This window comes from Magnolia sinica, chromosome 13, assembly GCF_029962835.1.
Source record: "Magnolia sinica isolate HGM2019 chromosome 13, MsV1, whole genome shotgun sequence".
Classification (NCBI taxonomy): Eukaryota; Viridiplantae; Streptophyta; class Magnoliopsida; order Magnoliales; family Magnoliaceae; genus Magnolia; species Magnolia sinica.
Window position 1 is genome coordinate 27,252,039 of NC_080585.1, and position 72,089 is coordinate 27,324,127.

Sequence of the window (72,089 nt, forward strand, 5' to 3'; positions counted from 1 at the left end):
CATCTAATTTTTCTTCTCAAGCCTTATGTCCAACTCACCAAGTGTACAGACGGTTTGGATACAACTCATACCTCATGATGGGACCCACAGAACTTGGTGACGTCAACAAAGAGCTATGTTGCTGGTGTGTGTACAACTGCCAATGGGCTATGCACAGAAGTGCTCTATGCACAAGAGACTGACAGTTCAGTCAGCTGCTCATGGGGCCCACTGTGATGTATGTTATTTATCCACTCCATCCATCCATTTCTACGGTTCATTTTAGCGCATGATACCAAAAAGGAGGTAGATCAAAGCTCTGAATGGAACACACCATGTATCAATGGTAGACACTTAAATCTCTAATGTTTTTTACGGCGTGGTTCACTTGGGCCTTTCACCTGCCTCATTTTTTAGCTCACGCCTTAAAATGAGCTTTTAAAATTGATGGACAACTTAGATAAAACAAACATATGGTGGTGGGCCTCATAGACCACGTTTTTTGTAGTGCATTCGCAACAAAAGTTAACCTTATAGTTTTTGCCGACAGTTTATTATGATTCGCTGACGGCTAAAAGCCGTCGGTAAAACCATTACACGACCACCACCATTGGTCATGTTTTTGGTAGTGGGATCTTCAATTCATTGGGAGATCTCCCCTCCTCCATTCACGGCCTGCTGTTCCTAGACAGAGTGGGCCTAGGCAACCTTCAGGGAGCCTAACTCTTTTTTCTTTCAGCTTTCTTCCTAGCTTTACGATAGGTGGGCCTGCTTCATTTTGTCAGTGGGCCTGCCCAAAATTACCATTCTGTATATGTTTTCTTCTTGCAATGGAAAGTTTCTTATTAAAAAGAAAAAGGGGTATAGGCCACAACATTCTTCAGCAACGAGCTCAGCAAGGCCGGGAATCTCTAGATGAGAATTCATGGCCTCTTCACCAACCTTCTCTCGAACCAGATCCCATGCTTCCTCTCAAGGCATTCGACTTTGATCTTTTTGTCAGCATCCATGTAGCCGCACACATCCTCAAATCGGGTCGTGAAAAGAACCTTGCTCTAGTTATGGCTGCTTTGATGAGGAATTCCAACCATCTCCAAATCTAGCCGCTACCATATAGTCTAGCAGTACAGTACAATGTATTTCATCTTGCTCAAGGCCTTGTGTCCGTAGCCTGTCTCTCTTTGCTTATATCTTCTTTCCAGGACTAACCTAGCCTATTTCCATGTCGTTTTGAATGCTTCCCACATTTACTTCTTTAGACACCACCACCCAGATCACCACATTGAAACAATGGCTTATTTCATTTTTAAACTTTTTCAAGAGTGTGGTCTTGCCAACACCCCCATTCTATACATTCCCACGAATCACACACTATCTTCTCCGAGGCAGCCACGAACCTTCTCTAACATCAAAGTCCATGCTTAGAGCTAAAGTGCTCTTCCACAACATTTGACAGGGGTCTCTCTGCCACTCATCATTATACATATTCGGCGAGTGATTAGGTGAGATCCTTGAATTCAATTATATACTGTTTAATCATATCTGCCTATTTCAGCACTTGAAGTCAAAGTTGATCGGTTTAAATCGAGCTATTGTATCAATTCTGGCACACCGGGGCACCACACATGACATTAAAGAAACCTACTACCAACATATCTTCCGATGAATTGAAAAGTATGAGAAGAAAATTTTCAATGGCTCTCATCTTTTTCTTTTTTCTTTTTTCTTTTTATAAATTTACGAAATCATGCAACCAGCTGAGATGTTCGTAACAGCAAGCAGGAAAAAAACACAAAAGGCAATTGGCAAGGGAGTCATGACACGTAATTTTCCACGTAGTTTTGTCCCACTTATGTAATTTCAAAGTAATTTGTGACTACGTGTCATCAGTCACACTGTTCCAGAGTATCAAAGTTTAAATGCACACAATTGCATTTTTGCCTTTGTTATGAATCAGGATCCAACGTGTCTCCCCCCACTTTCTTTTTTTAAATCAGAAAATCCTTTTATAATGGATGATTCGGGGAGGCCCCTCGATTTGGGCCCACCTATCATCAAAAGCTACGGAAACCAGGAAAACAGAAAACAGAAAAAGCAGTTAGTCCATACGCAGGTTGCCCGCCCTACTTTGTCCAAGAACATGACGTAGAACGCGTCACAAATATGCCCCTAGCATGGCCGGACCAAAAGAAGGTGGATTGTCAATTGACCGTAAATTTTGATTCGGGTATCATTACGAGGCACCTGACTGAGTATCAAGAACCGAAGCAGGACAAGTTCTTTTGAAGTGGAGGAGACTGATGTAGAGTGGGTCGCGGACACTTTCATGTCCAAGATGGATCAGAGAAGGCCCGATCAGAGGGAGAAGTTATCAAGACCATCGGAACCTTAAAATAGGCTTATCTCGCAAACTGAAATGATGTACTAGACATATCATATATGATTTTGGGGTAGGACGAGCTACTTTAGCCAACCAACCTAGTTATGTCAAGTTATCCACACCAAATTTGTGAGATTCGATCATATCGATGGTCGAATTCTATGTTTATTTCCATTTTTTTATTTATAGCAGGTGTCCTATGTGGCTTAACCATGTTATTCTCCTAATTTTTCTAACCACTTTTCATGTTGGACACAACTCCTAAAGCCCAATGGATGAAGAGTTATAATCAAACTAAAACTTACTAAAATAATCTCGTCCAAAATCATATATGATACGTCGAGTAACTCATTCCGATTTACGAGATATGCCTATTTTAAGATTCTGACGATCTTGATGACTTCAGCCTCCGATCGGGCCTTCTCTAATCCATCTTGGACATGAAGGTGTCTGCGATCTGCTCTACATCAAAACAGGACGCCATGAATCTTCGGGGGGAGGTCTCCCCTCAATCGGTAAAGACAGTTTGCTTGGCCATCAGTCCCCAGCTGAGCTAGCCCATCTGCAGGGGAGTTGGCCTCCCTAGGAGCGTGGGCCAAATTCACTTCCATACTGTGCATGAGAGACTTGATCATAGCCCTCTAATACCACATGGACCACGAGACTGAGGATTGGGTAGAGAGGGTTAATCATATACTTGTTGCACGCAATCTGGGCAGCCTCGAGAGCTTCATTGGACACATTCTCTTTCTCCCAGCTGACAAGATGGATGCAGAAGAGCATGGTCAGAGTGTAGAACAAGCCCAAAATAGTTCAGATTTCATCAGATGTGGTGCCTGCATGAATCCTTCCAAGATCTGGTCAAAGACACCTGGAAATTTGAAGTTATGGGTGATCCTTTCCAGGTTCTTATCAGCAAATTGAAGAACCTTAAGTCAGCCCTAAAGGCCTGGAACTGGAACACGTTTAGGAACATTTTCCAAAATCTAAAGCAAGCTAAATGCGACCTGGTTGTTGCTGAGTCTGTTGTGCAACGGTCCACTGACGCAGGCTCTCTCCTTCAACTCCAACATGCCAAAAACAGATTGGCCTAGCAGGAACGATATGAGGAAATCTTTTGGAAGCAGAAATCAAGGAATCATTGGCTCAAAGAGGGAGACTGAAACACTAAATTCTTTCACTCCTTTGTAACGGACAGTGCCAGAAGATCCCATATTGACAAAATCAAGTAGGCGGATAATACTATTCTTACTGATCTTAGCGCTATCAAGAGTGTGACGGTCAGCTTCTTCTCGACTCTATTACAGCCTAAGCCTCATTCTTCTTCTCCCAACAACATCCTAGACGTCATCCCGCCCTCCGTGTCAAAGGACGACAACAGGTATCTTCTCCTTGACCCTTCCATGGAAGAGGTCCATGCGGCAGCCAAGGCCATCCCTACAATTAGTGCTCTCGGCCTAGATGGCTTTTTGGGGGCTTTTTTTCACCATTGCTGGGATATTGTGGGCCAGGACATACGGGAGGCGGTCCATTTCCTCTTTCATGGGAATCCTCTCCCAAGGGCCCTCTCGGCGACCCTTCTTTGCCTCATTCCTAAAACAGCTGCTCTAGTAAAATTTTCCAATTTTCGCCCCATCAGCCTTTGTAACTGTATATACAAGATTTTTGCAAAAGTTATTACTAATAGGCTGGGAAGTATTCTTCCAAAAATCATTTCTACTGAACAGGGCGCCTTCGTCAAAGGGCGATCCATTACAGAGAATTGTGCCTTGGCACAAGAGATCTTCAGAGATATGAACAGGAAGGTTAGGGGAGGGAACATCTTAATCAAATTAGATATGGAGAAGGCATATGACAAGCTGGATTGGAATTTTCTGAACGGAGTCCTGACTAGATTTGGTTTTAACAGTACATGGATTCAACTTGTTGAGAGGTGCTGGAATAATTATTCCTAGTTTTCCATTCTTATCAATGAAGAACCTACATGTTTCTTCAAGTCATCCCAAGGCCTACGCCAGGGCGATCCTCTTTCTCCGGGGTTTTTCATCATTGTGGCAGAAGTTTTAGGCAAAGGTTTTAGACGCCTGATTGACTCGAGGACCTGCAGCCCCTTCCAGTCTCGTAGGGACTGCCCCATCATCTCCCATTTGTTATATGCAAACGATACGGTCTTACTTGCCAACAGCTCATCCAAATGTCTTTGGAAAATCTCGGCTTTCCTGGCTCTCTACCAAGACTCCTCAGGCCAGAAAATCAACGCCCAGAAGAGTGTCTTCTTCATCTCCTCAGGCCAATCGGCTGCACGAGTAAGGGCAGCCCAACGCATCTTATGCTTCAATGTGGGAACCCCATCATCCCCCCCCCCCCTTTCTCTTACTTGGGGATCCTAATTTTCAAAGGTAGGACTCACAGGGCCTATTTCCAACAGATCCTAGATAAGTTTGTTAGCAGAATTTTGAGTTGCAAAAGCCGCATCCTGTCCCAAGCAGGGCACCTTACGTTGATATACCATGTTCTGTCTAGCATTTCAGTCCACACAATGGCGGCTGCTGATATTCCTGCATGACTTTTTGCTGATCTGGATAGAGCTATGGCTGATTTCTTCTGGGGCTGGGAAGGAAGTCGTTAGCATTGCCACTGGGCCATGCCTAAGAAGGAAGGTGGGCTAGGCATTAAGAGCTACAGCAGTGTGATGAAGGCTTTCAGAGCTAAAATGGCCTAGACCGCTTTTTGCAGTGGGCCGGGTAGTTGTTGGTCAGCGTTTATGACCAGGAAATATGCAGCTGATGTTTCTGACCCAGGGCCGATCAACAAATCCCCTGCTGCGTCCCCTATTTGGAAGAAAATCTATCGTTTGTTCCCCTTTATTACTGTTAACTCTCGCTGGATCATTGGCATGGGAGAGTGCAGTTTCTGGTTAGACGATTGGACTGGGCTGGGTCCACTTAGCAAATGGGTGTTGGCCACCCCTCCTTCTCTTCAGGCGCAGGTGCGTGAGTGGCTGGGCCCAAGCGGGTGGCTGGATCCCTCTTTTGCTTGGAGTTTTCTTCCTCCCATGGTGATCGACCACGTCGTGGACGAAGGGTTTTACACGTCCTCATCTGCTGACTGTCAGGCCTGGACGAAGTCCTACAGTGGGGATTTCACCATTGCTACAACTTGGAGGGCCTCACGGCCGAATGGGGAGGCTGTTGCTTGGTCCAAATGGGTCTGGCACCCAAGCCTCCTGCTTAAGATATCGCTACTCTCCTGAAAGATCTTCAAGAAAGTGGTCCCGATTTACTCAAAAATTCAGGCAAAAGGTATCTCGCTGGTGTCCAGATGAAACCTTTGACCGCCGAGTTGTGAAACTGCCGACCACGTCTTCTCCTCTAGTGCGCTGGCTGCGACGGTTTAGGACCACTTCGTTGGCCTTTTTAGCATTCCACATCGGCAGCTGCTTTCGGCCATTGGGAGAGCTTCCCTGTGGTGGACATATGCAGCCTCGACAGACCGCCTTCTCACTCTTAGAGGTCTCACACCACCCCTTATTTTCTAGGAAATATGGCTGGCTAGAAACGTTGCGCGCTTGGATGGGGTGTTAATCTCATCCCAGACAGTGATTTCCAAGGTGTCTCGCTGGATTCACAGGCTTGCGCCCCTTCTCCCTCTTCCTTCGACGGTTCGTATTTCCTCTGCCTCAGGCCTGGATGGTTTGGGCCTCTCCGACAATGCCTCTCGTCCAAGAAAGGTTAGTATGATCAAATGGACTCGGCCCCCTTCTGGTTAGATTAAAGTGAATGTTGATGGGTCGGCCCTGGGCAACCCGAGTAGCTCTGGAGGTGGTGGGGTGGGAAGGAACAACGAGGAAGATTTTATTTTTGCTTTCTCCACGGGCTATGGTTTTGGCATGAGTGGAAGGGCCGAAGCGAAAGCTATCTAGGAAGGCCTGTCCATATGCAGAGACCTTGGCTTCAACAAGATAGAATTGGTGAGTGACTCTAAGGAGGTGGTGGATGCGCTTCTCAATCAGGAGGCGACCTCTTGGGCCCTTTGGTATTGGTGGACTAGAATTAGGGCGGTCATGGCTAGCATATATATCTCCATCTCCTTCGCCCCTAGAGAAACTAACACAGTGGCTGACGGTTTGGCCCGCCAAGGTAGTAGCAGCCAATCTCACCAGCTTTTCCGTTCTATCTTTGAGCTCCCCGCCATCATCAAGGGTCTTCTCTTCCTAGACAAGCTGGGTCTCGGTTATTTGCGTGAGTTGTAGTGGCCGTTGTGGCCTCGTGTTTATAGTTGGGCCTGCTCCTTTTTTTGTTGGCAGGCCCTCTCATACAATGTACAGCTCTCAATCATTTTTAGATGAAAAAAAGAGTAGCAGTTATAAACTAAAATTTATAATTAAAAAAAAAAAAAAAAAAAAAGAAGATGGACGCAGAAGGGGAACTCATCTACGCCCTTCCTTTTCATGCCCACATTGTATATCCTGATCTTGGGTTCAGGTACCCCATGGCAGTATCTTGATTTTGGGTAGGGCTTGTTCTTGACTTGCAGGTAGCATCTAGCCGGCCTTCGACCATAGATGCTTCTAACCAGCCTTCAAAAGATGGAAGATTGGTAGAAGTTCTTCTGTTGCCTCGCCGCCTTCGTTGGATATTAACAGCTTGTTTTGGTGCCACTTAAAAGAGTATATCTCAATTTATTAATGGTATTATGCATCAGAGATTCTGATTACTGGCTATCGAGATTATTTTTAATGATTACCAAAAAAACATGATCTCTAATACATAATTATGATCAATCAAAATGAGATGAACTAATTTTTAATTAGTGGCACTCAAACAGGCCTCAATAATTAGAACTAAGAGAACAAATACTAACTCACATGGTCGCATTTCTTTTCATTTCCTTTTCAGATACAAGATTCAAACGGTCCGGTTACATTGCTCACTCGTATACAGTCCGCGTTTCACCAACACTCAGATCACGGCAGGTTCGAGTGCTTGTGTGGGTGGGTGTGTGAGCAAAATAAATAAATAAATAAAAGAAACTTATATATATTCAAACAAAGACATGGTGGTTTTATTGAAAAAGAGTACGCAAGCCCATCCTCGAAGAAGTGCACGTGGTGGCAGCCCATACGATCCCACAACTCTTTCTCACGTACGATGTCCATTGCAAGATTATCACTTACGATCCTCTTTAGAAGATTATCCTTCTTCCTTCGGAGACTGAGTGGAAGGTTCTTTAGCCGGGTTCACTAGATTCCAACCATACGATCCCACAACTCTTTCTCACGTACGATGTCCATTGCAAGATTATCACTTACGATCCTCTTTAGAAAATTATCCTTCTTCCTTCGGAGACTGAGTGGAAGGTTCTTTAGCTTTGGGCAATAATGCACATCCACCTTCACCAAGGAAGGGAAAGACAATGCATCATTACAAATTCCTGTTAATTCAGGTAAGTCACGGAGATACAGAATTTTGAAACTTCTTAGGCATTCCTCCCCAACCTTTATCCCAACATCACTTGTACTTATTACTTTTTTTAGTCATTCGCAGTGTTGTATCATGATTTCTTCAAGATTTTGAAGTTGTAGAATCCATGTGACATCCTTCAGACTGTGACAAAAATTAATTTCGATGTAGCGAAGGTTTTGGATGCATCCCCCAACTCGGACGATATTCGAGTTAACAAGTTCTGAAAGGCTGAGACGCTCTAGGCTCGAAACTGAAATATCATCTTCTTTCATCACATCTGCACCAATCGTCATCTTTTTCATCTCTATGCATCGATGAATTTTAAGATCTCTTAGACTCCCCATTGCACTGAAAGTCGATGATAGTTGGGTGGAGGTCATGCCTTGGCAATTTTTTATGGTTAGAGCCCGTGTCAGCTTCAGCAACATGTGAGAATTGAGCAACCTTTTAAGATCAGGTACACTTCCTATGGTGATTTCAAGATGGCTCAAGCATTTCAACTCTTCCATCTCTGTTATCCCTTCTATTTCTTCCCAATTACCAAAGCTATCCAACAGTTTTAACACTTTCAACCTAGAAAGCCTTGATATTGTCAGAGGAGGGATTCTGCGAAGAAATCCAGTATACCCCACATCCAGGTGCTTCAGTTTTGAGAGATCTCCTATCTCTTTAGGTAAGCTTCCGAGCCATGAATGGGACAGACTGAGATATTGCAACTCAACCAAGTTACCTATCTCAGGTGGGATTTCTTTTATTTGATTATTTGACATATCCAACACTCTAAGATGAGCCATGAATTGAAAAAATCCATTGGTGATCTTTGCCAAATCCCTATTCCATTGGAGCATCAAGGTTAAGAGATTGGGGCACCTAGGCGTCTCTGTTATTTCTTTAATTCCATTCTTCATTAGAGATATCCTTTCTTCCTCTGTCCACCTTTCGACAGCTGGTGCCTTGTTCAATCCAACTCCCGCTTGCACTAGAAACTTGTTCTTCTTCTTCCCACATTCGGAAGATATCCATAAAGCCAGTTAACGTATCACGTCGTGCATCTTCACCTCTGTTTCCTCATGAAAACCACTCTCCAAAAGGCATGCAAGCTTTAGGGTTCCAATAAGATCATGACCCTTGTTACGAGCTTCATCAAGATCATCATCCCACCCATCTAAGAATCCTGCCCCAATCCAGTAATCTATTAGACTTTCTTTGCTAATGGCATAGTCCTCGGGAAACAGTGAACAGTATAGGAAGCATGATTTGATTGTGTCGCCACCAAGATTATCATAACTGAATTTCAGATGGAAAAGGACTTCATCTTCCATACCTGATATCTCAGACGGCGACCTTCTGAGAGCCGTTATTGCATGCTTCCACTCCTGGGGTGTCTTTTTGCTCGCCATCGCCCGCCCAATTGTGATGAGTGCAAGGGGTAGACCACCGCATTCTTTTGCAACAACCTCAGCAAGGCCCGGAATCTCTCGATGAGAATTCAAGGCCTCTTCACCAACCTTCTCTCGAAACAGATCCCATCCTTCCTTCCACGTGAGGCATTTGACTTTGGCCTTCTTGTCAGCATCCATGTGACCACACACATCCTCAGATCGTGTGGTGAAGACAACCTTGCTCTTGTTTTGGCTGTTTGGTCGAGGAATTCCAACCATCTCGAGATCCAGCTGCAATCATATATCATCTAGCAGTAGCGTGAATTTCATATTGCTCAAGGCCTTGTGAATGTCGGTTGCCCTTCTCTCATTGCTTGTATTTTCTTGCCAGGACAAACCTAGCCTATTTCCGATGTCATTTTGAATCCTTGCTACATTTACTTCTTTAGATACCACTACCCAAATCACCACATTGAAACCATGGGTTGTTTTATTGTTAATCTTTCTCAAGAGTGTCGTCTTGCCCACACCCCCCATTCCATTTATCCCCACGACTCCCTCACTATCTTCTCTGAGGTAGCCTCGAACCTCCTCCAACGTCAAGTCCATGCCTAGAGCTGAAGTGCTTGGCTGCGCTTCCACAACATCTGGAGGAGGCATCTCCGCCACTATATCGAATGAATCACCTTTGTTCTTCAAATCAGCTACATCTGTCAGCTTCTCCGCCGCCCTCTTGCTCAGCTTGTAGCCAGACCAACAATTCGGACGACAGTTACCAAGACACCTCATTTGCTTATAACCTTCCTCCATCTCATTCACTTCTCGTTGGATGGCTTATACGCTTTCTAGCCACCGTTTCACATGGCTCTTGCGTTCCAGCAGCTGCCTTTCAGCAACATCAACCTTTGTCTTCACGTCGTCCCTTACACGTATCAATTCGTTCATGGCATTCTTGAGGGAGTCGATGTTTTCTCGGAGCTTGACGGCATATCGTATGCGTTGAGCGATGGGATCCAAGAGGCGAGAAACGATGTGGATGACCGGGCTGATGAAATCCATGGCCTTGGAGCACAGAATGAGATTGGTAGGAAGTATAGAAGAGGAATAGACGTGTAAATGAACTCTATTGGAGTGCCGCTAGGGTCTTCTTACACATGCACAAGAAACAAACGGCTAAAAGATAGTCAAAATCGTGAGTTCAGATTGGGGCCATAACCCAAAATTTACTTGGATCCTTTCCATTGGATTGGTGGCCATCAAAATGGATGGTTACGCTGAAAAATAGTCAATAGTATCCGTTAATTACCGTTTATATCGTTAGCAGCTATGCCCATCTACAGTGAAGTCAACAATTTGGACGGTCTGGATTGATTTTTATGTCTATCCCGTGTATACCACAACCTTGTACTCCTTCAGCTGTTCCTTTTAACTACACAATAGCATCGAAATCAGTGGAAACTTATACGATGAATAAACAGGACCGTCCACATGCTGACCTCTGCCTATGATAGCCCACAGCTCAAAAAACCACAGGAACACGACATCTTCACCATCCGTGGAAGATATCAATGTAACTGCAGTACAGATTTAGTATTTACCTTGTCCACCTGCATCAAATCAGTTCCCCTTTGTCAATTGGCTTTGGCTGTCACAACACGACTTCGTAAAAATACTGAGAGAGTGGCTGGTTGACCGCAATAAAAAACAGGTGGGCCGGCACAATACTTTGTAGAAATATTAATAGAGAGTGACTGGATGACTGTAATAAAAAAACAAGTGGGCCGGGTACAATACTTTGTAGAAATATTGATACAGTGGCTGGATAACTGCAATTAAAAAAAAAAAAAAAAAACCAAGTGGGCAGGTGGGTCGGTACAATACTTCAAAAAATATTGATAGAGAGTGATTGGATGACTGCAATAAAAATAAGTAGGCCGGCACAATACTTGATAGAAATATTGACAGAGAGTGACTGGATGACCGGAAAAAAATAAAAGAGGTGGGCCGGCACAATACCTTGTAGAAAAATTAACTGAGTAGTTGGATGACGGCAAAAAAAAAAAGGCCCAAGAAGGCCGGTACAATATTCTAGTAGAAATAATCAATCGCTAGAAGGAGGGCTTGAACCTCCGACCTTGTGGTTAACAGCCACACGCTCTAACCAACTGAGCTATTCCAGCTTGCTGACACTTTTAATTAGTGGCATTATTCTAGTGAAACTGACATGCAACTTGAACGATTAGGATTGATGTACATGTATTGTACATGTACCATAATAGCATGGGACTGCACAGATGATTTTACTCCGTCAGTGCATCAACCTACTGAGAATTCAAGGTAGACGGATGATAAAGCAGACGCGAATTGGGTACTACCCCCGACTGTCCAGAGCTCGGCAAAGGCAGGTCCTCCGAGGAGCCACCATGACGTATGGGTTTCATCCACACTGTTCATCCCTTTTTCCATGTTCTTTTAGTTTATAAGCCAAAAAATGAGGCAGATATAAGCCTCAAGTGGACCACATAGTGGAAGTTCTTAAGGAGGTGTGGAAGTTTTGAATCAGCTGCTATTTGTGTTTTCTCTTCATCCGGGTCTATGTGACCTTATTGAACACGGGTTGGATGGCCATCATGATGTTCCCTAAGAAGGCTTCAATGGTGGTCATCGTTATTAAAGCTGCTTCCTGTGGTGTTGATTTGGAAAAATGATAGGGCATAATGGAAGGGTGGTGTGGATAAAACCTATGAATCACGATGGTCCCTCAGAGGCCCGTCTCGGCCGAGCTGGGACAAGGGGCAGTAACCTCATGTAGGATGTGACGCGTATACATTTCTAGCACAACTGAGCTAGAAGAAGGCCAACAGAAAACAAAAGTAATCCATCGTATCCAAGCTGAGTCCTACTATAGCATGATGTAATTGAGTTCCAGGACTATTCAAATGAAAAATATTTTATTTTTTTTTCAATAGAGAGAAATTACTGTTTAAAGTGTGAACCATAAATTACGCATAACTTTTGATTGGGGTATCATTATAAGATGCAGAACATATGGATTTGGAGTAGAACAGGTTATTTGGTATGAACCAACCCATGTATATAGTTGGTTGTATCTATCTGTTTTGTGAGAAAACACATGTTTTCAGCTCAAAATAGAATTTTAGAATTTTTTTTTTACTATTTTTAGTAAAATTCTATCATATTTCCCTATATTTGGTCTTAAATTTTCATCTTTTTTAAATTTTACTTGTAATCATTCTACGACTCATCTAATAAGGTTTGTTGATACTTTCTATTTTTAGCAAATTAGGCTTTAGATGAGTATTACTATTTTGGGTAGATTCTATTAAAGTTAGAATTTTACTATTTTTTATAATTATAAATTTTAGTTTATTTTTTCTTTATTAAGGGTGTAATTAAGAAAAAATACTCACCACATTATTTAATAAAAAAATATTTAAGCGGTATGTTGTTCTTTTTCTCTTATAGATTCAAAAAACTATCTCGTGGATTCAAGGCCGTTACTACTTGAGAGAAACGATGATCTTTCTCATTATTATTTCATGCTATAGCCTATGTCATAAATAGAAGCGGATATGTCTACTAAGTTAGTATACTTGGTATACTGATTATTACTCAGTACATTAAGCATACTGAGTAAACCATGTCATCCACTACGCTAAGATGTGGAAGTCACAAAAATGCTTGGATTTACGACGGACTTCGTTCGTCGCAAAAGAAGTAGTGGTCTTGCTTCAGAATTTTTTCACCAAACAACCTAAGTGACATTATTCAAATGTGCTTTCTAGCCTTTATATTATGATTTTGATGCGTATAGATATTCCGTGTTTTACAATCGACACATTTGAATGGTCTTATCTACCTTCATATTATAATTTTGACGTGTATAGATATGCTATCAGGTGCAATAGATTCATAAAATAACAAATGTAAATACTATTTTTAATTTTGGGAGAAATTTTATTAATGGATTGCCCAAGTGAATAGATAGATGTGATTCATATATGTTTTTGATGTATATAGATATTGTACGAGTTTTGACAATCCATGCATTTGAACGCTTGTATATGCATTTATATTATGATTTTGATGTGTATAGTCTATAGATATGCTATCTGGTGTAATAGATTCAAAAAGATAATTATAAAAGCTTTTATTTTTGCAAAAATTTTGATGATGGACCAAATCCGTCACTACTTTCAGATGTTTTAAATCAACAAGTTGGTCCGTTACTCATCCGATGAGTAGCGATGGACCATATCCTTCGTAAAATTTTAGAACACTCAACGGAGTTCTGCCAAAGTTTTGCGATGGAGATTTTAAGTTTTACGATGGAGATAATCCATTGTTTTTTCTGATGGATCAGATCTGTCAAATATTTTCGACGGACCATATCAATGGTTGAGGATTTATGTATGACAACAAAATTCGATGGACCATACGACGGACTATGTCTGTCATTAACAGCGATTTATGGAAACTTGTTCATTGTTTTTTTCTTTTTCTTTTCTTTTTTCTTTTTTTTTTTTTTTTTTGCAATTTTGGCATAGTGCTATGCCGTCCATCCATTTTACAAGATCATTTAAGGTCACTGAACCCGAAATTGAACCATACACAACTCTCAAGTGAATCACACCACAATTGTAGGAATTGAACGCCTTTTACTTGCCAATGAAAACTTCTTGGGAAACAAATGTTTTGAATCCAGCAAATATTTGTGTTTTTCCTTCATATTTATTCATGTTACCTTATGAATAGGTTGGATGGTTTTTTTTTAAAAAAAAATTTTTAAAAAAACATCAATGTGGACCCTGAGAATGTTTCAACAGTGGATATCAGTCTCCACTGTTTCCTTCGTTGTGGTCTAATTGAGCTTTAGATATTCTTCCATTTTGAACCCATGAACTAAAAGGATACGTTAAAAAAATAAATAAATAAAATAAAAATCACTGGAAAGCTTGGATAAGACGTATACATCCACGGTGAGTCCCATAGAGTTACTCAGTATGCTAGTACGCGGAGGCTCTTCTTATTTGCCCTAGGAAAGTGGGGATAATGACACCCACCGTTGAAACCTTCCTAGGGCCAAACCATCACCCACATTGCTGGTTTGGAAGGGCGTGGATTGGGTATCACCTCCACCAGGACCTAGCTATGGACGGAAGGTCCTATCGGAGGATTTGTGAAGCCCACCATGACGTAGATGTTTTATCCATTCATCCATCCATTTTGACAGATCATTTTAGTGCATGTACTCAAAAAGGAAGCAGGTTTAATGCTCAAGTGGATCACACCACAGGAAGCAGAGGATTGAATTCCTACCGTTCGTTGAGAACTTCCTAAAGCCCACTGTGATGTTTATTTGCCATCCGACCTATTGGTAAGGTTACGTGGACTTGTATGAAGTTTATTTGCCATCCGAGTATTAATAAGGTTACGTAGACTTATATGAAGGGAAAAAATATCAGCTTGATCCAAAATTTTTATGCCCTCAGAGAAATTTTCCAAAGGTCAACTTTCAATACCCGCTAGTTCTTGTGGTGTGGTCCACTTGAGCCTTTAATCTGCCTCTTTTTTTAGATCATCCCCTATAATAATATGTTAAAATTGATGAACGACGTTGATAAAACATATACATTATGGTGGGCCAAAAAGAGACCTTAGACCGTCCATCTCCAACTAGGTCTTGGTGGGAGTAGGGGTGTACAGGAACCGAGCTAGCAGTTAGCTTGCTCCACTCGACTCAAAAAAGCTCGATTCGACTAGGTTCGAAGTTGAGTTCGAGCCGGGTCGAGCTGATTTTTTGAGCTCGAAAATGAGTTTGAGCTGGCCCCAACTCGACTCGACTCGGATCTAACCCAGCTCGAATCGAACTCGGATCGAACCAATTCAGTGACTCGGTTACTTTGATATTGGTGTTGCTCACCAAGTGTTTGATGAAATGACTCAACGAAGTGTGGCTGGTGGCAAGAAAAGTATGTATATGAAACAAATACAATTTTTATTTTTTTATTTTTTATGTTGCTTAGAAGGTATTTGATAAAATACCTGAATAATCTTTGCTTCTGTTTTACAAACAATGAGATTTTGAAGGTGCAGTCCAGGTGTTTGTGAAAATGCCACACAGAAAAACTTGGCTAAATCTTAGCTCGAACTCAGCCCGAACTAGTCCGAGCTGCTGACCGAACTGAGTCAAGCTGGCCAGTCGGGCTTGAGGACCGAGCCGAGACGAGTTCGAGCTGAGGTCAACTAGTGGCCCAGCCAAGTCGAGCTGAGGCCAGCTCGACTTGGTTTGGCTCGATGTACACCCCTAGGTGGGAGTAGTACCCAATGGGCGCCCGTCCCAGAAGGGATTGCTTACAGAGTAACTCATATCGCTGCATACCGAGTAAACTCTGTGGCGCCCACCATGATGTATGTATTTTATCCACTCTGCCCATCCATTTTACTAGATAATTTTATGTCTTGAGCCTAGAAATGAAGCATATCCATACATAGTTCAAGTGGACCACACCACTGACGCAAGGATGAACATGATGAGGATAACTACTTCGAATCCACGGAGCTTCTCTGGATTCCTCACAGAGACTTCTTGAATCTACGAGGAAAAAAGCAGAAAATAGAAATAAATTCTAATAAATTCAAAATTGATTAATTGATGAATAAAAATGAGTTCACAACCCTTTAAATAGGAGTACCAAGCAATAGGAAAGAAATCATAATCAAACTACAACTCAAACTCCTAGAATCCGCGACTTATTATAAATAGTAAACTTACTATTTATAAACGGTCGTGATGTCTACTAGTGCGCAAGGTTTTCGCCCAAAAATAGTAAGTGTCCTATTCAGCTTCACCAAACTATTCTCCTAATTATTCTAAGCTCTTCTCACGTTGGGCGCAACTCCTAAAGCCTGACAGATGAAGAGTTATAATCAAACTAAAACTTACTATTTATAGTAAAAACGAAATTAAAACAGGAAAACGACCGTTGATTCAGGGATTTTTCACAATTCCAGGCTGCTTAACTCAACATAGCAGGGTTGGTTGGCTAAAGTAGCTCGTTCTACCCCAAAATCATATATTTTACGTCAAATAACTCATTCCGGATTGCAAGATACGCCCGATCTAAGGTCCGACGGTCTGGATCACTTCTGTCATCGACCGGGCCTTTTATGATCCATCTTGGCCATGAAATTATCCACGACCCGCTCTACATCAACCACACAAAACCATGTGAACTTAACATCTAGTGTTGAAATTTTCTTAGAGGCCACGAAAGTTTTGGATCAAGTTGATATTTGTGGGTTCTCTTTAATTATCCGTGTACGTGTGATCTTATAAATAAGTTGGATGACAAATAAACATCACTATGGGCCCCAAGAAAGCTTCAACGGTGTTTCAATGGTGGAAATCATTATTCCCACTATTTCCTATGGTGTGGTCCAGTGGAACTTTGGATATGTTTTAATTTTAGGCTTAACTCCTACCTGAGCAGGAAAAATGGATGGATGGCATAGATAAACCACATACATTCACGGTGGGACCACCAAAGTTTGCTCGGTACGGTAAAAGCTAGCCAAAGTCGTTGCTGGTTTCGGAAGCATATATCCTTATCTGCAGGAAGTTCTTATGATGGGAAGTTAGGTGGGGCCCACCATGATGTATGTGAGTAATCCATTCCGTCTACCTATTTTGTGAGTTCATTTTAGGACGTGACAAAAATTAACCGAATCCCATACCCAAGTGAGCTACATGAGAGGGAAATCTGGAAAAAGAAATTACTACAGTTGAAACTTTCCTCCCCTTTTTTTTTTTTCAAAAGAAAAGTCATGCCCCTGCATCTTTGATAAGAAAGAACAAATGTACAAGCTAGATTTTCGGGTGGGCTCCACACAAAAATAGTTGGGCCTCACCTATCAGTTGAAACCTTCCTATTGAAACCTTCCCGTTGAAACCTTCCTGGGCTCTCCGTTAATGTTTAGATGCCATCCAAACCATATATAAGGTCATTCCCACTAGGATGAACTGTAAATAAAAAAGGCTTATCTTAATACAAAACTTTTATAGCCATACAAATATTTCAACGGTGGTTGTTCAATCCCCATTGTTTCCTCTCATGTGTCCCACTTCAGTTTTGGATTTGGCTCTTTTTTTTTTCTCATCTCCTAAAATGAACTCTCATAATGGTTGAACAAGGTAAATTTTCACAAAGATCATGGTGGCCCCACTTCTTTTTCCACCAAAATTTGCATATGCTGGCCATCTCCCCCTTAGTTCTTCAAAAGTTGTGGCATCATTATGATTTATGTATCCCCCAAACTACCAACAAATGAAACTATATATCCCTCTCTCACTCAGTCTAAATTGTAATAAAAAAATCATCGTGGAGGGATTTGACCATGAATCCATTGATTGGTAATGGTCATTGATACTCGAAAAATCATCTTAGTTGTTCTAGCTCACATGATCTGAACGAGAAAGGAGATATGGTAGGCAATTGGTAAGCCGATAATCCTTAAGAAAGTGCTTCAAATCATTGCTATTTGACTCAGACCTGGTTTAAGTTCCAGCCAAGATAATTGAGAAAGATGGAACTAATTTGAACCGCTCACATCACATGATATATGTGGTATATCCACACCATCCATCCATTTTTCAAGGTCATTTCAAGGCACGGCCAAAATACAGGGCAGATCCAAATCTTAATTGGAGCACACCACAGGAAATGGAAGGAAATGAACACCTACCCTTGATAATTTCTTAGGGGGCCAAACTGATTAGATGGAAAAACAGAATTTTAGTGGGAGCTTTAATTTAGGTCTACGTCATTTAGTGAATAAGTTGGTAAGCAAAAAAGAAATTATAATGGGCCCTAGCATTTTTTAATGGTAGAATTTAATTGCTAATTTAACTCTTGTGGGGTCTAGCTGAGATTTGGATCTTTTTCCTTTTTGGCTCATGCCCTCAAATTATAATCTAAGAAGGATGGATGGCATAGATCAACCAAACCCATTATTCTGGGACCCACACTACACCGCAGAAGTGATTCGTAACTCTTACATAATTTATATATATATATATATATATATATATATATAAATATATATATATAAAATTAATTACAAGAGGCATAATAGTCTTTTTGAAATATCACTGACCGAATTATATGATTGCCATTAGTCAAAGTCAGAATGTGTGGGTTTTTTTTTGTTTTTTTTTCACTGTATTTGAAAACTTTTAATGGATTTAAGAGAATTTAAAAGTAGAATTTTTATTTAATTTTTTTTTAATTTTAAATCAATAACTCGTGTGAAAGTCAAAAATCAAAGGTGAGTGAGGATTATATTAAAGCATGATTATGGGAAAATATCTTGTATCTTGTGGTAGTTTAATTTAGAGAATATAGACCGTTCAAATCAATAGACCATCGCATGACGTGGGCCTGGAGGAGGTGGGAAGCACACTAGATTAACGTGCATGCAGATCCACCCTGTCCATCGGAGGTGTTGCCTCATCTTGACTCCGTCGTGCGTGGATTAAGTGCGTCCAGGGATTAGCTTAGTGGGAGAGTCCCTGACCGTTCGGCCCACCTCGGTGTACGGATTGTATATCCACACAATCCATCCGTTTTGCTTGATCAATTTAGGACGTGGGCCCAAAAGTGAAGCAGATCCAAATCTCAGGTGGACCACACCACAGGAGACAGTGGTGATTGGCCATTAAAAACTTTGTGGCCACAAAATTTTTGGATCAATCTGATATTTGTGTTTTCCCTTAACCTTTGTCTTTGTGACCTTATCAATAGGTTGGATGGCAAATAAACATTACGGTGAACCCTAGGAAGTTTTTAATTGTGGGCGTTTCAATGACCATTGTTTCCTTTGGTGCGGTCCACCTGAGATTTGTATATATCAGTTTCATTTTTGTTCAAGAATGAGCATGGAAATTGGATGGACGGTAAGGATATACAACACATACTTTGAGGTGACCTAGAGTCAAGGACTCACCCACCAACCTGTTTCCCCGGACTCACCTGATCCACGCCAGACTTGGGAACCCAAAAATCATAACAGTCCAATAACACAATTCGCTTGGCAGGGGAGAGTTGGGATCGTGTGACACACCTGATAAGTAGATAGGGATGATTTTTGCATTATGTGATCCTCATGGTGGGGCTAACCAATTGGAAGGGTTGGATTTCACATACGCTTAACAGGTTGGAAGTTATCATCTAGGTAGGTGCTTGTGGTCCAAACCGCTTGGAAGTGAGGCCTCCTTGAATATATTGTTCATTCTAGGAATAGAACAAGGTTTCCCAAGCCACAGGCATCTAAGAGATCCATTTACCACGCATGTGGCACATGTGTGTGTGATCTAAAGCCGTCCATCAAGTATGCCAGGCCTGGTAAACGCTCTTATTTGACCTAAACCAACTAAAAACCTAGATTTAAATACACGATGGATGCCCAATTGGATCCGGTTCAGGGTCTTTAAGAACGAGATCCCGATCCTTTCACATGTTCTTGGAAAATCCAATGTTCAGGACTCTCCAAGAACTTAGTGAAAGATTGCCTGTCTACTCAGTATTATATAGCATACCTTTGTGTGTTTTTGCAGTTCTTCCTAGTTTTAATGTAATCCATTTACCCAAAATAATAATAATAATAAATAAATAAATAAATAGGAACTTCACCTGTTGCTGCATATTTTCTATTCTTAACAGCTTGTATTCAAGCTAAATCATGGAGAAAGCCAACGTACATTGCTATACAACAAATAAGGATGGACACACATGTAAATGCATCTAAAACAACAAAAAACAGTTTGGAACGGAGGCTGCATCAAAACCCCCCCTCGTCCTGCACAATTGAACTGTGCAAGATGCTTTATTGTAGGTTAAAACTGCAGTCCCGAACGGTTTTGGGCTGCCTCAACATCTTATCTTGCCTATCTAGAATGCAGCATCCTCCTTTGGATTGCATTACCACAGACACTAATGGGCAATGCTGCCATCACAGACTGTATTTTTTCATGCCAGCAATGGCCACGATCAAGCGCTCACACATTTCTCCCACGTACCGTATCTTGAGCTGAAACTGCCTCCTCCATTCTGTTGAGCATATTCAGTGACAACCTTGCGGGCACAGATGTCCCAAGTCCTCGCCATTTCCCCCAATGACATGGGCTGCGAAAGGCCACGGAGTGATATACTGAACTTCAACCTAGCCTTGACTGACAGGTCTTCAAACTCCTTACTGTGTGGGCATACATGATTTAAATTCATGTCAGAAAGCAACAATATCAATGAAAATGTGTGGATGAAAGGGACCCACAAGTGAGAGATGGGAGGGGATTCATCACCATAAACGTGGCTGGCACACATGCAAGACCCACCTTCCATGAACATGCATCTCTCAAATATCAGGCCAGTTTATTCATCAGGTGAGCCACAGATGTATATTGAATATGGACAGCCAATCTATTTTACCAACCATCAATTTCCCTACAAGTGTGGCCCAGCAGATAAGTGGACCACCCTATTTATGGGGCCATGGCATATTCATAGCAGGTGCCACCTAATGAAATGCATGGATCTCACACAAGTGCAGCATAAAGAGGCTCCCCCCCTCACACGCACAAGTTCATCTACAGAATCATATGCAGGTTGGGAAAATGAATTCTGGAACCATTCCTACCTAAGTTCAACCGGAAACTTGTCTAAAAGCACAGGAGAGCAGTTTGGATAATTCGCAGGGACGATCAATCGCAGCGGCAGCACAGGGGACTGCATAAGCAAAGCACAGAATCAATACATCGTGTGGATATGTGCTTGTTGCACGTACAAGATTTGCAAAGCTCACCATTTGTGCTGAAGCATACTGCGACTTCAAGTTTGGACTGAGAGCCACCGCATTATAGGAACATTTGACGATGGCCCCTTCACCATCGGCTGCAATCAAGTCAACATCCTCATCGCTGATCTCCACCACAGTATCAATTAGCCTCTGGTTTATTTCCCTAATCTCCTCCAGCAGTGCGTGGCTAGCCTGCAACAGGAGATGGAAATACCATCTGTCAGCTTAGGAAGACAGATTGATGAGGCACAACCAAGATCTTTCTATAATGCAGCAGTAGCAGCATAGAAGCCACCTAACAGGAGAAAAGGATCCGAGATTTTTATCATGCCTCTCAGTTTTTAAGCCAACATGCATTGGCAGCAATTTACTTTCAAACAAATACAAGATAATGAGGCTGACTCTGGTCGGGCATGAGCGCTCACCGCCGAATAGTTTACACATGATGGGGAAGGGGTGAATCCAAACTATTCAAGTCTTCTCCATGGATGGCCTGCCATTGAAAATCACACCAAAAAGAAAATCCTAGCCTTCTACTTTTCCCAACGAATATTGACTAAGGTGAGGGTCATCCACTTATCAGACGTACATATTTCAAGGCCACATGGTTCATACAGCTAAGGTGAGGGTCGTCAACTTATCAGACCTACATGGAGTCTGGATCCATTAACCTACTTGTCATATATCAGGTATTTGGCAACAACACTCTTGCTGAACCATCAAGCTGGAGGCAAAACCTCCTCTAAGATGGTTGTCCACATGGTCTTTAGGAGGAACTATGGCTAAAAGAATATTTCCGGTCAAATAAAATCCAGAGAGTTTTGCAGCGAATGATGATAATCACCACTGAAAAGCACGTCTCACTAGGCAGCAACATCTCATGGATGAAATTCAAAAGTGAATGCCATACCTCAACCTTGTGCCTCTTGATCCTAGATGTTGCAGTTGACTCCAATTCAGATGTCTCAAGACTGTCCAACTGCTTGAAACTGTCATTTACACTACCAGCTGACGAAACCACATTTAAGGGCATGGCACTCGTTTGGCGCCTCATTTTCTTTGTTGCAGCGCTTCCATCTTGTGACATGAAGTTCCTTGCTTGCAGACGGCACTTTGTCATGGCCACCAAGTCCTCGCCCACAGCAGCTCTAGACCCATTACCAGGTGCTGATCCTGCTATCCTGTCGACCATACTCACAACGGAGCCAATGTCACTGACAGAGGAACAAAGCGCATTTGGGGACATTGATTTTACCTGAAAAGGTTGCAATACAGTTATGCTTTTATCATGACTCATGAAAGTTATGATGGAACAAATTGTATAATGCATGCCAAAATTAATGAACAGAAGCTATTTGAAATTGTCAGACTGATGTGGTTATCTACCTAAAGCAGAATTATGAATGTTTACAAGGGAATGGGTAAGCTTGAACAGCATCAATAAATGTTGTGGAACATCACATGGGTGACAACATTTCAAATCAGCTAAAGATGAAGACGCATTTTGTCCCCTCCCTCATCTTAATCCACTGTTCCATAGAAATAATGATGGTGTAAGGAGAGCACATCTTTTGTGATCCATTGTTAAATGGAAATATTAATGGTGCAACAAGTGCATCTCAGGTTTTGAAACTACAGCTATCCAAACTCAAATATTGTAGAGGTGATCCAAACTAATCCATGTATGAGAGTTTTGGGGAAGATATATTGCAAAAGGACAAGGGGGGAGTGATCATCTCTGTGAGTGTGGCCAATCATGGTAAATATATGCCATCTAATCCATGTATCAAACATGCTCCACTAGGATGAAGGGACGTCCTAAAGATCAGGCCATTTCAAAGAAGTATGTGCCGATAAGGGGGTGCACTCCAATGGTTACCACTTACCAGTACCACCGTAAGCTTATGCTGGTACAGTGTTTTAAATGGTATGTAGTGTATAGCGGAACAATCATCCATCTGTAGTGTGTAACCAATTTTGTCAAAAGCGATCGCATAATTACACAACCATCAGCATATGGCACATGCGATGGTCACATATGCCATATGCTGTATATGTGATTGCATATGCTCCAACGGTTAGAAATCCAACCATTGAAGCATATTTTTTTCCCCAGTGCTTTTGCCTATAAAACGGCACTCCCCCCTTGTCCATTTGCAATATATCTTCCCCAAAACTCTCATACACTCTCTTGCTCTCATCTAAATCATTCTAAAGCCCTCCAATCCCATACTTTCATTCACTCTTAATCTCTTTCATAATCTCTCTTTACTATATCACTTAAAGGCAAGATTAAGAAGCAAGAAGACAAGAATCACTACCTATTTTCTTCATTCTTCAAGAAGACAAGATGACAATTCATGACAACTCTCCCCATTTCTTCTCTTATTTACTCTCTCTCTCTTTCTATCTCTCTTCTCTAATCTATTTACTATCACTCTTTCTATGTCTATTCTGTAATTCTCTTTTAATTTCTTATTCACTCTCTCTTTCTTTCTCTTCACTAATATATTCTCTAATTCTCTAATCTATTCTCTGTCTATTCTCTTATTCTAATACATTCTCTAATCTCATTCTCTCAAGTCTCAACTATCAACTCTCATACTCTTATCTCATCTCTCAATGTTTCTTAGCATCTATTTCTAATCTCTACTTTAAATTCTAACTTGTATAATCTATTTCTTTCATTAGCATTCTCAAGACTCAAGACTCAAGAGACACGAAGTAAACTCAAGAGTCAAGTGACAAGCACACTCAAGAGTCAAGTCACCCAACGTTCAATATTATTTTGTTTTATTGTAACTATATAAGTGCATTTGTGTTTATGTAGTTAGTAGTTACTAGTTAGAGTATCATCCATTCATTCATTCTTAGTTTCTAGTTTCTAATTTCTAATTCTATTCATTTATTTTATCAAGCATCAAGGATTCAAGATTAAAGACATTTACATCAAGATTCAAAAGTCAAGACTCAAGACTTCGAGAGAGGTTCAACTTTCAAGACTTTCTAGTTCAAGAGTTAAGACTTCATTTCAAGTGATTTTAAGATTGCAAATCACCACCACAATCTACGATGCAATGGAGAAGGCTATAAACAAAATCATGGAACACTTCAACTATAAAGAACGTGCTTACCAGCCCATCTTAAATATTATATATGCTAGATTGGGCAGCCAAATATCATTCCCACTGTATTCGACTGCCTACATCCTTGATCCAGTCGTATTCTTTGCATCTGCCGATCGAACTGCGGCATCGAGGATGCATATGGTTACATTTCTTGATGCTTTAGAAAGAATGGATCCAGAGAAAGAAAAACAAGATAGAATTTCTTGGGAGTTGGGACTTCTACATGAAGAGTGCATGGATTTGATCAAGATAGATTGTATTAGGCATAGGAGTATGAAATTGCCAAGTATGCAATTCTACGAAGTTTTACAACTTACCATGTAAGAAGTGTAAGTGAGAAAGTGTTTAATTTAAACTTATTTACATAGCCAACTGGTGGTCTATGTATGGAGTTGACCCGACTAGGAGGGATCCGGCATTACAGAAGTTGGCCATGAGAATTCTTGGCCTTACGTATTCTTCAAGTAACTGTGAGCGTGACTTGAGTACATTTAAGTCAGTAAGTTTTACAACTTGAAGTTCTATAATCCGCTTTCAGTTTCAAATTTCAATGTTAAATTGTTAATTCACGCTTAATTGAAATTTCTAAATGTTATGCAGATTCACACAAAAAATAAAAAAGAAATCGTCTCGAACAAAAAAAAAAAAATACTCAATGACCTGGTCTTCGTCCAATATAACCAAAAGCTGCGAGAAAAGCCTAAATTCTAATATCCTATTAGCTCAGATGATTTAGAAGCAGATAGTGAGTGGCTTGTGGAGACAAAAGATCTATATCTTTGTTGGCAATTCCCTTACATGGGCCTAAGTCGAAGACGACGCTTATGGATCAACACCTGACGAAGGTTCTCAACGGCAAAGAAGAGGGGCGAGCAATGGCAGGATGAGGCCTACTAGCAGTTAAGGAGAAGAAATATTAACATTGAACAAGTACAAGCAGATGCTTGACCATTAGACGTAGATGAGCAACTTGTGCAAATAGATGATGAAAAAATACAAGAAGATGAGTATACGTTAAAGGAGATGACTCTGACGATGATGATGGTGGTGATGTGCCACAATGGGAGAGGGAATAATGTATATAGTAGATTAGCAGTTTGTAGATTTTTTTTATCAATAAAATTACTAAATTTTTATTAAAAAGTTATTGAACAGTTAATTTTTTGGTTTTTACATCTTCTGGTTAATGGTTTATTAACTTATTACTTATTATAGCTTAGGTAGTATAGTAATATTACACAAATTAATTTGAAAATTGAAATAGATAAACAAAACCAAATTGGAGTAGTTAAAGTAATAAAAAAAAAAAAAAATCAGATTTTTCCCATTTTTTGCCTTTTTTTCAATTTTTTTATTTTTAATGTTTTTCAAAAAATAATAATAATAGTGATATAATAATGTGCAATAACTTATGCAATTGTGCGATCGCACAAGTGATCAGGCACAAGCGATCGCTCAGGATCATTTATGCCATTTGACAACACTACGTGTAACATAGGCTACATTACATTTAGCATAAGCTACAAAGTGTTTGTAGTATCAGTCAGTGTTCGAAATATTGATATCGCATTACATATCGCACCCTTGGAATACGGATACCTATCGGTTATCGCGTGGATATATCGGTTGTATCGCATGATGTATTGTTGTTGTTGGAAACATGGGGAGACATTGGGAAATTGGTCGAATTTTTTAACGAAACTTCAGTAATTGTTAAAAAAGACTTCAATACAAACTTATAAATCAAAACATTACAAAAAACAAGTGCACGTAATAGGTTTTCTTTATGTGGGGTCCTAATCTATGCATTGTCTAACTGAATTGATGCAAGTATATTCAAAGACTGTTCATATAATTTATAAATGTAAGAAGATGTGTGGAAACACAAGCAATACATTCAAAAGCAAAAGAAGAATCACCAGATCAGGTTACGTACTTGTTTGATTTTATACTTGGATACAAAGATTGCAACCGATTTGTGAGAAATTGAAATTTATTTATTTTTTTCAATTTTCCGCAAGTTGGCCCATTCCCTCCAAATCTCAAAATCGAAGCTCTCAATCCATGAAAAATCATGGATTTGTAACAATTTGACACTGATTTAACATGATTTACAGGAATAAAAAAATGATCGAAAATGCTCACTGGATCGAACATGTGAGATATATCCCACTACTTGCGTGTTTCGTATCGCACGGGTGGGATACAAGCTATATCGTGGAATATATCAACCGATATAGTCAATACTTAAAACACTAGTATCAGTATCGTTACATGTATCGTTAACGATACATGTAACGATATCGCCGACACTCATAAATGTGTCGATATCGCCGATACTCATAAATGTATCACTGAATAAGGGAAACATTGGGGAAACAAGGGGAAAGTAGTAAAATTTCTTAATGAAACTTGAGGAGATGCTAAAATACATATATTTGCAAATTTAGGAATCAAATAATAGTAAAAAAGACGAAAATTTGCATATTTATGAATCAAATAATAAGTTTCCCTTTAATGGGGGCCTAAAGGCATGTATCGTTAACTCGGGGAAACATGGAGAAAATGGCGGACCCATACATCTAACTATTCATCCATGCATGCACATACATACATACAAACACACATGCATGATCCATCCAACTATCCATGGATGCATGCATACATACACAATGACAAATACATGTATACACAAATGCATGATCCATCCATCCAGCCACCCATACATGCGCGCACGTGCGCGCACACACACAATCAACCATCCATCCATACATGCATATAAATACACACATATAAACATGTATTTCATCGTACGACATGCACCTAGAAATTTTTTTATAAATAAATTTTTGACGATATCAATACATTGGTGATATTATCAAAATATCACTGCACATTGGCGATACAAGCAGTACCTGAAATTTACACGGTTGAAAATATGGCAATATCGATACATTGGTGATACTCAGCAATATATTGCCTATGCCTAGAATTTCTGATGCTACCAATGTTATCGGTGTCGCCGAGCTAGAGATACCGATAATTCGGGGATATTATCAATAATATTGGGGATACTTGGAATAATGGCTACACTATACTTCTACTTTTTAATTAAAATAATGGAAAAAATATGGTAAATAGTAAAAATAAATATAGAAAATAGCGAAGAAAAAACACGGCCTAGAAAAAAAAAAAATGCTTCATTGTTCAAGCAAAAGCATGTTCAAAACAAGTTATCAAAAGCCAGCCTACTTATATTCAAGCAAAAACCAATCACATTAACAAGTTTTATTTTCAAAGCAAACAAATAGCATGAACAAATATACACAAATCTTTTTGTAGTTTTAGTGAAGAAAAATGAGAAGTAGCCAAGTATAAGTTATGCAACTGCAGGACCCACTGTGTTTAGCTATGTATGCCATCCAACCCACACATTAAGTGAACCCAGTTGTGATGATGGGATGCCACAAAAATTAGGTATATCCAATCATCAAAGGACACCATGGAAAACAATAGACAATCACGCTCAACTGTAGCATGGTGGCCCACATGATTTTGGATCCATCTTATTGGACTGGACGGGTTGGATGCTGAGCCACATGATAGAAAACAATGGATAGCCACCATAGAGAAAGAAATTAGACCTATCCAATCATCACATGGCCAAACCATAGAAAACAATAACAACTGCTCAAAAGCCACCACAATAGTGTGGTGGCCTACATGATAGATTGGATGGGTTGGATGCCATGCCATCAACACACCACAGTAAGCCCCACAAAACAAATGGTTGTAGAACAAGTCACCTCCCAAAAAGGAGATAAATGCCAAAGAAAAACCCTAAATCAACATCCACAATTAAATACAACTCATTAACAGAGTTTACGGGGAAGAACTTGCCTCTTTTGAGCTTTAAATCAATATTTATAAATTAAAATAAAATAATTTTTAAAAAAAAAAAAAAACGAAAAACTTCAGTTCAACAGTCATGGAAAATCCATCTTTTCCTTTATTTGGGCTCCAATGCTCAAAATTTAGCAAAAAGGTCTCGTAGGGCCAATTGATTCTCTAAATTTTTGTTTTTAATCATTGTATGGATTGTGAGAATCAAAGAGGGTTTTCAAAAGAGGGAATAAGACTTTCGACAAGAAAGGGAATAGTGTTTTCAAAAAAGGACTTTGAAAGAGGCAAACCAAGAGTAGTTTGCTTTTATGCGTTATCCTACTATGTCAGTTTTACATCATTTAAAAATGGCTGAACTCTTTAACTATACACTCGGCGTAGTTCTATAGGTAGACATGATTGGTTGATACTTGTGATTCTAGATATGTTCTACCCACAAAAAGGGACCATAGTTTGGATGGTATGTATAGCTGTACATCATTGCCACGTGTAAGGAGAATGAGTCATCAACTTTTGTGCCTAACAAACATAAAGCACTACTAAATAAAACTTGTGTTTAAGCCTTCCAACCCACTTCCACAGTAGCATAAACCACCTACGCCAAGTGCTACAAAGCATATGGTTTCTGCTAAACCAAAAATAGCATACATACATGGGAGTGGGAGTTACACTACTTTGGTGCGCTGCATAACGTTGTAGCTATGCTATGTTACACCTACGAGTGCTATTTAAAACACTGTGGGACTCCAATGTGTGCGGGTGTCCACACGCATGTGTATCTAGGTGTATATAGAGGTGCACTCTAGTGGTACTGGTACCACCATAAGCTTATGCTGGTACCTAGCAGTAGTGGGTCCCACACAATATATGAACAACATCCAGCCTATCCATCGGATGCGTCCCCTCAGGGCCCAAAAATCAGCCTGATCCAAAACTAAGGTGGGCAACAAAAAAGTAAAATAGTTGGGAGGGGATGAACACCCTTGATTTTCATTTCCGCCCACCTGACTTGCAGCTACTTAATTTTTACCTGATCCTGCGTCCATGCCAGATGGAGGGTCTCAATGGCCTAGATAATGTATACACAACACCCCCCATGCAAATTAGTGGTGGGCATTCCCTCTCGAACTGTTCCCTGGCTCACCTGAGTTTTAGATCAAGCTGACTTTTAGGCTGACCTGAGTTTTGCATCTGGATAATTTATGGGCACCAGGAGTAAAATGAGGTTTGCACCTGATGGACAAGCTGGATGCTGTTCATAAATCTTGTGGGCCCTAGCACAGCCTGTTGCCACTGTAACTATAAGACAACACAGCCCGATAGGCCCACTTGAGTTTTGGATAGGCTGATTTTTAGGCCACTTGAGTTTTAGATCAGGCGGATTTTTGGGCCCTAGAAAATGAGGGGACGCGTCCCATGGACAGGTTGGATGTTGTTCATACATCTTGTGGGCCCCGGCATAGCTTGAATACCACCGCCAGCTATACGCACCATGGACCGATGAGCCCACCTAAGTTTTGGACCAAGCAGATTTTTGGGCCCTAGGGGTAAAATTAGGTGCATCGGCTAGAGAGGTTGGATGTTGTTCATACAGCTTGTGGGCCCCACTAGAGACCCATACCACAGTATACCCCACCACGCCCCAATACTACAGTAAGCTACACAAACCATAACTAATACCACCATCAGCTGCGGTCTGTGTGTGTGTGCGCGCATGCGCACGTCAGTGGGAGTGCATGCAAGTGTGTGAGACATCCAACACATCTGATAAGTTGGTCCCACAATGAGGATCGCCTTGAGGAAAAATTAGCCTGATTAGTGGCCCCATAATGAGGATTGCCTAGAGGAAAATTTAGCTTGATGAGAGGCCCACAATGAGGATCACCTTGAGGAAAATTTGGCCTGATTCACTTGTCAAATGGGTCAGCCCATAGAAACAATGGATAGCCACTAAAATAATAAGAATATAGGTGTGGCCCAGTAGATGAGTGCTTTGGCTGATTTTTGCATAAAGTGATCCTCATGGTGGGGTCCAATCTTTTCGACAGGTTGGATGTCGCACACACATACATGATGGAAATTATCCACCAGTTGGACAGTGAATTAGCTGTGTCTCTCATATGTATTTATGTATATACGTATACACACATGCATACGTGTGTGCATGCAATACAGATAATTCCAAGATGCTTGGACTCCTATTTCAAAGGCAACTTCCAAAGTCCTGCTTCGTGCAACTAAGGGATAGACCATTGACGGCGGGCACCATCAGATCAACGGTCTGGATCACAGAGCCATCGGCCCCACTTGCACAAACTCAAGGCTGGAGGCTACGGTGGTTATCCATGGCTCTAGGACAAATTTTTCCAAAAAAAATGTGATGCATGCAAAAGTTAATGACATTTGTGAGTGGGAAAGCAGCCAGATGCAGGTTGTCAATCAAAAAAGGAAAGGGGGCATCAAATCAAGATGTCCACTGTGTTTCTCATCAAATTTTATGAAACAAAAGTGGTGATCCAAATATTAACTAAGCAAGCTCACTAACCGCTTTAATTAAACGCTCCAGTGGCCGCTCTGTCGCACTTGACTTGCCAGATAAAGCCATGGGTGCACTGCCTTGATTGCCATCTGGGCTGCTGAACTCAGCGAGCAAGGGGGATGCTGAGATGCCAGGTGTACCAATTGCAAGGGATTGAGCTTGGGTTGGCCCAATGGCTGTTTGTTGATGTCCCATATTTCCAGCATTCGAGATCGATGAAATACCAGAAGACTGGTGTTTCTCAGGGTCCCCTTGTAAAGGTGATGGGGCTAAGGGCGTGGAAGGAGAGGGAGGAACGATGAAGGGTGAGTTAGCAGATTGCATAGGTGTTGCAGACTTCGGAATAGATGTTAGCAAACTCTGCTGGTCAATCTGTGGAGAAGAATGCTGAGAAATTTGAGGCGATTGGGCTTGAAAAAATTGAGGTGAAGATATAGGAAAAGGAGCTCCCATCTTTAGTTGCTGCTGCTGATGATGATATGTTGGCCGTTGGCTTGATGGGTGGTGCTGAGGAAACATCACCGGTTTAAGACCCGTGCCTGGTCTGACCTTCAGTTCGTTGGCATCACTCATCTGATGAAGCTGTGGCATTTGGTGTGGCTGCAATTGCACAGATTGCTGTGGCTTTTGTTGTTGTTGTTGTTGTTGCTGCTGCTGCTGCTGCTGCTGCAATGGCTGCTGCTGCTGCTGCTGCATGAACTGTTGGTGCATCTGTCGCTGCTGGTATTGTTGTTTTAGTTGTTGTGTTTGCATTAGTTGTTCCTGTTTCAGGTGCTGGTGCTGGAGCATATTAGAACTTTGTTGAAGGGGATTCATATTAGGCTGCAAAGCACTCTGACCACTCTGCGACAATGTGTTGATGTTAGCCTGTTGAGCTGCATTGACAGTGTTCTGCTGCAGTGACCCAATCATGCCACTCATCGCATTCCCAGACGTCGAGTCCAGATTTGAACTGGGCTGAAGAGACATCATGCCCTGCTGCGTTGTAGGAACCCCTAAATGTGTAGATAAAGGCATGGATCCATGCTGCAAACCTGTTGCAGTAGCTGGCTGCATCGATGTCCTAGAAGGCTGTAAGTTCATCGGCTGCATCTGGTTTACATGGTTGTCATGCTGCTGTAAGTGTGGGATCTGAGATTGCAGCTGCTGCGTCATCGAGTGTGATTGACCACCAGGCTGCTGGAGTGGTTGTTGCTGCCCTTGCTGCTGTGGCATGCCAGGTTTTTTTAGCCTGTGAGAACTGAGAATGCCAATGATTTGTTTCTCGTATTGAGGCAGCTTATCCTTGAAACCAATTGGAATATTACTTTTGGGCAACTGTAAGAATGTTATCATGCGCTCTAATAGGTTCTTAAAATATCTGAGTCTCTCGAATTGCTCTTGCTGCTTCGGCTGTTGGAGGAGTGCATCATGCTATACACAATAAAAAGAAACAGATATCAATAGGATGACAAAACCTAATTATCCAAAAAAAAAAAAAAAACAGACATTGAATGTGTCAGGATATGAGAATAGTTTGGCCAATCACCATCACTTCAAAGTGTCTATTTGTTGGATAATGAACTTGAAGCATTTTGATGATGAATTTTGAAGAAAAAGAATAAGCAGTAGCACCTGCTGGAATTTCAGGTTGATCTTCTGGTGCATTTCATTCAGTTCCAGGAAGTACAGTTCCTTCATGGATTTAATCTGCAATGAAAAAATCAACAAAATTTTTCATGGTAAAGGCTCCACGTCTTTAAGGTACTGTAGAGAAAAGACCCCCTGAAATACACAGTATTAATAGAAAAGAAAGACCAAAAATAAATATATAAATAAATAAAAGATCAGCAGCTGCAACCAAAATATGTACTTAGGTATTCAAGAGTCCATGGGATGGCTGACTAGGATTGGATGTTCCAACCATTCTTTTTTTCTCTCATAAAATATGGACACTTGCCCATCCACTGCCCTTTTTTTTTTTGTTGATCCATCCACAAGCCACGAAATCAACTGAAATATTTTCCGACGTAAGAGATTTTCAGACAGCTGACCATCCATGTTGGGATACATCAGATGGACATTTGTATTTTGTATAGAGGACAATGCAACCCATCCAATGAATGGAAAACCCTCTCTTTCTGATGAATGTACAGATAGGATCATCAAATACCTTTCTGATGAATGGACAGATAGGATCATAAAATCACAATGATATAGTAAGTCACACCTCATCCAAAATGTAGCCCATTGTTTTCGATGGTTTTGGCTGACATACACGTAACACGTGAACATAGATGATGCATGCAAATGATTGACAAGTTTTCTGTATATCCACAAAGGAAAACAGGTGCACATGTTGGATTCAGGCTTTGCCTGACTAAATGCCATAAACTATTTAAAAAGGTAGAAGAGAGGGCCCTTGTAGGAGGAGATAGGTTAAAGCCAACTGGGATAGGGCACAGAGAATTAAAGAGAGCAGCTTTCTTAAGCGCACATGCACCTTGAAACATTGTCACATGTGCCAAACTGGCACATGTGTGGGATACAAGGGCTGTGCAGGCTGAGAGAGTAAATATCCATGGGCTTCCTTTTTCCACATAACAAGTGGAGATGGAATTATGGGGAGTAAAATCAATCCTCCTAAGGATTGATAAGTTGCATAATTTCCTCTGGCAAAGGAAAGCCCAGCAAGGAAAGTTTCAATGAAGGTGGAGCTGGTATCAAAAAACTAGAGGTCAATTCTGCTCTGTTGGGAAAATGGGTTTGGAGATTCGGGGTGGATGAGGATAACTTGTGGCGAAAGGTCATTGCCGGCTTGTATGGTGTGGCTAGCTTGGGAATATGGATCAAGGATTCATCAATGTACAGAGCCTCCTTTTGCAAGAGATGTATTGCTCGCATGGCGGAGAAAGTTCTCCCCGAGATTGGAATATCCGTCGCTGCAATTTGCCCAAAGATGAGGTTCAGATGGCAAGGTTGCTCTCTCTTCTAGAAGGTTTTTGTCCCAACCAGGTGGCCCCAGATGAATCATTCTAGTTAAGGGATATATCGGGTGGTTTTACCGTTCGGTCTTTTCTTGATGTAATTCATGGGCCAGGCCTGGGCATCAGCTAGTCCATGATTCATTTGGTGGTATCAAGCCCCTCCAAAGGTGGCTGCTTTCGCCTAGCTCGTGAGTAGAAATAGGATGTTGGCAGTGGATAACCTCCGTAAGAGGGATGATCTTTCCTAATGTCTGCCTTTTGTGTATGAATGAAGAGGAATCAGTGGTGCATCTCTTCATAAGCTGTCCTTGTGATAAAGGAGTGTAGGATAGCATTCTCGCACTTTCGAGGTGCCATGGGTACAGCCGAACTCCATGGAGGAGCTCTTTTTGTCTTGCACATAGGGGGGCCCAGTTCCAAAGAAAGGCGGAATTGGTGTCTCGTTTTGTTGGCAGTCTTGTGGTGCATTTGGTTGGAGAAAAACGAAAGATGTTTCAGGGATAATAGTGTGCCCCTGGGGTCCACTGTTAGGAGGGTGTTTTCACTTCGAAGGGAGTGGGGTTCTTAACCCTTGGGCTTGTTTGTTGTTGTTTTTTCTGCTTTCTTTGTTCTCTTTTTGAGTCTTTTGGCTCTTTTAATAAATTTATCAATTCTCAAAGAGAGAGAGAGAGAGAGAGAGAGAGAGAGAGAAGAGATGTTGACTGACCTCATAGCATCAGTGTTGACCAAAAAAGCAATTAATACTAACTCTTTTCTTTCTTTCTTTTTTTTTTTTCTTTTTTTTTTTTTTTTTGGAAAGGCAACACTACCAGGGCTTGAACCCTGGATCACACACACTACACTGTCTCTACCAGCTCATCTAAGGAGCGCTTAATACTTACTCCTTTCGTAGTAACTTTAAATAAAATTCAACTTTTGTAGTAACCCTGGAAAATATACTTTTTCATGCAACCCATTAAACAATTTATTATATAAACTAACAACTAAAATAAATCAAGACACAATGTCACGTCCACAAATCTTTCAAACAAAAAAGTCACATCCATGAATATTCAGCATGATCGCAGTGTTCCATAGTCATGTCCGATTTTGCTGCAAACTTTTACCAGTGAGACATACCAAGCAACTATGGGGCCATTCTTACAGCATGATGCTCACAAATATTACTGTTTAAATTTGCAAAGAAAATATGTGAGGAAGCTATAAAATTATAGGTCCCATAAAACCTTCAAGCATCCACACAAGTACTAGAAACCGGCAGACACCATATGCATCACTTCACAGAAGATAACACTACAATCATACAATTGCAATAAAGAAAAGTTTCAAATTATATATATATATATATATATATATATATATAAAGTTCTCCCCAAAATGGAATTAGGTGTTTGGGAAAAATACAAAATTAATAATGACTGTTAAGTATAAACACTACAGATGTACTCAAAATCAGTCAACTCTCAAGAAAATGAAGATCACATCAAGGGACTATGACTAAACGAATTACAAATTAAATTTAAATAAGACAAGTGATGAGAAATACCTTCTGATAGGTATCTTCTTGCCAATCAACAACACCTGTATGCCCTGTCTGTGCTGTGGAATCCACTGATGCTGCAAAGAAGCAAGAAATAGTAGTTGACAAATAGACAGATACGAGTAAAATATCATTCTTTCCAGAGGAATGTCAGGAAGGTTGTTAAGTCAAGAAATGGAAATTTCTGCAGACTTTTAGAACTAATGTAACATGAAAAGATGACCTGAATAAGCACATAGAAGGCATAACAAACCACATGGAGTACATTCAACCCAGGTGAAAATTTTAAAATCAACCATGAGAACAAAGAATTCTGATGAGGACATAATGCACACACACGCCCGCACACCATCACCCCTACGCACGTACGTACGCAGAAGGAGGACCCCACCATCGATCTGGCTCGATGACGACGTCCAAGGAGGGCCTCCTAGTTAGAAGACAAGTTTTGGTTCAAAAAAAGTGGGCCCGATAGTCAAGAAAAGTCCATCATGGGATCTCATGATCGTGGCCCACTCGTCGGATTGATTTCATATTTTAGGTTTTGTTTATTGTTATTATTTAGAACATTGTGAACGCTTTAGATTTCTCTGTTTGGTTTTTATTTTAGTTTACTTCATCGCCAAGTAATAGGTTGCGCACATGGTGCGAGTTTTGGGGTATAGGATTTTCCCTATAAATAGGCACCCCTTGTAGTTCTTTTGATTCATTGAAGTTAATGGAAAAAAAAAAAATTTCCTGCTTTATTTTTCTGCTCTCTTCGTGAGTTGTGAAAGAATTCAAAAGTGGGTGCGAAGCCCTCCCTTTTCAAAAGGCTAACTACCGTGGTGCGAAGCCACATTAATCCCGATTCACCCCCATCCTCCATCATCTTTTCCATCTCCCCCCACCATTCGTACTTCGAATTCGTCCCTTTTGTTGCATCAGATTTCTTCATTACAGCAGGTTTGCAGATTTCGGCCCGCAGGAGAGCTGAAACTTCGGCGGAGCACCACACTCAGACTAGAGCTCGGATCGACGTCAGATTTGGGGGTTTTGCAACCCAAGCCTGGCAGACCAAGGCCTAGAAATCCGTTTCTGGATTCCGTCCCCCACCACCGACCAGCCTCAGGCGCATGTGCCCCCGCACCTGACTCGCTGGCCACACGCAGGGACTGTCTCGGGTTCAGGTTTCTTCCTATTTTCCTCTCTTTTATACATGATTTCATAAATCTTGACCCTACATTACATTATACCTAATTAATTTGCCCCTTTTCTCATCCTAGGGTTCCTTGAATTGAGATTGGGGAATCCCTTGGATTAGGGACTAATTCTTATGCATGTGTGGTTGATTTCTATTTCCCTTTGAGTATTGTTTGGTTCATAATTTTCATTGATCCAGCCCTAACGTGTGTAGGCCTGGATCCGCATAGATTCCCCTTTAATTGAATGTTTGGATTTTCATGTGGGATGTGGAATTTGTGTGATTGTTTCTGAATTGGTGTGATCTAAGCCTGAAATCTTGCATATCATATTTAATTTTCATGTCCTGCATCAAATTTGGTATCAAAGCCTAGGGTTCTTGTAGGGGAATTCACCACATATTTAGGGTTTAGTTTATTTGAGTCCTTCATGAATCCAATCCATCATATATAGCTGCTAGAAAACCGTAGTCCCTGATATATGTACCTGAATTTTAGTAACAGTGTGTAGTCTCCTTCATATAGAGTCTCGTAGGGTCATTTAGTTTTTTTTAGATGCATATAGTTGCCGTAGCAGGTCCTTAGGATTGAGTTAGCCTGTGTATGCCCACACGTACGGGTCGCGGTTTTGGTTTGCACCCTACTCTAAACATGAAGCAACTACAAGAATCAATGGCCAAGTTAGCCCAGCAGGTTGAGTCTATGTCTAAGCACTTGGAACAAAGCATAGATCAACGCCTTAACCAATTTGATGATCGCGTTACTCAAATAGAGGCCTCCCTCAGGGCAAACCCCACCATTGGGGAAGATGCTCATTCTCAGGCAGGTGGTCAGGAGATTAGACCAAGGAATGGAGGCGGCCAAGGAGTTGGTCATGGGCGCGCACCTGTGCACCCACCCCGTGAGGAACATCATGACCAATATGACCAAGATGCGCAACTCCTCAAGGGAGTTAGAGTAGATGCCCCTACTTTTGATGGCCACTTAGACCCTAAAGCTTTTTTAGATTGGTTGGCGGATATGGACCACTATTTTAAGTGGTATGATATGTCAGATGCTCGACGAGTCCGATTCGCCAAGATGAAGCTTGTGGGTCAAGTAAAGAGGTTTTGGGCGACAGTTGAGCGAAAAAAAAGAAAGAGCGAGGGAACTCCCAATAGTCCATTGGGGAGAAATGAAAAAAACGCTGAAAGAGAAGTACCTCCCTTTCTCTTATCGCCTGTGGTTGATTGAGGAGTGGCAGTCTCTTTGACAGGGTTCTATGAGTGTTGCTAACTATATTGAGAAATTAGAAGAGTACTTGACCCACTGTGAGGTTAATGAGGACCCCGTACTCACCCTTGCTCATTTTAAAACAGGCCTCCGTCCTGACATTAGGAGAGAATTGCTCGCCAAAGACATAGATACTATCGAATAGTTGTACCAAGTAGTGTTAGATGTCGAGTAATACCTTAAAGCATCTATGGGAAGGCGGTTTCACTTTCGCGAATCCGGTGCTAAGGCCAACCCCTCTGGGGCTAGACCTAACACGAGATTCCAAAACAAACTTTCCCCTAATGTTCAGCCCAGACCTAAGGATGATAAGGGTAAAGAGATTATCGGGTCTAGTTCATGTGGAAGTGGAGCCACTAGGTGTTTTAGGTATCAGGGGTTTGGTCATTTTGCTCACCAATGCGGCACGAGAGAGGGCACTAAAGTACTCCCTATTGATGGGCAAGTAGAAGTAGTGCCCTCAGAGAGTGATAGTGAGGAGGAGGAATATGAGCCAGTCGGAACCCCTAGTGATGAGGAAGAGGGAGTACAAGAGTCTATGACCCTCGCAATTGTGCGTTGCGCCCTGGCTCAAGCCAAGAACACTGATGACTGGCGCCGCAACACGATCTTCTACACTTATGCAAAATGTGGAGAAAAGAGCTGTAAGATGATCGTGGATAGTGGTAATTGTGCCAACGTGGCATTGACCAGCACTGTGAGTCGTTTGGGCTTGAAGCTGGAAGCCCATCCTCAGCCCTATAGAGTCTCCTGGGTTGATAAAACATCCATTCCAGTCTCGCACCGCTGTCTTATCCCTATTCAGTTCGGATCTTATAAAGACACAATTTGGTGTGATGTTGTTCCTATGGATGTGGGCCATATCATTCTGGGTAGGCCGTGGCTCTATGACAGGGATGTTACCATATTTGGTCGTTCAAATGTGTGTACATTCTGGTTTGAGGGCAAGAAGGTGAAGCTAAATCCTCTGTCACCCAAGAATACAACTGGAAAAGAGTTCACCACACAGAGTGGTGAAGCGGCCCACAAAAAGTGAAGGAGTCGAAGTCCAAATCCAAACCGCTCCATATTTTGAATGCCAAAGACTTTGAGCGAGAGACAGAGGCGAACTCGATGATATACGCCCTTATGGCTAGGGAGAATGTACCAGAGACTAGCGTAGAGTTACCCACTGAGGCCATTCAGGTAGTACATGAGTTTCGTGATGTCTTTCCTGATAATTTACTGAATGAGCTTCCCCCTATGAGGGATATACAGCATGCCATTGATTTAATCCCTAGGGCAACTCTACCAAACCTCCCACATTACAGAATGAACCCAAAGGAGCACGCTGAGTTGAAGAGGCAGATTGATGAACTCCTAGAGAAAGGTTTCATTCGAGAGAGCATGAGTCCGTGTGTCGTACCCGCCCTTCTTACACCTAAGAAGGATGGCACATGGAGGATGTGTGTTGATAGTAGGGCCATCAACAAAATCACAATCAAGTATCGGTTTCCCATACCGCGTCTTGATTACATGCTAGATATGATGTCCAATGCTACTATCTTCTCAAAAATCGACCTCAAAAGTGGGTATCACCAAATCCGTATACGTCGTGGTGATGAGTGGAAGACTACCTTCAAGACGAAGGATGGGCTATATGAGTGGCTAGTTATGCCTTTTGGGTTAACTAATGCCCCAAGCACTTTCATGCGTGTGATGACCCAAGTGTTGAGACCCTTCATGGGGAAGTTCCTCGTCGTATACTTTGATGATATCTTGATTTATAGCATAACTAAGGAGCAACGCCTCAACCATTTGAGGCAGGTTTGTGGGATCCTTAGGGCCGAGAAGTTGTATGCCAACCTAAAGAAGTGCGTGTTCTTGTCTAGTAGTGTGATCTTCTTAGGTTTTATTGTGTCAGCTGAGGGCATATCGACGGATCCCGAGAAGGTCAAGGTCATCGTTAATTGGCCTGAACCCCGCAATATTCATGAGGTGCGCAGCTTTCATGGCTTAGCCACTTTTTATAGGCGGTTTATTCGAGGCTTCAGTTCCATTGTGGCTCCCATCACGGACTGCATAAAAAAAGAGAGTTTCAATGGACAAAGGCAGGCCTTCAAGGAGATAAAGGTCAAGATGACCGAAGCTCCAGTCACGCGACTTCCAGATTTTTCAAAAGCTTTTGAAGTCACATGTGACGCGTCAGGAGTCGGCATAGGAGGAGTACTTAGCCAGGAAGGGCACCTTGTCACCTTTTTTAGTGAGAAACTGAATGAGGCAAAGCAAAGATATTCCACCTATGACAAGGAATTCTACGCGGTAGTGCAATCACTACGCCATTGGCGACATTACCTGTTACCGCAAGAATTCGTCTTGTTCTCAGATCACGAGGCCTTAAGATACTTGAACTCTTAGAAGAAATTAAGCCCCAGACACGCTAAGTGGGTTCAATTCCTTCAAGAGTACACTTTTATGCTTAAGCACAAGGCCGGTGTAGAGAATAAGCCTGCCGACGTGTTGAGTCGTCGAGTCGCATTACTCAACTCCATGAGCGTTGAAGTTACGGGCCTTGAGCGCATCAAAGAAAAGTATTCTGAGTGTCCAAATTTTGGGGTTGTGTATACATCTTTATTAGAGAGTCCGTTAGGAGCTAAAAGTGAGTATTTGATTTTGGACGGATATTTGTTTAGGAGTGATCGCTTGTGCATACCACGCACCTCCCTTCGCGATTTTCTTGTCTGGGAGTTACATTCAGGGGGGTCGCAAGTCATTTCGGTCATGACAAGACCATTGCCCTAGTGGAGGATAGATTTCATTAGCCAAGCCTCAAGCGGGACGTGGCCAAAATTATAGGGCAATATCATACTTGTTAACTGGCAAAGCAGAGGAAACGGAATACAGGATTATATACACCTTTGTCAGTCTCATTCATCCTTTGGCAGGACATCAGTATGGACTTCGTGCTTGGACTTCCCAAGACTATTCGAAACCATGACTCCATATTTGTTGTCGTGGACCGTTTCTATAAAATGGCCCACTTCATTCCTTGTTCTAAGACCTTCGACGCCTCCTATGTTGCCAAGTTGTTCTTTAGTGAGGTCGTCAAACTACATGGATTACCAAAAATCATAGTGTCTGACCGTGACGTGAGATTCATGAGTTACTTTTGGAAGACGCTATGGCACATGATGAATACTAGGCTCCAATTTTCTTCTGCCTACCACCCTCAAACCGATGGCTAGACTGAGGTGGTTAATAGGAGCCTAGGGAGTTTATTTCAATGTTTAGTAGGGGAGCATACCAGGATATGGGACGTCGTACTACCCATAGCCGAGTTTGCATACAATAGTTCTGTCAATAGGTCCATAGGTCTAAGTCATTTTGAAGTCGTTACTGGTTATAAGCCTAGGAAGCCTATTGATCTTATCCCCAAGTCATTGTCCCATAGGCCATCAGAGTCTGCAGAGTCTTTTACGCATCACATATATTCATTGCATCAGGAAATCAGGCAAAAGATCACTACTAGTAATAAACATTACAAATTTTCTGCACACCTACATATACGTTTCAAAGAGTTCAATATTGGGGACTCAGTGATGGTCCGCATCAGGCCCGAGCGGTACCCTCTAGGGGCCATTCGTAAGTTACACGCGCTTAGCGCTGGGCCCTTCAAAATTATAAAGCGAAACGGTCTCAATGCGTATGAGGTAGATCTTCCACCTTCCATGGGAATTAGTTCCACATTCAATGTGGAAGATCTAGTTGCTTCTCAGGGACCCACTGATACTTTGTCCAGCCCTTCGCCCACCCATCCTGATGCCCCAACCTTACCCTTTGATCAATGGCCTCTTCCCGACCTTTCATCCCAGTCTCTGCCTCCCATACCTAGCCTTCACACACCCAGAGAGGAAATAGAGGATATCCTTGACCATGAGATAATTTCCACATCGGATGGCGGGTTTCAGAAATACCTAATTAAATGGAAGTCACGCCCAGCTTCAGACTGCGTGGCTCGCTGAGGAGCTTCAGAGACTTGATCCCGACATCCTAGAGCGGTTCAGGAGTTTTATTTCGCCAGTGGCAAAATCTTCGCAGCCGGGGAGAGTTGATGAGGACATAGTGCACACGCACGCCCACACACCATCACCCCTACACGTATGTATGCAGAAGGACCCCACCATCGATTTGGCTCGATGACGACGTCCAGGGAGGGCCTCCTAGTTAGAAGACAAGTTTTGGTTCAAAAAAAGTGGGCCCGATAGTCAAGAAAAGCACATCATGGGATCTCATGATCGTGGCCCACTCGTCGAATTGATTTTATATTTTAGGTTTTGCTTATTGTTATTATTTGGAACATTGTGAACGCTTGAGATTTCTCTATTTAGTTTTTATTTTAGTTTACTTCATCACCAAGTAATAGATTGCGCACATGGTGCGAGTTTTGGGGTATAAGATTTTCCCTATAAATAGGCACCCCTTGTGGTTCTTTTGATTCATTGAAGTTAATGGAAAAAAAAAATTCTGCTTTATTTTTCTGCTCTCTTCGTGAGTTGTGAAAGAATTCAAAGGTGGGTGCGAAGCCCTCCCTTTTCAAAGGGCTAACTACCGTGGTGCGAAGCCACATCGATCCCGATTCACCCCCATCCTCCATCTTTTCCATCTTCCCCCACCATCCGTAATTCAAATTTGTCCCTTTTGTTGCATCAGATTTCTTCATTACAGCAGGTTTGCAGATTTTGGCCCGCAGGTGAGCTGAAACTTCGGCGGAACACCACACTCAGACCAGAGCTCGGATCGACATCAGATTTGAGGGTTTTGCAACCCAAGCCTGGCCGACCAAGGCCTAGGAATCCGTTTCTGGATTCCGTCCCCCACCACACGTGCGGCCAGCCTCAGGCGCACGTGCGCCCGCACCTGGCTCGCTGGCCACACGCAGGGACTGTCTCGGGTTCAGGTTTCTTCCTATTTTCCTCTCTTTTATACATGATTTCATAAATCCTGACCCTACATTACATTATACCTAATTGATTTGCCCCTTTTCTCATCCTAGGGTTCCTTGAATTGAGATTGGGGAATCCCTTGGATTAGGGACTGATTCTTATGCATGTGTGGTTGATTTCTACTTCCCTTTAAGTATTGTTTGGTTCATAATTTTCATTGATCCAGCCCTAACGTGTGTAGGCCTGGATCCGCATAGATTCCCCTTTAATTGAATGTTTGGATTTTCATGTGGGATGTGGAATTTGTGTGATTGTTTCTGAATTGGTGTGATCTAAGCCTGAAATCTTGCATATCATATTTAATTTTCATGTCCTGCATCAAATTTAGTGTTCGAAATATCGGTAACGCATACGTATCACACCCTTAGGATACAGATATGTTTCGGTTATCACATGGGATATATCGGTTGTATCACGTAATGTATCGTTGTTGTTGGAAACATGGGGAAACATTGGGAAATTGGTCGAATTTTTCAATGAAACTTCAGTAATTGTTAAAAAAGACATCAATACACACTTATAAATCAAAACATTATAAAAAACAAGTGCATAAAATAGGTTTTCTTTGCATGAGGTCCTAATCTATGCGTTATCTAACTACATTGATGCAAGTATATTCAAAGTCTACTCGTATAATTTATAAATGTAAGAAGACGTTTGAAAACACGAGCAATACATTCAAAAACAAAATAAGAATCACTAGATCAGGTTACATACATGTTTGATTTTATGTTTGGACACAAAGATTGCAACTGATTTGTGAGAAATTAGGAATTTTTTATTTTTTTTCAATTTTCCGTAACTCGGCCCATCTCCTCCGAATCTCGAAATCGAAGTTCTCGATCCATGACTTTTCATTTGTAACAATTTGACACTGATTTAACATGATTTACAGAAAAAATAATAGGATCGAAAATCGAAAACGCTCACTGGATCAAACATGTGGGATATACCACACTACTTGTGCGTTTTGTATCGCATAGGTGGGATACAAGATATATCGTGGCATATATTGGCCAATCTCTGCGATACTTGAAACACTAGATCAATCTAGTTTTCTAACCAAAAAAAAAAAGGAAAGCAATCAAAACATAAAGGCTAGGGATCTTCTTGTGCAAAATAGAAAGAGGCTGAAATGACTAAATACCATAGTTTCTCACATATCATATTTATTTTCTTAAGAAACATCAACATTTTATTCAAAGAAAGGGCAAAGAAACATTTAGGGGGCATTTGGATCGTAAGTTATTTTACATAAGCTAGTTATGCCTCAAGTAGCTTATCATGGTTTCTACTTATTTAACAATTAAGTATGTTTGGTAAACAACATACTTATCAACCAAAAAGTAGAAAAGTATATCGGTTTCTAATATCACACAAGTACTTATCCTTCAAGTTTGTTCGATCCACCCTTAATATCCATTATCCATAATGTGGGCCCAACCTTTGATGTGGACCATTCATTATGTTGGGCCAACCATGGCCCTATGTTCAATGTGAACTGTCCATCATGTGGAGCACACCTTCAATGTGGACCATCCATCTTGCAAGTCTCACCTTCAATGTCGGCTATGCATCATGTAGGACCCACCTTAAATGTGGGTCGTCCATGATGTGGGCACACCTTTAATGTGGACCATTCATCCTGAATTAATCCCTTTTATCTCATAGCCCACGCCCCACATCTCATGGATTAGGACCTCGGCCAAAACCCCCTCGTGGGCCGCCCACCTCAAGTGTGTCCCAGCATCCCACGAGCTACCCCACTCGAGTCCGGTGTGAAATGCCCCTACATTAATCATCCCCGGTGAGGAGTCTCGAACACGAAACCTCCCCCATGGGCCCCAAATCACATGGGTCACCCACCCCGAGTGTGTCCCCACATCCCACGGACTACCCCACTCGAGCCTTGTGTGAAAATGTCCCTACATTAATCACCTCCAGTGAGGAGTCTTGAACACGAGACCTTCCGCTCTGATACCAATTTGACGCAAGACAATTAACCACTTGCTCTAAAAGTTCGAACTGTTAGAATATGGCGAATTAATCCCTTTATCTCAAAGCCCAGGCCCCACATCTCATGGGTTAGGACCTCGGCCGAACCCCCCTCGTGGGCTGCCCACCCCGAGTGTGTCCCCGCATCCCATGGGCTACCCCACTCGAGCCCGGTGTGAAATGCTCCTGCATTAATCACCCCTAGTGAGGAGTCTCGAACACGAGACCTCCCCCGTTGGCCCCAAATCACATGGGTCACCCACCCCGAGTGTCCCCGCATCCCACAGGCTACCCCACTCGAGCCCGGTGTGAAAATGCCCCTGCATTACACCTTCAATGTGGACCGTCCATCATGCATGGCCCACCTTGGTTATGGGTCATTCATCACCGTCCATTATGTGGGGCTCACCATGATGTGGGTCATCCATCATGTCTACCCCACCTTCAATGTTATTGTCCATCATGTGGAGCCACCTTCAACATCCACCGCCCCATCATGTGGAGCCCACCTTTGAGACCGTCAATTGTGTGGGCCCCACCTTCAATGTGGATCGCCCATCATCCAGGGCCCACTTTGGATGTGGGCCATTCATCATTAGGATCATACCTTTGATGTGGACAATCCATTGTGTTAGCTCACCTTGATGTGGGTCATCCATAACATGGGGTCCCACCTTTGATGTGGATCGTCCATCATGTGGGGCCCACCTTTGATGTGGACTGTCCATCATGAGGCCTCCACTTTTCATGTGGACCGCACATCATGTGGGGCATCCTTTGATATGGATCATCCATCGCATGAAGAGAGAGAGAGAGAGGGAGAGAGAGAGAGAGAGAGAGAGAGAGAGGGAAAGAGAGCCAAGTTGAAAAGCTAAAGAAACAAACTTATGGAGATAAGCAACTTTTATCACGTAAGTTACTATAACCATGGTGCTTACCAAAATAAAGTTTAAAAATAATTTATTTTTTTTAAATAAAAAAAAAAAAAAACAGAGAGAGAAATTTATTGACAGGCCCTTGGGGATATAGAACTGGATCAAGTTACATCAAAAATACCTAAAAGACACCACCATCTTTAGGTCATCAGCCCGATGCACTTGGTAGACTTGGACCAAAAACATGCATAACAGGAAGTAGATGCAATTCCAATCATTGTGACAAGTGTTCTCATGCAAACTCACCTAGCAACATAAGAGTAACCTTAGATTCTAATAAATCCTGACAAATCAAGCAGTTTTGTATTTGCGACCAGGGTATACTTTCAAAGCAATCCTAGCTACGCTCCAATCATTATCCATTACAGACACGTGCGGAAAGGATAAAATAGGTTATGGAGCATATACCATGAGGAAAGATCAGCATCTTCTTGTGTTTGCTTCGGTCCTAAATGTATGTTATTGAAGGGATTTTTTTTCCGAGTGCAAAATTATTGAAGGGATTACTTGTTGAGTTTCAAAAGGGGCATTCTAGCTGCAACAACTGAAGGACAGCTCTCTCAAATAGCAACAACAAATACAATAATAATTATTGCAATACAAGAAAACACCTCTTGCAACAATCGATAGTGGTTTTTCCATTTGGACACTCGACTCTACAGATCATTCAGACAAGAGGGTATAGAGCAAGCTATATAAACAATAGACCAATATAATCAAAGCCAAAATGCTATATGAAGTGACTTACATGATGGAGCTTCCGGAAGCCCTCTTTGTGACTGAAACATTTGCTTCTGCTGCTCGATTGCATTCTGAGGTGGGAGCAAAGAACCTGGTGTTTGCATCCTTTGCTGCATTTCTCGTTGTAATGAATTCGGCTGCTGCTGCAATTGCAATTGTTGCTGCAACTGCGCTGGCTGAGATTGAAGCTGAGACATGAGTTGCTGCTGTGGTGGCTGTGATTGTGATTGCTGCCCTTGCGATGGCAACAATGTCGATGACGTTGGCTGGGCTTGCTGTTGCTGAGCTGAAACCTTGGAATGTTGCATCATATGCATCGAATGTTGATGCTGCTGCAAGTTTGACAAGCCAGGTCCAAGCAACTGCGGCTGCTGCTGCTGCTGCAATGCAGAAACATTACTTTGAGGGCCCAACTGCGGCTGCTGCTGCTGATGTAAGCTTGCGATGCTGTTTTGCTGACCTAGTAATGGTTGCTGCTGCTGCTGCTGCATATTAGAAAGATTATTCTGCTGGCCAAGAAGCCTCTGTTGCTGCTGCTGCGATATGTCCGAGATGCTGTTTTGCTGCCCAAGTAGCTGATTCTGTTGCATGTTTCCTGAACTTGATTGCTGCCCTGTCAGCTGTTGTTGCTGCTGTGAAGGTAAGATTGACTGCTGAGTAATTGATGTTTGCTGTTGTTGCCTAAGGACTGACTGTTGCTGGAGTACAGATGGTCCGGACTGTTGAACAGAAGACTGTTGATTCTGTTGAAGGCCAGGCTGAGTTGACTGCATTAAAGAAGGTTGGGTCTGCTGAGTAGGCTGGCTTGATGTGAGACCAGAAGAAGATATTTGCATAAGGGACTGTTGGGAGGGCTGCATTTGGTTTGGCTGCAAAAGGGCCTGTTGTTGTTGCTGCTGCTGCATGTGTGATGGCAAGAGATTGGACTGAATATTTCCCTGCTGCATCTTCTGCTTCAAAAGCTGCTGCTGAAGCTGCTGCTGGTAAATTAACTGCTGCTGACCCTGTGACTGCTGCTGGTGCTGTTGGGAGGCAACCTGTTGCGGTCTTCCCGGCATCTGCTGCCTCTGTGAATTGGCAAACATATTCGATTGTACTCCCTGGCCCACTGAATTACTTACAGAATTTTGTGAAATTCCAGACATGTTTTGCAAGTTGGAGACCTGGCTGACGATGTTGTTTATGGCGTTCTGATTTATTCCTGTCATTGATGACAGAGCAGACGGCAAGCCGGCAGAACTTTGTGTTGTAGTATTTGGTAGGTTCTGGGTTAAAAGCTGCTGCCGTGATTGAGATTGGTTGGCCAAGGGCATTGATAACGGCTGACCTTGGTTGCGCACTTGCGATTGCATACCATGCAGTGCTGTTTTAGGATTAGAACCCCAAATGATATGATAAATTAGTTGAATGACTCTCTAGAAATGAACTAGAGGAACATGTGTCTTTCCAAGAACCTAACAATAAAATGTATGGGAACTCCAAATAGAGAATATGGTGTAATGGATTCAACTTTTCATTGAGAAATTGTATGGCGATTTGTGAAAGGAGATAACAAAGAGGTGAATCACAGCACTTATCCAGATCCCCAATCATTATGTGGGTCTGATTGTGAACATTTTCTGGAACGTAAATCCAGCCAACCCTCTCATTAGGTGGTTACACATGTATGTGGAATATGGGTAGTTAGAAAGTAAAACACAAATGTCCTGTATCGAATGTACAACATATGGCCCACCTGATCAGTGGATTAGCATGGCTTTTGGGGCAATGAATGTTCAATTTGAGTCCCAACTGGTACATGGCCCGGATCTTGCATGCTTTGCATGTGTGCCGTGATTCATATCTTCAATCTCTCACCACAAGAATCGCTTTTAATATCCTCTCTTTTTCCTCTTGACTGACTGAAAGATGCCCATACCTAGGCAAAAAACAGACTTGACTGCTCAATATACAATATTTAACTTTAGCCATTGTAACTAGGACGCTAACCCCAATTAGTTGGGATAGGGCTTTGATGATGACAATGACCCATTGTAACTAGAACAAACGCATATGTCTACATCTTTTGAGAATGGAGATGTCAACCAGCTAGTAATTGATAATGATGATATGGGAAAGGATCTGATGCTGTCCTCTTTCTTGTTCTGTTTAATAAAATTTCATTCTAGGATAAATAAATTTTAAAAAAAAATGTCACATCATATAGCCGTGTACTTATCACATCAGATAAAAGCCGCATAGACTTTTTGTGTTGTTACCTGGATCTGAGGGGTTTTGGTTCCCACCAGCAGAATTTGATGGCAAGGAATTAGTTGCACCAGCAGGCTGAGATTTACTCTCCATTGTAAGCATCTTCATAGATATTTTCCTTAGATAATCTGACTGTAAGAAAGAATAAATATAGAATACTTACGTCACCCAATTATCCTTGTTCATAATGAGGATTTAAAGAAATTAAGAGGAGAACTCTAAATGCTGATGACCATAAAAATATACTTTTCAACAACCATGCATAAATTGCAATATCATATTATGCATGGAAGCTTCAGATTGACTATAGCGTCTTCTAAGTAAAAGCATTGAAGCCACTTGCAGTTTTTAATATAATTGTCAGATTACAGAACTCAAACAGCAATGCAGGCTGCATTTAAAGAAAATAAGAAGGGGAGAAGAATGGATTTTGCGCACACCACAATTCAAAGGGTTGGTTTCATAAGGTTTTCTCCCTTTGCAAGAGAATAGTTACTCCCAAAACTCGCTCTTTTTTTTCTAATCTTCATTGCCCTATGGCATCTACAAAGACACACACACATATATATTAGACCAACTCAACTATTCTATATTAAGAAAAGGACCAAAATTATTACACATATGAACCTAAATCTCTCTCTTCCTTTTATTCTCTGATTCTTATCTCCATCTTGTCTTAGTAAGATCAGTGTTTTAAATAGCTACGCTATGTGGTGTGCAGTTTACACTACGTAGCATAGCATAGCTATAAAACTGCATAGCACATGAAAATAGCTTAAGCAGCATGTAGCCTATGCTACATGATAATTTGCATACACTACAAGCTATGTGGCTCGGAGTACAAGTTGTTTTTCACTACAATATTAAACCAATAAATGTTTTCAATGATTTGTTATATTTTTCTATTTTCAATAAAAGTTAGTTAATATTTTCAATACTTTTAGTAAAAATAATATAACCTTATTAAATCAGTTTCATTGCTCTTGGTTTACCTGTATACTTAATCATTACTCTTTCCTATTACTTTAGGTTGCATTTGATTGCACCAAATATCATGAAATTTTGTTAAATTTCATTATTAATCAGTCTAATTGGGTGTAGAATATCATGAAATTGGTGCAACCAAGCGCAACCTTCATTAAAAATCTACACACTACGTAGCTTACACCACATGCTTCAAAGGGGCGAAAACTACACTACACATTATTCGCTATTTAAAACACTGATTAAGATCTCCCACAATATTAATATATCTTACTAAAGATACCCCACTATAAGAGGAGGAAAATAATGCAGTTTTTTAAAGGCGAGCAGAAGAATGTATTTTGCACGTCTGACCAAAAAGAAAAAGAAAAAAATGAATGAATTTTGCACACATCACAACATAAAGGATTGATTTTATAGGGTTTTTTCCCGTTTGCAAGAAAATATTCTCCCAAACTCACGCTCTTTTTTATTCCAATCTCTATTGCCATACGATATCTACAAAGACATCATATAAAATCAATAGAGATATATATATATATATATATATATAGAGAGAGAGAGAGAGAGAGAGAGAGAGAGAGAGAGTCACAATTATTCTAAATTATGAAGAGAACCAAAAATACTATACATATTAGCCTAAATCTCTTCCTTCCTTTTAGTCTCTTACTCTTAACTGTAACTTAAAGATTCCCCGATATATATTAATATATCTTATTAAAAATATTCTAACACTCAAATCTCTCAAATAAAAATAATAATAATAACTTAACAACCCTTTAAAGATCCTTTTAAATATTGACTAAATAAAGACCTCAAAGAATCAAGCTAGAGCCATACAAAGGATACCAATCTCTTAAATTTTCTAAGCATAACTTAACATGTGAGGTCCACCAGACAGACTATAGGTTCCGCAAATTGGGCTTTGGGGGCCCACAAATTCATTAGACACTGCTTTTGATCTTTCATGCTTGCATTAGGCAGCATCATGATAAATAGATATCACAGAGAATCATGGTTAAAAGGAAAAGCCTAGTGAACAACAACTTCTACAAATTGGGTAGGAAAACAATTGAATAAAATATCCAACGAAAAGCATGGGCACCTAAGACAGCAAGGATCAGGTTTGGCACATCCTTAAGATTCAAATTCTCAAGATATAGAAATGACAAGAATTGGTTACTGATCATGAGGTTCTAACAATATCATGCAAACATATTTTACATCACAATATCACAAGTGGAATTCATTGTCACTTGCTAGGATCCGACGTAAGTTCTAACTAACTAAAAAAAAATCCATATTTTGAAATCTCATGAAATCTAGATTTAAAAGACCCATGGAAGGGGATCCTTTATTTGAGTATCCAAGTTAAATACTCAGTTTTATTTAGGACCTGATTCTCATTGATCATAATACCATATCATACATGATTTTTTCAAGGATTTCCACCTTGAAGGAGCTCAACCGAAGAATTTACTGATATTGAAGAGAATATTTAACGTAAGAGATAAATTACAACAGAAGGGGGGTTTTATGCATCAGTCGCCCCAGAAAAAGTTCCCCCAATACTCAGGGAGAAAAAAATGTTGGTTTTTTTTCCCGGGGGGGGGGGGAGAACCAAGAAGCACTGCAGAGAGAGAGAGTGCTAGCAAAAGATATTGTTGTCCAAATCCTTGGTGGGAGTAATCCAAAAAATATATAAGAACAATACAACATCTGCTCTTGCAATAAAACAATTGATTTTCATAAGCAAGGCAATCCTCCCTGCAACAAGTGAGGATTAACAGCTTATTTGCTTATTAAGAACCTTATCATGCATATAGACCCTTCCAGTGCCAATAAAACATAGACATTGATGGGCAGCATCTTGCGTATTCATACCCATCCAACAGGCTCAGTATTTGGATCCTCTAAATAGGGATATAATAGGAAGACTTTGATGAAAATTTTTAGTCTACAAGGTTCAATGGAAAAAAAAAAAAAAGGTTCAATGGAGAACAAGGAATGATTAATATATATATATATATATGAGTGAAAAGCACTTGAAATTTCAGCACTAGGAGACATCTAATCTAATTTCTGCTATTTGAAGGACACCATTACGATTTAAAAGACTCGGTGTTGGAACCATAGGTCCTTGACCCAAATGTGAAGCGAGTAGATTCATGATTATTGACATGGAATAGATTATCAACAAGATCCCAATTCCCAATTATGCCATGCACTGTTGTCAGGAAGACATTCAGCAATAATGGCAACCACTGTTTCTTTCCATTTCTTATGCAGAAGTACTTTGAGCCACCAATCCAATCCCTTCTTCTTCCCCATTAAAAATATAGTGTTTCATGCATTGACTAATATTCGAAGCTTGGAAAAAACATTATAGTTTTTTAAGTTTTCACTCTAGAGAAGAGTGCTAATTTCAAGGTTTGCCTCAGATCACAGCTACATAGGGAGCATAGATCTGAATATCGGTATTGTATCGGCTGATATGACCATATCGTATCCGTACTAGCACAAGACATTATGCGATAAGGGACCGTATCAGCCCGATACAAAAAACCTGGCCTGTATCGGCCTGTATCAGCCTGTATCGACTGATATAAGGTGTATCGACACCGATACGGGAGCTGATATGGGCCGATACACCTATAAAAGTCCAATTTTAAATTTTTATTTTCAAATTTTCTCCTCTTCTTTTTTTCATTTAAACCATAGAGGAAGCCTAAAAACTCATTTTAGGGTAGATCTTAGACCTATTTTGGGATCAAAACAAATTATTTAAATGGGATTCGACGAATTGAAGCGAAGTGGACCATTATGGGAAAAATCGAAAAGAATGATAAACCTTCACTTTCATTTTTATATTTATATCTTCTTCCTTTCTTTTCTTTTTTGTATTTCAATGTAATGGGCCCTAATTCACGAAATCATACTTGATTTGTGTTCAATTAGGCCTCATTTAGTTTACCTTCAACAAGTCAAACCGACAAACAACATTCTCATCAAAGAATGGTCTGATACACCATCATTGCATGTCCAAAATACCACACACACACACACACACACACACACATTCTTGAATATCTTATTATTATCTTTCTTTCTTGATATTTTCCTTAATTCTTTGGCTTAAAAAATCTTTTTTAGCGACATGGGCCGATATGGTCTAATACGGACCAATACCGATACAGATCAATTTTTGGCCAGGCTAATACGTCAAAACCATGATAGGGAACGAGGCCACTTAACTTTCTCAAGAAACGCATGAGGAAATGCCACTTGAAATAATTGACCTAACTAGAAAATATAGGCATGCAAACAAAGACTAGAATTGAATGTTTTATGAATGTCATGCCAATAAGATTATCAATTATTGAACATGGTGAACTACTGATTATTGACACAAGTGGTTCCCTAAAAATTGTTTAGCAGCTCAAACAGTTCAGATAAAAAAGTTGTTCCCAAAGGAATTGACTGTTTCAAGACTGCATATTGATTGAGTTCACATTCTATAGTAAATCAAGGAAATGAAAAGGTCAATGGGAACAGACCAACTTTTTCACATATTGAATGAACTAGAAATGGAAAACAGATGTTACCTGGCTCGTGGCAGCAGTATAAATTTTTTCCTCAAATCTTACAGCAATTTTTTGAAGCTCAACTAATCCCTCGGGTCCAGATATTGGTAAGTGCTTCTTTAAAGTTTCCATTCTATGCATGTGAAATGGCAAGAATTAGACACCACATTACAGCAAAAGTATCCAAATCAGCATGTTTTGCAATATAATCAACAGTCAAGGTAAATCAATATTTATTATAACAAAAGGAGGGGAAAGAAAAGCTCTAGCATACTCAACTTCTGGCAAAGAATAGTCTAGCTATGAGGTGTTCCAGTCCCCATCATATTTCGTTTCCACTCAATTCAATTCGAATCAACATATTATCTACTGTCTTATCCCTCAAATGGAACTTTAGATGCTTTCCTTGAGGGCATTGACCAATGTAGTCATCTCTAAGAAATAAGAGCTCATTACTGATTACACCCGATAATTCAATCTGTGGCATAAATTTCCTGAGTTTGTAGACTAAATTCGCTAAGTCTGCAAACTTGATACGTCCAATTCATGAGTTTGTAGACAAAATTCGCTAAGTTTGCAAACTCAATTCGTCCAATTCATGAATCCTATTATTCAATTCACAGAACTACTTGAAATCCTATTCAAACCCAAAAAATCTGCTCATATTGCAAGTTTATTGCATTGAATTAAGAAATTTGATGAGCCACAAATCAACACGTTCTATCTTAATCCATCAAATTAAGTTACATCAGCCAAAACAGAGTTGATAGAAGCACCCATTCATCTGCACCATGCAAACATGCATTCACAGAATCACAATGGAGCAGATGATAATACATTGATAGAGGAATTCAAGAAAGCAAAGGCTGAAGTAGGATGCAGGATTAGGCATTTGATAACGTTTCATTCCCAAAATCATCCTGATAAGTCAACCATGCGATTCCTCTCCCAAATCACATGGTGGGGCACAACCAACAAGGCTTGGGACCTTGTACGTGCCGGCACAGCAAGAGAGAGATCGACGCATTCCATTCGCCCAAAGAAATGACGACTTGAAGAACGAACAAAATTCTTCTTCAATCAATCATATGTAAAGAAAAGAAGAAAAGAAAAAAGAAAAGGCAGGCAATTACAGGCCGGAAAAGAAAGGTATACTCACATCTTATTGACGATCTTCTGTCGAGCATCAGGGGATAAAAGGGCCCGCCAATCTCCACCGTCCATGCCGTTGGATTCCCCTTGAGCAGCAGGTCTCCAATTATTCCCATCCATGGATTCCTGTACTCGTGTAAAATGTAAGAAATTTACGGGTGACTTTCTTATAGTTTGTGTTTGGGGGAGAAATGTTATAGGTAACAAAGTCTCAACCTGTAACTTTCTATCAGGTAAGATTGCAAGAAATGTAACAGAGGAATTAGGTGTTTTTCGAGTCACAGGTTTCTTTGTTACAGGCAACGGCTATCCATTTCGAATTTGGGAGAGGGTGGTGCAAACGCAGCTGCATTGAAAGTGCACCTACCTGCTCTGACCCAACGTCTCCTTCTCCCTCTCTCAGCGTCTCTCTCTCTCTCTCTCCCTCTCTCTCTCTCTGCTCTGGCAAGGGAAGCCCTAACCCTTATTGTTTTTCTTTTGTATTTTTTCCTCTCCGTTTTTTTAATCTTTTGCGTTAGTGCGGAACGGGGCTGTTTGGCAGGGCGGTTTCGGATGCGTGTATGTGAGGAAGCGGATTGGCTGGTGTACCACACAGCAGCTACATAGCTGTTGTAGGTACGTGTCATGCGAAGACGAGCACGTTCCTCGAGCTCCGAGTTGTACGAACGGTTCAAAGTTGGTCAAAGTTACATGGCCCCCAGTGATGGCAGCGGAGATAATGATTTTCACCGTTAAAAAATTAGTAGGGCCCACCATAGCGTTTATTTTCCATCCATCTATTCATAATGTCACAAAGACCTCAGTTAATAGGAAAAAAAATTGTATATTGATCCAAAACTTCTGTGACCCCAACGAGAGTTTCAACGGTAGGCGTTCCATCTCCCACTGCTTTTTGCAGTGTGGTCCATTTGATAGTTGGATCTGTCTTATTTTTCTTCTCAAGTTACAGTGTGGTCCATTTGATAATTAGATTTGTCTTATTTTTCTTCTTAGGCCTTAAGATGAGCTCGCCAAATGGATGGACGGTTTGGATATAATACAAACCTCATGATCAAACCCACAAAACTTGCTGACATCAATGCAGCAGCTATATAAGTGATGTGAGGTAAACCAGCCAATCCGCTTCTTAACTGTGGGGCCCACAGTAATGTACTTTCCTTACATCCACACTATCCATCTGCATTGAAAGCTCATTTTAGGATATGATCCAAAAAATGAAGCATATCCAAATCTCAAGTGAGCCACAGCACAAGAAACAATCTTAACTAAATTCCTACTATTAAAAACATCATGGAATGACTAAAATATTTATTTCCCATCCAAGGGAAGCGGTTTGGTTTGCCTAGTGAGAAACTCACTATGCTAGTAAACCCCATGAAGGCCACCATAATTCATGTATTTTATCTGTTATGTCCATCCATTTTCCTAGATAATTTTAAAGCTTGAGCCCAAAAATGAAGCATATATAATTTTCAAATGGACCACACCACAAGAAATAGTTGACTTGAACTTCTACAATTGAAAATTTCTTAAGGCCTGTTTGGATTGACGTATAAGGGTGTATTGTATTGTATCCAACCACTGTTCATGTATACGTTTGATCAATTTCAGAATACATCCACATCAACATGCCATAAATCAATGTTTGGATAGGAGGAATTGTTCGGGCAAGTATACAAATTCTTCATCTGATCAATGTTTGGATACAACGTAGTAGGGCTGTGTATTGTATATATGTATAATATTGAGGATACTTGTATGGCGATGATTATTTTCAACAGCTGCTGGAGTAGAGTTGATTCTGAGGGGCTATGTGGGTCCCTCAATGACATCCGCAAGCCATCCACGCCGTCCATCTATTTTAGTTGTCAGATTTTGTTTCGATTAAGGCCAATCAGCCAATCGATGTCGTCCGATCAGAATTTTAGGACACATAGTATCCAACATCAAAAACTTTTCATTTTTGTAAGGTGATCCGATTCCAACTGTGCATCTACTAGTTGTGAGACCCATCATGATCTGGCCCATTTTAATTTTTTTTTATCTGTACGATCTCTAGGGTAAATGTATATCACAGTATAATCGGGAAGGCAGATATTTGTACCTAAACGATCGGCTTTCCTACGTCCGATTTGGTGGACGATTTCCCGATTTGCCCTGATCCAACGTGGTAAGAAGTGTATTTTCCGACTGTGTTAAGAAAGTTAGACCTTCAGAAGCAAACCTTCTCAGCTAAATGGCCACATGTCGAAGGCAGGAGATGATCTAAGGCGATGTTGGAGTAGGAATTTTTTGTCGTTCTCGAATAGAAAACCCCTTGCAACAGACGCAACCTATATCACAAGCGAATACAATATCTTGAATAGGTTGTACTGTAAGAAGCAAAGCTGTCTAACAATACACTACCATCATTTGAATTTTTTAATGAAATGATGTATTCGCGCGCATGGTACTCCGCGGATCTTAACTCCAAATCAAACATTGTATAATGTATTTTAACCCGTTTAATACAACACAATTCAATCGGGACCGTCAATCCAAACAGGCCCTTAGGGCTATATAAATTTTGGATCAAGCTTATATTTTTGTTTTCCATTCATCCATGTCTGTATAATCTTATAAACAAGTTGGATAACAAATAAACATTACTGTGGGGCCTAGAAAGGTTTCACAGGTGGAAATCATTATCTTAAATGTCCTGTTGTATGATCTACTTCATCTTTGTATATGCTTCAATTTTGGGCTTAACCCCTTAAATTAGATGAAAAAGCAGATGGACGATGTGGATAGACCACATACGTTCAAGGTGGGCCTGACTGAGTTTACTAAGTACAATAAGAACGTACTGAGTAACTTAGTACGCAATCCGATTTCCCCTCCAACCTATTGACAAGGAAATCAGATCTTTTACCATACTGAATAAACTCAGTTAGGCCCACAATGAATGTATATGATTTATCCATGCCGTCCATCCATTTTTCCAGCTTATTTAAGGGGTTGAGACCAAAATTGAAGCAAATCCAGAGCTCAAGTGGATCATACCACATGAAACAGTGGGAATAATGATTTCCACCATTAAAACCTTGCTAGGCCTCACAGTGATGTTCATTAATTTGTCATCCAACATGTTCATAAAATCATACAAACATGGATGAAGGGAAAAATCAAATATAAGCTTGATCTAAAACTTCTATGGCGCCCAAGAAATTTTCAACGGTAGAAGTTCAATTCATATTGTTTCCTGTGGTGTGGTTCATTTGATATTTGGATATTCTTCATTTTTGAGATCAAGATTTAAAATTATATGGTAAAATAGATGAACGGATTGGATACAATACATAAATCATGGTGAGCCTTAAAGAGTTTACTCAGCACGCAATCCGCTTCCGTTGATAAGATAACAAAGACTTGGACAAAGATACCAAACAAATATCATCTTGATCCAAAAACTTTTGTGCCCACTAGAAGTTTTTAATGATCAATTACCATTGTTTCCTATACTATAATCCACATGAGATTCAAGTCTTCTTATTTTTTGTATCATGTTCTAAAATGAGCTTTCAACACGGATGAATGATGTGGATGTGAGAAAAATATATCATAATGGGCTCCATAATTTGGGATCCCGCACACCTCGATGGGTCCACTCAAGTTTGACTAGGTACGTTAGCCAATAACTATATCACTACTAGTTAGTGCTTTGTGGGTCTCACCATGTTGCACGTGTTTTATCCATGTTATTCATCAATTTTTTCATATCATTTTAGGGTTTGATCTCAAAATAAGCAAACATAGGCAAATCTCAATCTTAGGTGTTCGTGATTAAAAACCTCCTAGTGCCGATTGTAATGTTTATTTGATGTCTTACCTCATGATTATGAGATAAAGATCTGGATGAAGGTAAAAACAAATGTTAATTTGATTTTAAACTTGGGTTAGAGGTCGCCAACCTGCATCCACCTGTTAGGTAGGCTTCCACCTTTCAGTAGGCTTGGGCATAGTCCGCATCTGGCAACGCTTTACCAAGATCGACATTTCTTGCAGGAATGACCCCTATAGTCGACCTTGCATTATGCAAAAGCAACGAATGAGGGATGATGTATGAACGTATTATTTTTATAACTGCTATATATATGTCTTGATAAATAAATTTATTGTACAATTATAATTTTATACAATTTGACATAGATTAACATATAATTTACCGCATTATAAAATATTGTAATAAAACATTCAAATCAGTACATTAACTTAATCTACTTCAACCAATCTTCTGCTATTAATGGGTAAAATGCACAATTGAATACCGGTCATCGCAACATCATAAACCTTTCAAGTAAATCTACCTCACCAGATCAAACCTTAGTGGAGATGTGTTCCGATGATATTAGGATGTCTGGTTCAATGTGGTCAACATGTCCTACTGAATGACCTAATCAACAGATTGTATGTCAAATAAAAAGTACAGTGGGCCTAATCAACAGATTGTATATCAAATAAAAAGTACAGTGGGCCTTAAGAGGATTTTAATGGTGGATATCCAATTACTATTGTTTTCCAGTGGTGTGGTCCACTTGAGATTTATATCCCTCTCATTTTTGGGATGAATACATAAAGGGACCTGTAAAAATGGATGAAATACATACATCATAGTGGGGCCCACAGAGCACAGACCACTAGCCACCGGGCTGGTGGCAGGGGGAGTAGCCAATCCGTTTCCGGATACCGACAGAGGGACGTGGATTTCCTGCTAAAGCCTTTTGCAGGAAGTTCCTGCGCTAGGAACCCAAGTGGGCCCACTGTCACATTTGTGAGAAATCCTCTCTGTCCATTAGTTTTTTTAGATTATTTTAGGGGATAAGACCAAAATTTATTAGGATAAAAGACTCAAGTGGGCCGCACTAAAGGAAAAGGTAGTTAGGGAAATTTCTACCATTGAAACCTCCCTAAGCTCGATAGTGATGTTTACATGCCATCCATACTGTTAATGTAAGACCCGTATCCTAGCTTGTACCGTTCTATAGGCTTCCGCGGTCCTCTCGGTCGAATTCCGGCAGCTCGCGACCTATAATCGGCAGTTGCGCGCGACTCTGAGTCGTATCCCGTATTCCTGAGTCGGCTCGACCCAAGGCCTGTAGCAGTGTGACTGCGCCGTCGCCGCGATTCCGATGCCGTGTCTCGCGCGCCGAGGCGAATCCCGGGCCAGGAGACGTGGGCCCGCATTCAGTTCAAGGAAAATATCGCGCGTTGCAATTTTGAGAGAATCTCTATGAAACGTCACATCAATCAATTAAATCAAGTACAAGCAACGATCCCCAAGTACAACCACCTCTTTCCAAAGTCAACTTTCCCTTACCACAAGTACACCCATCACCTTTCACCCATCCCTCTCCCATTACTTCTCTCTCATTCCCTCTCTCTCTTTCTCATTCTCTAAGCAAGAATCATCCAAGCCTCCCCATGAGAAGCCATGTGTGGCCCACTTCCCACCCGCTATCTCCACCATCCTAAGAACATCTCGACCGTTGAAATCGTCCCCTTGGAGCTCTAGATCATGTTGGCGGAAGGGGGAGATCAAGATCAAGGTGGGTGCTCATTTCTTTCTCCTTCTCATTTTTTTGTGTGATGTGTGGCCCACTTGGATGAACCCCACCTTGAGGTATGTTTTATCCAAACCGTCCAAGACATGTGGACCCTACCTTATAGTGGTGGAAACACACAAATATTAGATTGATTTAAGTACGATGGGCCACGTTCATGTGGGACCCACCCTGGTGACACGTGGGCCACCTACACATGGGACCCACCATGATGATTGTGTTATATCCATGCTGTCCAATGTCCAGAGGACGCTGGACAGGGAGCGGCTAACGTGGAGTGCGTGTACTGACATGGTGGTGTACTAACAAGCAAAAAAAAAAAAGAGGAAGAAGAATAGTGCTTTGGGGTGGGCCGCTCATGCAGGCCCCCACCTTGATGTATGTATAAAATCCACGCCGTCCATTTCACTTCTTAGCCCATTTTAGGCATTGAGCCAAAAGATGAGGCTGATCTGACAATCAAGCGGGCCATACCATAGGAAATGGCGATAATACCATTGAAACCCACTTTGATCCTCCTATTCGCCAAAAACACATTGCATATTGGTATCAATTGGTCGATCATGGGCCGTAGAATCCAATGGATGGGTCGGATCGATCTGAAGTGGGCCCTACCCCAGAAAAACTATAAAATTTTTGTTTTAAAAAAATAAATAAATTTTTTTTAGGCAGCTGCTACTGCTGCCGCCGCTGACACCGCCCAAGGATGCACCAGCATCTTGCGCTGGCGGGCGGACAAATGGACTGGGCCTCACGGCCCAGCTGTGGGCCCCACCGTGATGCGTTTCGAACATCAACGCCGTGCATTGGGTGGGCCCTTAGGGCAGTGGCCCCCCTGTTAAAAATCAGCTGTTTACGGAACTCAGGTGGGCCATACCATCTAAAATCATGAAGACATGCCTAAAATATATAGAAATCACTCGGTGGGGCCTACCTGAGTTTTGGATGTTGCCGAAACTTGGTCTGGACCGTCAGTCCAGTGGGACACACATAATGGGTGGACTGGATTTGGGGACCACATTCTAGTGGGCTCCCTGTCCACATGACCCAATCAACAGGTTGGGTGAAAAAAAAAAAAAAACATTACAGTGGGGCCCCCCTCCCTGACCGTGAGACCCTATCAACAGGTTGGATGGCAATAAACATTACCGTGGGCCCATGGTCCACGTGACCCGTGAACAGTCTGGATGGCAAACAAACATTACAGTGGGCCCTACCTTGGTCCACGTGGCCTTATGAACAGTTGGGTGGAAAATAAATATTAAAGTGGGCCCAGGTTGTGTGGCAAATAAACATTACTGTGGGCCCCCAGTCTGAATGACCTTATCAATGGGTTGGATGGAAAATAAACATTATGGTAGGCCCCACATGGAATCCACTTATGTATGTATTGTAATCCACATTCTCCATTAGTGTGGGCTCCATCATGATGCTTGTGTTTCATCCAAACTGTCCAACCATTTTGGAGATTATTTAAGGCTCATTGTTGAGGCCCACCTTGATGTATTGGTGGTCCTTGTTGAGGCCCACTTTGATTTGTATAGGGCCCATATTATGAGGCCCATGGGTTAAGGCCCGATGGGACGTACATAAGGCCCATTGTAGTGTGATCCCAACATGATGCATGTGTTTCATCCAACCGTCTAACCATTTTTGGAAAATGATTTTAAGGTTTGGGACGGAAATAAGACAGATTTATTTATCAAGTGGACCATAGTGCACGGTGAGGATTGAACGGCTACCTTTGAAATCCTTGAGATCTTATGATTAGATTGGATGAGAAATAAATGTTATGGCGGGCCTTGAAAATTTTAGTAGTGGAAATCATTATCACCACTTATATTTGAGTGTGGCTCATTTGATATACATGTGGCCCATGTGGTGTGGCCCATTTACCATATTTATGGCCCATTATTAAGGCCCACCTTGTTATATATGAGGTCCCTGTGATGCGGCCCATTAGATGTATTTGGGGCCCATGGGTCGAGGCCCAATATGATGTATATAAGGCCCATTTCAATGTGTGATTCCGCCATGATAAATGTATTGTATATCCGCACCATTTAGCCCGCTGGATGGTGGGACTCCCCCTCCCGATGTATGTATTTTATATCTGCACTGTCTACCCGTCTTCATGGCGCAGGGCCCGCTTGCTGCATGTGTTGGGCCTGCCTACACTGTACAGGCCCCCCATACTGTGTGTACTTCACCCATACCGACCACTTGTGCGGCCCGCCTAGATGTACGTATTTTGTATCCACACTGTCCATAATGTTGGGATAGTGCTGGACAATGTTTGGTTGGCGCCGATTTACATGGATATGTTTGGACAGTGCTGATCATCATACGTGGGCCATATGTGTAATAATACACATGTTATACCTACAACTATTGAAATGATTTTTGGTGCGGCCCATAAAATGAGGCCTACCTTGATATATTAGTGCGGCCTATTGTGACGTATGTAGCCCATTATGATGTGTTTGGCCCATATGCGGGCCATCTATTTGTCTTGTTAGGTCCATGAGACGTGGCCCACTGTGATATATCCGAGGTAAATGGGCGAGGCCCATTAGTGCAGCACATATGATGCAACCCACTTGATGTGTATGAGGCCCATTGATGTGGTTCACTTATTGTATTTGAGGCCAACGGGTTGCGGCCCACTATGATGTAATGGGGCCCATGAGTCATGGCCCATTGAGATGTATGCTCGGCCCATACGTTGTGGCCCATTGTGATGTGTTTCCGACCCATTTAGTGAAGCCATTGTGATATATTCCTGCTCATATGATGAGGACCATTGAGATGTATTTCCGGCCCATGTGAGGCGGCCCATAGCGATGTGCATTAGGCTCATGTGATGCGACCCGCTTGATTTATGAAATCATTGTGTGAGGCCATGGGCCCATTATATGTTTGGCCTTATGTGGGTCACTCGTTGGGAGCAATGTTGGTTAGATGTCCACATTGTTGGGCAATGACGGTTAGATGTCCACATTGTGACCTTCCCTTAGGCCTTGTTAGGCCCATTCCCTTCGTGGGTTAACCTAAATAAGTGGGGCCCATTCGCCGTATACGGATGGCTCCGTGCTCTCGGAGTTGATATAACCACGGCTGAGTACCGATCCTTATACTATGGTTGATCGGTTGATCATTTATGGACCCCGCTTTGTTTATCTGTTGGTTATCGGTGCCATTGTCGTGACCGATTTGCCGATTCCGATTATTGACCGATCCCAACTATCGTGGTCGATTGCCGAATATCGATCGAGGGTGATTATTGATCGAGGTCGATTACCGATTTTGATTTGTCTTGGCCAATTGTTGATTATCGATCGAGGCTGATTATCGATCGAGGGCAATTACCGATTCTGATTTGTCTTAGCCGATTGCTGAATATCGATCGAGACCGATTACCGATTTTGATCTATCTTGGCCGATTGCCGAATATCGATCGAGGCTGATTATCAATCGAGGCCGAGGCCGATTGTCGAGACCTATATGATGATATGCGATCCATAGTTAAGGCCCATTGTGATGCATTGGAGGGTCAGGCGATGGAGTCCATTGTGATGTATGTTAGGCCCATATGAAAGGTCCATCGTAGTGTGTATTACGCTATTGAGAGGGACCCATGGTGTTGTATGTTTGGCCCTAGTGTAAGGCCATGGGTCCACCATTCCTTGGGGGACAATGTTGGTTAAATGCCCACATTGTTGTGATTGATGGTCGATGCCGGTTATTGATACCGATTATGAGTATGTGACAGCATAACATCATGATACATGCCCATACGCATCATCTGCATGTTGGTTATGAGATGTGATTGATCATTGCATATGTCATCGAACATGTTGTTATGAGACTCCCTGATAGGTGGAGGTTATCTCACTTGAGCACACGGTATTCCTAGGATTGATGCATGACTAGATTGTATGACTCATGCATCTCACATTATGATTACTGTACGCCCTAGCAACATCAGGGCCGTAGCCTCCACAGGCATATCGTGGATAGCCAAATGGGACAACGAAAATGTTTGGTTCTAGCATACAGAGGCCATAGATGTCCCTGGGTAAAAATTCCTAAACCTCCGTGGCCAGGAGACGCCCCAACGTCGAGACCGAGTGGATATATGAGCGTATGAGGGCCGTATACCAGTAGGCCGCGTCTCCCACTGTGTCGTGGTCGGTTAGGAAGGGGTGTGACCTTACTCGCCTGAGTGAGGGGGCAATGTCTAGGTTGGGTTTAACCAGCTTGAGGAATGCGTCCGCTATTGACGAGCCGGGCTCGATATTGGCAGGCGGATAGTGAGGTCTCTTCCACTTACCTAGTTGTGCGCTCGGATAGGGGCAGCAAGCTGGTGTAGAGTGTAATAGAGCCTGGTGATGATCCCAGAGATGAACTGTACTGATATGTGGATTTAGTGAGCAGGAGTTGCATACTCATTCATGCATTCATTCATTCACTATCCACTCGGGTTGGTGGTGCGTAAGTATTTGTTACGTGTGCCTTCACAATGGCCAGGATTTCGGTTGGGGCGCGCGACTAACCTGAGATCAGGAGTTTACCACATTGAGTCTGACTATCCAAATTAGGTATGGGACTAGTTTGGATAGAAGTCCATTGTGATAGATCCCATAGCCTGCGATACTACGTACTACTATCCCGACTTCACACTCCAGCATGGTCATTCCATTCGCACTGCACGTTGCATTACATCCGCGGCGTATGGTACGACTGACGCTACTTGTGTTACTCATTAGGAATGTATATTGCATTGCATCCTCAGCATCTGATATTTGGCTCCTTATTTGCATAGTTGTCCTATATTGCTTACTCTGTTATCTTATGATTCATGATCTTGTCAGTCTTTCTGCTTATTCTGATAATGTACGATTTATGGATTAACAGTATTTCCAGTATTGTATGATGATGACATTATATTGAATACTTGGTGCTTACCTTGTGGACACACTTACACTACCCTCTAAGCTTTTTATAAGCTTATGCACGATAAACGTGTGCAGGTGATGTTTAGGTTGCAGCAATGTTGAGCTTGGAGCATGCAGCGGCCTTCCAGAGCTTAATTTTTAATTTATGTATTTCCCTTCAGCATTGTACTCAAATGATTATATTAGTGGATATGTGTTGATGATGTTGCCTTTGTGAATTGGGTAATCTTGTGGTTATGCTTATTATGAGTTAAATGTATATAAAATAAAAAAATAAAAAAAATCATCCTTGTAGGATCCCAGGATCGGAATCTAACATTTGAATGCTAGGAGCCGAGAACGGGGTACTACGGAGGCTGTCGGCACCAGTTTCGGCGATCGGGATTCCCATGAATCTGATTTTTGGGTTTGAGGTGTGACAGTTAATTACTTCATTTGTACTGGGATGAACTGAAAACACAAATAATAGCATGATTCAAAACTTTTTTGGCCCCACGAATATTTCAGCTGTGGACATTCAATTATCATGTTTTTGGCCTACTTGAGAATTTGATACAGTTCATTTTTGGCCTCATATCTTAAAATGAACTCAAAAAACGGATGGACGGATAGGATTTCTCAAAAATATGATAGTAAGCCCCACCTAGGTTCCCAGCGTAGGAAGAAATCAGATTGCGTACTAAGTTATTCGGTACGCTCTTATCATACTGAGTAAACTCAGTTGGGCACACTGTAAATATACGTGGTTTATCCACACCGTTCATACATTTTCTAAGCTCATTTTAGGCGTTGAAACAAAAATTGAAGCTTATCCAAAGCTCAAGTAGACCATACCACAAGAAACAGTGGAAATAATGATTTCCACGATTGAAACCTTGTTAGGCCCCACAGTGATGTTTATTTGTCATCTAAACTTTTCATATGATCAAAAAAACATGGATGAAGGGAAAAAACAAATATAATCTTGATCCAAAACTTCTGTGGCCCCCAAGAATTTTTCAACGGTAGAAATTCAATTCTCACTGTTTCCTGTGGTGTGGTCCATTTTAACCTTGTATATGCTTCAATTTTGAGCTAAGGCCATAAAATTATTCGGTAAAGTGGATGGACGGACTGGATAATATAAAAAAATCATGGTGGACCCCATAGAGTTTACTCAGTACACTTAGCGTACTGAGTTACTCAGTAAGCAATCCGCTTCTGCGCAAGAAGGCTTTTGCAGGTAATCCGCGTCTGGATTGGATACGGACAGAGGCTGAGTAGCCAGAGTCGCTACCAAAGTGACATCACCAAGTTCCATGTGCCCCACATGATGTATGTGTTATATCCCTACCGTCCATACATTTGGAGAGATCATTTTAGAATATGGTCCAAAGAATGAGGTAGATCCAAGGCTGCGGTGGACCCCACCATAGAAAACAGTGGTGAGAGTGACAACGACCATTGAAACCTCCCGCATCGATTAGCTATTGATAGGTTGAGTAATAGATTCCCTAATGAAGTGAACGTCACCAAATTCTGTGGGGCCACACCATGATGTATGTTTTGTATCTACACCGCCCATCTATTTGGAGAGATCATATTAGGGCATGATCTAAAGAACGAGTCAGATCCAAAGATCTAGTGAACCCCACCACAGAAATAGTGGGGAGACTAACTCTCACCATTAAAAAGTTCCGAGGGCCACAAAAGTTCTCGATCAAGCTAATATTTGTGTTTTCCCTTCTTTCATGTTTGCGTTAACACATGAACAGATTGGATCTTAGATAAAAATTATGGTGGACCTTTTGAAGGTTTCAACGGTGGGCGTCACTCTCACCACTATTTTCTATGGTGGAGTCCACCCCAGCCTTGGATCTACCTCATTCTTTGGACCATATCCTAAAATGATCTCTCCAAATGTATGGACGGTGGGGATACAACACATATATCATGTGGGGCACACACAACTTGGTGACGTCACTCCAGTAACGACTCTGGCTACTCAACCTCTACTAGTATCCAATTCGTGTCAGCTACTCAACCTCTGTCGTGACGCATCCAATTCGCGTCAGCTACTCAACCTTTGTCGTGACGCGGATTTCCTGCAAAAGCCTTTGGTAGGAAGTCCTTGGGTAAGGATGCTAGGTGGGGCCCACTACCATGTTTTTGGAAAATATACTCCGTTCATCCATTTTGCAAGCTAATTTTAGGACGAGACAAAAAATGAGGTGGATCCAAGACTCGACTGGGCCACACGAGAGGAAATAGTAGGGATTCAGTGAGAACCGTTGAAACATTTTTATGACCATAAAAGCTTTTTTTCAGGATAAATTTTTTGTATTTTCACTTCATCCCTGTGTTAATGACCTTATAAACGGTTTTGATGGCATATAAACATCAAGGTGGAGCCCAGGAAGGTTTCAATGGTAGGTATTTCTTTCCCCAATTTCCCCTCTCGTGTGGCTCGCTTTAGTTTTGGATCCACCTTGTTTTTGGTCAATTTTCCTAAAATGAGCTCGACAAATAGATGAATGGAGTATATTTTCCAAAAACATGGTGGTGGGCCCCACTCAGCATCCTTGCGCAGGAACTTCCTGTGAAAGACTTTCACAGGAAATCAAATCCGCCCCTAATGACGCACGCAATTTGCAAAGTTAGTTGGAAATCTAGGTGGGGCCCACCATAATATTTTTGAGAAATCTACCCTGTCCATCTATTTTTCCTTATCATTTCAGGGCATTATCCCAAAATTGAGGCAGATCCAAATCTCAAGTGGACCACACCATAGGAAGCAACAGTGATAATGATTCTCACCGTTAAGTATTTTTTAGGGCCCACCGTGATATTTATTTGACATCCAACTTGTAGATTAGGTCATGTAGACCTGGATGATGGAAAAAAAGCAAATATCAGCTTGATCCAAAATTTTGGTAACCCCAGGAAGTTTTTAATGGTGAGAGTTCAATCAACACTGTGTGGCCCACTTGAGAATTTGATCTACCTCAGTTTTGAGTTCATACCATAAAATTATTTTTAAAAATGTATGGACGGTGTGGATTTATTAATAACATCTTGGTGGGACCCACCTAGCATTTCAGCGGAAGAATTTTATATGAAAAGGTTTCCCCCGTATCCTTCGGAGAGTGGGTGAAGAGGCGTGCGAGCGAAGGAAACTCGCTTTTTGAAGCTCGTGCTAAGAGCGCCTTCATCCCGACCGTCTACCTTATCCGACGATTGATAGGAAGGTTGGCACGTAATGACGTGCGAACCGGTGTGTAGCTGAGCGTTCCTCTACACACACATATATATACACACACATATACACACACACACACACATATACATATACACACACACACACACACACACACACATATACGTGTATATACATACACATATACATATATACATATACACACATATACACACACATACACATACACATACATATACATGTATATATTTGTGTATATACATATACATATACACGGACATATACATATAAATATGTGCGTGTATATATGTATACATACACACATATACATATACATGTATACATACATATATATACAGATACACAAATACATATACATACATACACACATACATACACATATATACATATACGTGTATATACATACACATATACATATAAGACCCAACATGTATGAAAGCTTTTATTCAGACTTATATTTTATAATAAAAATAATGTTTCTCACATAATGATTAGTTTAGCTTTAGAATCAGTTCAATTAGTCATCTAAATGAGCTCAATAAAATTATATATTCTTATCCAAATTTTTCTACATGATAATTTAATTTTTTAACAATTTCATACTCTAAATTCTGGTTTGTGTGAATATAAAACATCTTACCTGTAACTAACTTATATGTTATCTAAACATAAAAACTAAGTTACCTGTAAGTTAGTTACAATTTACACCTAAACAGAATTACCTGTAACTTTCTTTCACGTATAAGTAAGTTACCTGTAACTTACTTATAACTTAAAAAACTTACAGGCATCCAAACGTAGCCTGAAATTTTCATTTATTGTCAAAATTTCGTTGTTGGAGACTTTATTTAGGCGATATCGAAAGACAAGTAAAAATCAAGAATATATTTTGAGTTGAAAAATACATATATCTTTGAATTAAAAAATACATTAAAAAATTATAATTTTCTCATAAATTTTCAAAACCTAACTTTCTTTATATATATGTGGAGAGAGGGAAAGGGGGAGAGAGACAAGATTTCCATTGAAATGAATAAAATCTCTTTGTAGTTGTTGTAATTGCAAGCAAAACAAAAAAGAGAAGGGAAAATAGCTTACATTAATGAAATGAAAGATCGGATTCCAGATGGAAGATCTTCTACAAAAGTACCTCTCCATGCCTCTGCGTGTTGCAGAGTCAAACGACAAGCATGAACACGTCGGTCCTTAACTTCGGGTAAACAAGGAGCTATAGAGAAAAACAATGGTACTCTGGTAGGGTGTGGTGGATGATACATCGACACATAGAAGTTACTTGAACTTGAATACCTTGGACGCAATTCAAATTTATCATGAACCAACGAACATGTTTAAGGCGGATTTCTTGCGCTGGGAACTTAGGTGGGCCATATTGATGTTTGTGATAAATCCACCCCATTCATCCATTTTTTGAGCTCATTTTAAGACATACGACCAAAACGAGCCGAATCCAAGACTCAAGTGGATCACCCGTGAGAAAACAGCGGGGGTTGAGCAACCACCGTTGATGCATTCTTGTAGCCACAAAAATTTTGTGTCAGCATAAGTTTTTTTGTGTCTAAAGTTCATCCTAGATGGAATGAACTTATAAACAATTTGGATGTCATATAAACATCGAGGTGGAGCCCTGGAAGGTTTCAACCGTAGGCATTTCTTTTACCAGTTTTCCCTCTCATGTGGCCCACTTGGCTCTTAGAGCCGGCTCAATTTTGATAGCGTATCCTAAAATAATCATACAAAATGGATGAATGGAATAGATTTCTCAAAAACATCACGAGTGTGGGCTAACTTGGTTCCTAAGGTAGGAACTTCCTCATCCTTCTTTGATTATCTTATTAGGAAATTAGTAAAGTTCTATTGGATGGTTATTAATCAAAAAGATGCTCATATTTGTTGGAGATTATTACCTAGAAATAATTTTAGAAACCAATATATAGTATTCCGGAAGTTCTTTGTTATGATATATATATATATATATATATATATCATACCAAAGCACTTAAATGATATATTATTATTAAAGCTTAATTTGCCTCCTTTTGTTGATTTGAGATCATTGATAGGGTCACAGGCAAATCACTTCCGGAATACTACAAGTCTTCGTAAGGTTATATGTACAACAATCACGAATGGATCTCCACGGGATTGTTGACGCAATTTTTTTATCTAACAAATTCATTAAGTGCTCGAACATAGTGAGTTAAAAAATTCAAGTAACTTTCTTATTCACTAGTAATCATAAAAGGAAAAAAATATTTAGAGTGTTTGAATTGGATTTTGATTGAATATGTTTTTGTTTGATGATTTCTGGATATGGAGGGTTCAATTTATATGGTACATGTGGTGTAGACTGTTACTGGGTGGTTATCAATGGTTCAGACAAATGTTTCTGGCTGTTAGTACTAAAATCCAAACATTTTTGACTACTGGATCAATGATATGGTTTTTGATAATTGATTTGACCATTCTCAACAGCATATAAAATCAAGCCACCACACACTCTTCACACCGAGATCCTGTTAGGACTAAAATTCAAACATTTTTTACTACTGGATCAATGATATGGTTTTTGATCATTGATTTGACCATTCTCAACGGCATATAAAATCAAGCCACCACTCACTCTTCACACCGAGATCGCACCATTTTAGGACAGTTCGCACGCATGTGCATTGGAACACGCAACCAAGCATCTTTCTTATTTTCTTCAAATAAAAATATTCAACACATAAAGATATATAAATCAAAAGTCTTCTCCTCCTTTATCCGATGTAGGATTAAAAAAGCACATTTTTCTTTAGTTTCTTCTTAATCATCTAAAAGGAAATGAATTTTCAAACTTTTTGTAAATATGTTCAATCATTCAATTTACATTGTTCATTAAGTGCATAATACATTTTATAGGGTATAAAATAGTAATTGTGCTGATTGTATGATCCAATTTATATTTTATTTTGCTTTATTTAGTTTTCAATTTTTAAGCCGTGACGGGATAATTACAATTGCCTAACAAAAAGTGATTCTTTAGAAACATAAGCAAACCATGATGCCCTTCAAATAGATGTACGAAATTGTTAGCTTAACCTATTTGTGCAAGTGATCTTAACCGTCGTATAAATGCCATTAATTATATACCACTAATCCAATGGTTCTTATTTGTCATGCATGGTAGCCCATGAAATATGTAACACCCCGTACCATTGGTACATGGGTGTTACCTTTTAAATCCACATTAACCTAAATCAAATTGGATTAACCAAGAACTTGAACTCGACATACACAGAATGGGACTTCCAGTCAACTTTGAGACCATTCATCAAGATCGGTAGGAGCCGAGTTCAACCTAACGCCAGTCGGAGAGGTAAGCCTCAATAAACACCTAAAGTTAATAAAGCTTATGGATAAATTGATCGAGTCATATTAGAGCAATGCACCCAATAGTGGCTCTTGAGAATGAATGAATATCCAACCAAACAATCAGTATACTATAGAACCTCATTTAACCGTTGAAAACCAATATCTGGCCCACCCAATCAACAGATCGGGTTATATGGGTCAATAATAATCCCAAAGAAGTAGGTAATGGTCCACCTGGGCCTCACCATCAGGCCAAAGTGGACCAGGATCACTGTACATGGTCCCTAATGCAAATGGACGAAGTGGATTATGACAATAACATTTCAGTGGGTCCCTGCATGACGCATGTACACCAAAAGTGCTTGTGTGCGAAGTGCACCGAAACCTCTGGCTCCATCAACCAAGTCTTGACCAACCCTTTTGCAAATGGAAAAAATCTCCCGCCACCTGGAGATTTAAACCGACTCACTTCGAGCCTCTAAGTGGCCCACCATAGTCATTTTCCGGACCATCCGATCCGTTCAGTTTCTCTGTGGAGACCGGCTTAACAAAACCATATAGCCGTTTGACCACTTGTAAGCGGACAGGGGAGATGGATTGCCACCGTCCATTTCCGACGAAAGCGATGCTCTCCTTTGCCAAAAAACGGCCATGCAGGGTCTGTGGAAGGAGAAAGGGAGAGGGAACTTTCCTCTCTGAGGAAGACA

At 41.0% G+C, this 72,089-nt stretch overlaps 1 protein-coding gene, 1 non-coding gene and 1 pseudogene across 4 annotated transcripts; all 3 read right to left on the bottom strand.

The window, feature by feature from the left end:
• Positions 1-7,599: 7,599 nt before the first annotated feature.
• Positions 7,600-10,305, bottom strand: LOC131224074 (disease resistance protein RPS2-like; annotated as a pseudogene).
• Positions 10,306-11,312: 1,007 nt separating this feature from the next.
• TRNAN-GUU (transfer RNA asparagine (anticodon GUU)) lies at positions 11,313-11,386 on the bottom strand. Its single transcript has one exon. It is a non-coding gene; the product is annotated as a tRNA-Asn (tRNA).
• An 8,582-nt stretch (positions 11,387-19,968) lies between these two features.
• LOC131223352 (mediator of RNA polymerase II transcription subunit 15a) lies at positions 19,969-54,738 on the bottom strand. 3 transcript variants are annotated; one of them, XM_058218733.1, is made up of 12 exons: positions 54,600-54,738; positions 54,240-54,358; positions 53,102-53,213; positions 48,521-48,644; positions 46,270-47,625; positions 35,163-35,233; positions 32,265-32,339; positions 30,657-32,063; positions 21,991-22,335; positions 21,087-21,272; positions 20,922-21,010; positions 19,969-20,480 (listed from the first exon to the last, which is right to left on the bottom strand). In XM_058218733.1, the coding sequence occupies exons 2-12, from the start codon at positions 54,350-54,352 to the stop codon at positions 20,276-20,278; spliced, it is 4,083 nt and encodes a 1,360-aa protein (XP_058074716.1). In that variant the 5' UTR covers positions 54,353-54,358; positions 54,600-54,738; the 3' UTR covers positions 19,969-20,275. The 3 variants fall into 3 exon arrangements, with proteins under 3 accessions (XP_058074716.1, XP_058074717.1, XP_058074718.1); XM_058218734.1 differs by lacking the exon at positions 54,600-54,738 and having other exon boundaries at positions 54,240-54,563; XM_058218735.1 differs by lacking the exons at positions 48,521-48,644; positions 53,102-53,213; positions 54,240-54,358; positions 54,600-54,738 and adding an exon at positions 47,998-48,102.
• Positions 54,739-72,089: the final 17,351 nt, after the last annotated feature.

What these genes read in the sequence shown, in the direction of transcription:
- LOC131223352 (XM_058218733.1), bottom strand. Translation starts at nt 54,352, where the DNA reads ATGGATGGGAATAATTGGAGACCTGCTGCTCAAGGGGAATCCAACGGC. An exon ending in CAGAAGATCGTCAATAAGAT is followed by an intron (nt 53,214 to 54,239) that starts GTGAGTATACCT and finishes TCACATGCATAG; the next exon opens with AATGGAAACTTTAAAGAAGC. An exon ending in AAGTTTCCGGTTGAACTTAG is followed by an intron (nt 20,481 to 20,921) that starts GTAGGAATGGTT and finishes ATGCCCACACAG; the next exon opens with TAAGGAGTTTGAAGACCTGT.